Source organism: Caretta caretta, chromosome 24 (assembly GCF_965140235.1).
Source record: "Caretta caretta isolate rCarCar2 chromosome 24, rCarCar1.hap1, whole genome shotgun sequence".
Classification (NCBI taxonomy): Eukaryota; Metazoa; Chordata; order Testudines; family Cheloniidae; genus Caretta; species Caretta caretta.
Genome location: NC_134229.1, coordinates 19,308,146 through 19,376,214, shown reverse-complemented (window position 1 = coordinate 19,376,214; position 68,069 = coordinate 19,308,146). Strand labels below are relative to the sequence as shown.

Here is a 68,069-nt window from a genome sequence, read left to right as displayed (position 1 = left end):
AGCGTAGTGTGGACGCATTAGCATGGCTGTGAGGAAACCGAAGTCCAGCAACCATAAACTCAGATGTACAGTGCAGGGTGGTGGCTAGAAATGGCTTGGAAACACCAATTCCACTAGCTGGGGTCCCACTGACTCAGGTTTACAGTGCAGGGTGGTTGCTAGAGCATGACTTCGAACCACTGAGTCCCCTAGCTGGGGTCCCACTGACCCAGGGGTGACACTCCGCACCCCATATTCATCACAGTAGTAGGAGTATGATTATGACATAATTATGCTGCATCTTGGACAAAATATGTCCTGTGAGGTGTCTATGGAAAAGTGATGGTTTGCTGAATGTGATTATCCTGTTTATATAAATGTATCATTTTTGTATCTGGAGTTATGAATATTGACTATGTAGGTGCTTGCACCTGGGTAACTAGCCAGCACACCATGAATGGCCTGTGTAAGTTGACTGGCCCATCAACAAAGACAAGGGTCATGGGAAACACTTATCCTCATCTGGGGAGGTTTCAGTCAGCCCCTGGATAATGGCTGCCATGACTCAGCGAAGTACACAAGGCCATGTGACTAGATCACATGGTACTGAACTCCATTTTGGTACCTGTATTTTTCCACAAACTAGGCTGGGACTTGGCTTGGAACAGAGGGGTTCCCACCATATGGAAGGAGCTATAAAAGGGGGACGTGACATCACCAATGGGCCTCACTCCCCACCCAAGAGAATGCCTGGAAACACCTGAGGATAAGGTTACCAACTTTCTAGTTGCACAAAACCGAACACCCTAGCCCTGCCCCTTCCCTGAGGCCCCGTCCCTGCCCTGCCCCTTGCCCTAGACCCCTCCCCCTACTCACTACATTCCCCCTCCCTCGGTGGCTTGCTCTCCGCCACCCTCACTCATTTTCACTGGGCTGAAGCAGGGGGTTGGGGTTCAGGGTGGGTAGGGCTCTGGCTGGGGGTGCTGGCAATAGGGTGGGGCTGGAGATGAGGGGTTTGGGGTGCAGGAGGGCTTCCAGGCTGGGGAGTGGGGCCAAGAGATTTGGAGTGCAGGAGGGGGGCTGTGGGTTGAGGCAGGGGGTTGGAGTTCCAGAGGGGGTGAGGGCTCAGGTGGGGCTGGGAAAGAGGGGTTCAGGGTGTGGGAGGGGGCTCAGGGCTGGGGCAGGGGATTGGGGCTCGGGGTAGGGGCACTGGCTTACCTCCGGCAGCTCCTGGTCAGCGGCAAAGGGGGGGTAAGGCAGGCTTCCTGCCTGTCCTGATTCTGCACTGTGCCCCAGAAGCGGCCAGCAGGTCCGGCTCCTAGGCAGAGGTATGGCAGGTGGCTCTGCGCGCTGCTCTCACCTGCAGGCACCACCCCCGCAGCTCCTATTGACCATGGTTCCTGGCCAATGGTAATGCGGAGCCAGTGCTCAGGGTGGGGGCAGTGCATGGAGCCCCGTGGGCCCGTTGCCTAGGAGCCAGACCTGCTGGCTGCTTCCAGGGTGCAGCGCGGAGTCAGGCCTGGTAGGGATTGGCCTGCCTTAGCTCTGCAGCACCGCCGATGGGACTTTTAACCGCCCGGTTGGCGGTGCTGACTGGAGTTGCCAGAGTAACCAGGTGTTCCGGTCGAAAACTGGACACCTGGTCACCCTACTCCAGTCCGGGGGACTGGCTAGCTCAGGGGGGTGGGCAAAGGGACATGGAGCTTTTTCCCTCTAGGGGGCACCAGTTTCAGTGTTGTCCTGGTGGGCTCAGGAGTGAATGCTGTTCTGATCTTACAGCCGTTCAGTGGCCTGAGTGGGAGCTGAGTGTGCTGGGTCTCTGTTCCTGAGCAGGCTGGACCCCTGGTGGGAAGGGTCAGCAATCTGACACGTGCCCTCAGTGATGGGAGCAGCCGAGTGGCTTGCACTGTACCTGCCAGGCCCCGGGTCCCAGGTGCCCTGCTTCTGCTGCTCTCCTCTGCCACCTGCCCCTTGCTTCCACTGCCACTCCCCTGGCTTGCAGGGCCCTGCTGTATCTTGTGCCTTGGGGCAAGCACAGTGTCTGGGAGGGGCTGGTGGGTAACAAGGTATGGGCTGGGAGTCAGTAAGGACAGCCTGGGGACTGTGTGCACTTCCACCATGACAGGGGGGATTTGTGTGGGCAGAGGGGAGATGGGCATTTCTGCGGGAGGGGCACACAAGGGCAGGGGGTGAGGGCTGCTGAGAGCAAAAGAGGCAGCTCGAGCTGGATCCGGGGCGGATGCAGCTGTCTCTGGAATCCCACTGGGATCTGCAGCCTGTGCCATGCAGAGAGTCTGTGGACTGGAGCCCAAGGAGTCAGAAGGGGCGGCATCATGGTTGGGAATCTCCCGGGGGCTGGAACTAGGTTTGAAGACCTGGATGTTGGAAACCATCAGGGTTGTGGCTGCCTGGGGCCCCCAGGGTGGCGCTGTCGAGACCAGGCGAAAGTTCTTGCGAGGCTGAGGAAGAGTGCTGCAGCGCAGCAAAGGGGGGATCACACGTCCTGAGCCCTGCTGCCCACCAGCGCCAGCCAGCTCAGCTGGCAAAGCCTTGTCCCCACGGGCCTTCAGGGCCTGCTGCTCGGTGGGATCAGATGCCCCCATGTTACCGGGGTCTCCAGGGGGAGGGGTGAAAGCAGGAAAGGCCAGCAAAGGGGGTGCAGTGCCAGTGAGGGGCAGGAAGTTTGGCATGGCAGCAGAGGGGGCCAGCTGGGGGGAATTTCTCAGGACCATCAAGGCCTCAGCAGCCTCCTTCTGCAGCTGCTCTTCGGAGACAGGAGAGAAGACAAGCCCCCTGCTGCACCTGAGTGGGAGATGAGCCGAGGAGAAAGGAGGCTGAAAGAGAGGGAAGAGACGATTCCCACATCAGGGGCGGGACAGACACTCGAATCCAGCTGAAATCAGGACAGAACCACAGGCTGAGGCCAGGACATACGCACCCCAGCCCAATATTATCCCCCCGTTACACAGTTGCTGAGGTTGGAGCTGGCTGACTGGGATACGGGGCCCTGGTTCTAATCCAGCCCCAGGTCGGTGCTGACTGAAAGATGCCGAGTCGCCTCTCTCTGTTCCGATCACTCTGTGCCGGGCTGGAGAACCACGACACATTCCTGTGCAGCGGACTCCTGCTTCTCAGGGACCGGCTGAGGCCCTGGGAAGCCATGGACACATATTGGAAAGGAAGAAGAGAGCCTGCCAAGTCCGGGACGGATGCCTGAGCTTTACAACTGTCCCCTGAGACCTGGAGCAGTGAGGGACCATGTGTCAGCATCAGGAGGGACACAAAAGGGGGTCTCTCGGCTGCCATATCTCAGCCCTCTGAGGAGGACAGATCTCAGAGCTACGCACCTGGGCTCCTGGCAGTGTCGACTCCAGGTGGCTGCTCAAATCCATGTTCCCATCCAAGGGACTCAGCACCAGGCGGCTGGAACAGGCAAGAGACAGTGCATCAGAAAACACTGTGCTTGGCAGCTTGTCTCCCACTCTAAGACTGCTGAACCAAAAGCCACTGGCTGGGGAGCGTCATTTCAGTGTCTGTTTATGGCCCGTCTCCCATGCCGGGTCTCTGGTAGGCAGGCGCCCAGCACTGCTTGTCCTTGGGATCTAACCCACCTCCCATCCCTGGCTTTCCCATGACATTTACAAATAAACTGTCATGGTGGGAGACACCAGTCAGCTCTGGCTGGGACACACATACGCAGAATCTTACAGGTTATTTTTTTCTTAATGTGTGAGCAAGTTTTCAGCCTTTGGAGAAATACTGTGGGGTTAGTTTTGTCTGTGCAGATGTCAGTGACAAGCTCGGTTCCAGGACTGGGTGCACACAGTGCAAATAAAAGACGTTACCCATAGAGAGTACTCAGACTCCTTGTCACTGATTTCTCCTCCACGAGGAAGGTGACCTGCAAAGCCCCAGGGTTTTGCTCCTGCTAGGCCGAGGGGTAATGCTGATATTGGCAATGAGACACCAGTACTGAAAGAAGGGGCAACAGCACTCTACGGAAATCTTTCCAGCTAGATCCACATTAACCTCTGGCCCTTTAAGAGGAGATGGTTCCAGGTATGTGTGACACCCTTAGCTCACCTCCCCAGGTGGAGAAAATTAGCAAAGTTACATGATGACAGGCAGGTCATGTGGCTAGATCAGGCCTCTGGCAGAAGCCTGTGGAGAAAGAGAAGGGAGGCTCTAGAGCAGTGGTTTTCAAACTTCTTTTCTGGTGACCCAGTTGAAGAAAATTGTTGATGCCCATGAACCACCAGAGTTGCTCCTGACCAATGGGAGTGCGGAGCCAGTGCTCGGTGCGAGGGCAGCGCGGAGAGCCCCATGGCCCCCCTGCCTAGGAGCTAGGCCTGCTGCTGGCCGCTTCCAGGGCGCAGCGTGGTGTCAGAACAGGTAGGGACTAGCCTGCCTTAGCCAGGGAGCACCACCGAAGGGACTCTTAATGGCCTGGTCGGCAGTGCTGACAGAGCCGCCGCGACCCAGTGCCTTCCATTCCGTGACCCAGTACTGGATCGCAACCCACAGTTTGAAAAAGTCTGCTGCAGTTTCCACGGTATGCATCTGATGAAGTGAGCTGTAGCTCACGAAAGCTCATGCTCAAATAAATTGGTTAGTCTCTAAGGTGCCACAAGTACTCCTTTTCTTTTTGCGAATACAGACTAACACGGCTGTTCCTCTGAAGTTTGAAAACTGCTGCTCTAGAGAGCCTTGGGATGGGAGCCCAGGGGAGAGACGACAGACCCTCAGGAAGGAGTGCTGTGCCCAGCTTGAGACTGGACGGGGAAGACTTTTAGAGTTTGTCTACGCTGGCAAGTTTTGTCACCAAAAACTGCCTTTTGGCAACAGTACAGCGATAGCGTATACACTGCAATGGGACTTTTGTAGAAAAAAACACCCAGTTTTGGCGACAAAAAACTTCCACCCCGCAAGAGACTTTTGTCTTTTCCCCTCCCTTTATTGTCGACAAACAGCAAGTGGAGACACCACGCCTTTTTTTTTCGGTTTTATTGGCCTCTGAAAAGTGTCCCACAATTCCCATGTTGCCACTCTGGTCAGAAGTTTGAACTCTGCTGCCCTGCAGCCTCCCCCTTGCAAGACCTGGGAATTTTAAATCTCCTTTCCTGCTTGCTGGCTTCCCAGGTGAGCATAGCTGGCTGTCGCACCTAACACGCTCCCACTTGGACCATCACAGAGCTGTTGCATCTGATCAGTATAGAGGGCGAGGAGTCTGTTCAGTCGCAGCTGCGAGTGACCCATAGGAATCGGGACACATATGGGCACATTTCTCGAGGCTTGTGCGAAAAAGGCTGTGATCGGGACATGCAGCAGTGCAGAGCGAAGATAAAGGAGCTGAGGCAGGCATACCATAAGGCCAAACCATCACTCTGGTGGTGCACCTAGGACCTGCCACTTCTAAAAGGAGCTGAATGCTATCCTTGGTGGTGACCCCAACTCCATCGCTGATTGTCCCGTGGATACTTCGGAGGCAGCAGAAAGAGGGGGTAATCCGGGGGCTGAAATTCTGGAGGAAGAAGTGGAGTTAGAAGAGGATGTGGACTCCCAGTGGGGTTGCCTGGTGGAGCAGGCAGCCAGGAACTTTTCTCCACTCCAGAAGTGCTCAGTGGGGAGCAGGAAGCAGATGAGACACCGGGTAAGTTGCTGTGGCTTGTGCAGGGAATCGAAAAGTGGGAGGCAGGTAGCGTTTTATGTGAGCTGCACATTGCCCTGTGTAGCTAATCTGCATTGCCAAGCAGGGTGTTGATGGACATCAAGAGCTGCAGGGAATCCTCCAGAGGGAGGCTCTGGAAAGTTTCCAAGAGGTACTTGTTAATCCTCTGCCGCAGATTCCAAGGGATTGCAGCCTTGTTCGTTCCCCCATTGTAGGAAACTGTACCATGCCATTTAGCAATCACTGGTGCTGGGACCAAAGCAGCACACAGCTGAGCTGCCTATAGACTGGGTTGAAAGCTGCAAGCATACAGCAGCTGTGCCCTGGTTTCTCCCGTCACCCGCAGCAGCGAGATGTCAGCCAGCAGGTTGGCTGCCTGTGAAAAAGTGTGGGATAATTTTAGAATGAGTTCCGTGCAAAGCTGCCCTGCAAGCTGTGATGGTTTTGTCCGTACGCACAACCGCCTTCCCCCCACTCCCGACACTCCCCATGATTGGGGTGCTCGTGGACCTGTGTGCCTGCCTAGAGTAAGTGAGAAAGTGATAGCTACTAGTTGCGAAAGGCCCTTGTTACTGAAATGTTTCAATCGTTTGCTGGAATGTAACAGTCCCTCTTCTGTGAACTGTCCACAGCAGCCAAGACCTTGTGGAATACACCACGCACCCCTGCTGACCGACTTCGGCAGATAAGGAAGAAGCCGAGACGCAGCAAAGACAACATGTTCAGGGACGTGCTGCAGCGCGATGAGAGACAGACGAGGGACAGAAAAGAGAATGCACCAGGCAAGCGACAGAGCAGATGATACAAGTGATGGAGGATCAGACAGAGATGCTCAAGTCTTTGATCCAGCTGCAGACTGAGCAGATCCATGGTCGACCTCCACTGCAGCACGTGCACATGCACAAGTCTTTACCAACCCCACCCTACTCTGCGCCCACACATTCCTTTTCACTCCACAGCCCTCCTGAGTTTCCCCATCACTCCACCCCTTCTCACAGCTTGGACAATGATCGCTGGAGCTACGCCCAGTTGTGAGGTTTTACCCTTTTTAACAATAAATAAAGGCTAAGATATTTAATGGTACAGCATTTTTATTCTGTGTTCTACAAAAACGTATAGCAATCAATTCAGTCTTGGGAACAGGCTTCTAAGTCATTTTGTTGCACGGATCTTAGGCCCCAAAATTGTACATGGATGCACCAGGGAATCAACTCCAAAGCAGACATGTGTTAATGCCCCTCATTGTCAAAGTGATTCCTCAAAGCCTCTCTGATGTTAATAGCAGCCCTCTGGGCTCCTCTGACAGCCCTAGCATCTGGCTGTTCAAACTGTGCAGCCAAGTGCTCTGCCTCAGTGCTCCACACCTGAGCAAACATTTCACCCTTAGATTCACACAGATTATGCAAAGTGCAGCCTGCAGCTATGACCATGGGAATATTATCCTCAGTAAGGTCTAGCCTGCCAATGAGACACCTCGAGCGAGCTTTCAAACAGCCAAAGGCACATTCGACTACCATGCGGCACTTGCTCAGGCTGTTGTTAAAATGCTCCTTGCTGCTGTCCAGGTGCCCTGTGTAAGGTTTCATGAGCCAGGGCTGTAAGGGGTAAATCGGGATTACTATGGGCATTTCTACATCCCCCACTGTGATCTTGTGGTCTGGAAAGAAATTTCCCACCTGCAGCTTTCTGTACAGGACACTGTTCCTGAAGATGCGTGCGTCATGCATCTTTCCAGACCAGCCTGCACTGACGTCCGTGAAACGCCCCTGGTGATCCACAAGTGCCTGCAACACCAGGGAGAAATAACCCTTCCTATTGATGTATTCTGAGGCAAGGTGGTCTGGTGCTAAAATTGGAATGCGTGTGCCATCAATCGGCCTGCCACAGTTAGGGAAACCCATCTCTGCAAAGCCAGCCACTATTTCATGCACATTTTCCAGAGTCACGGTCCTCCGCAGCAGGGTGCAATTTATTGCCCTGCACACTTGGAGTAATACAGCCCCAACAGTGGACTTCCCCACTCCAAATTGATTTGCTACTGACCAGTAGCAGTCTGGATTTGCCAGCTTTCACACAGCAATTGCAACACGCTTCTCTGCCGAAAGGGAAGCTCTCAATCTGGTGTCCTTGCGCTGCAGGTCGGGGGCCAGCTCAGCACATAGCTCCAGAAAGGTTGCTTTACGCATCCGAAAGCTCTCCACTGGTCTTCATCCCACACCTGCATGACAATGTGATCCCACCAACCAGTGCTTATTTCCCTAGCCTAAAAGCGACGGTCTACCGTATGCAGCTGCTCTGTGAATGCCACTGATAAGTTGCTGCTGTCCATATCACACTCGGGTGCCTGAGATTCATCCTCTGTCAGTAACTCTGCGAGTAACTCTGCTGCCATGCACGATGTCCTCACGACAGCTAACGGCGCATAGGAGAGAAGTGCGGGATCCAGCCTCTCTCACTGCAGATGCTGGTGCGCACTACAACGACTGGCAGTTGGAAGAACGGTGTGAAAGGAAGCCAGAAACCATTGGCGGACTGGGACACAAAGCAATGCATGACAGGACATTTTGCATGTCCCAGGATGCACTGCGCTCCCTTTCCGCCTTCCCACAACACCTAGCGACAGATGGTGTCGCCAGGCACTGTGGGATACATACCCACAGTGCATTGCTCACGCTGTTGACAATGGGGACATGATCTGTTGACACAGACGGCAAATGCAGACTTGCTTTGGTGCCTTTGCTTTTGTTGATTTTTTCATGTCAACATTAGTTTCATTGACAAAACTTGCCAGTGTAGACAAGCCCTTATTTCGAACCCCTGGAAGGGGTAGACTTGTTTCTTTTATGACTTAGCTGCGGGGTGAAGAGGCTGCAGCAGCCAAAGCAGGCTGGATGGTTGGGAGATCCAACCTGCATGAGGGGGAACTGAGGTAGCAGCTAGATCAGGCTGGTGGCACTGCTACACCTACCCTGAGGGTTTAAAGTTGATGGAGGCCCTCTGTCTTCACCATGGGGACCAATAGGTTGATTGCCTTAGCCTCTGGCTAATCCCCAAGCCCTTCCCACGTGTGATTAACCAGACGGGTGGTTATTGGTATGTGTAAACATGGCATCTCTCTCGCCATACAGCTCTGTTCCAGGGGGCAGGTGTTGGGTTTGCTGCTTACAGTGTAGGACGGGTCTAGGCTGGAGTTTAGTGGAACCAGGCAGGAGAGGGATAGCTCTGGAGTATCTTAGGCTGCCTCCAGCCCGCAGATATTGAAATACTCCAGTTCAGAAGTCGCTTCCCATGCAATTTCAGGTTGCTTCTTTTATACGCTGTGAGCGTGCTCCAGCCAGGGCTGCTGGCCCGGCAGAAATACACACCCAAGCAGTTCAGTGGATGCAGAGGCTGCTGGTGGAAACCAGGGGGGGCTTGGTGCCTGCTGGAACTGTCGTCCTGGGGCCGCCACGAGACCCCCTGGGGCACGTGTCACCTCGCCGCCATCACAACCTGCTAGACAAATACCAGCCGATGTCAGTCAGAGCTGAGCAGCTGAGGAGCCGGCAATGGAGGCAGCTGGGGCTATGTGGCACTGTTGACGCATTCTACTCCTGGCTAAGGGAGCGTTGCACAGGCACAGCCTGGCTGTGCCGAGCTTTACAGAGGAGCTGTCACGCTGACAGAGCCCACAGAGTCACCTAGCTCCGTATCCCTCGCCCTGAAGCAGGCCACTGGCCTCGGCTAGCCAGATATCACTCCCTTTTCTTGCTATGACTGGTCAGACCCACAGCCTGGTATCCTCCCACCATCCCCGCCACCTCAGTATCCCCCAGCACCTCTGTATCCCTGCCCCGCAGATTAGACCAGTGAGCCTTTCTGAGTCCTGCCCAATCCTCCCCGCCCAGTCTGTAACCTTTCATCCTGCATCTTAAAGAGACAAGAAAACACCAGAAGGCACTTAGGCTCCGCGGCCATCCTGGAGATGGAGCTACCCACCTGGGTGAGCTGTGAAGCAAAGGGGAGGCTCCTGAGGCAACACCTGGCAGGGGAAAGGTGGTGGCAGGGGAAGAGCTGGCAGGAACCAAGGTGTGTAGGGTGGCTGGCATTCTCCAAGAGGCCAGGGCAGCTGAGTCACCTCAGGCTGGTGCGGAAGAGGCAGCCAAGGGCTTTCCTAGAAAGCAATGCAGAGGACACATGCATGCGACTCAGGAGACAGGCAGCTGCTTGGAAACAGCAAACACTGGTCACACAGAGGAGTTCAAACCTCTCTATAAGGGGATTTTGCCACGTCAGGGGACTGGCAGCGTCAAGGGGAATTGAGAAATAGGATATGGGCCCTTTCCCCTCCAGGGGGCACCTCAGTTAGCAAGACTAGATGGTTCTGGGGGCACGTGGAATGGATTGAGGGGCCTTTTGCCTCTCGGGTGTGCTGGTTCCAATCCAGACCAAGGTTAGTGGGACTGGATGGGCCTGGGAAGGTGATGGAATGGGTTATGGGTCCTATATATAGGTTATATAGCACAGTACCCATGGTACAACACCCTCTATAGGGCACCAACTCCAATCCATACTGGGGTTAGAAGGACTGGGTGAGTTGGGGGTCTGTGGAATGGGTTATGGGGACTTTCCCTCTATGGGACCCCAGTTCCAATCCTATCAGGGCCACATGCAATACTATTCCCCCTCGGCACCCTTCTGGCAGGTTGACTCTGACAGCCGGTGGGCCCTGCAGTCCCCTGATGGGTGTGTCTGTCCGTGGAGCCCGGCTCTGCGTTTTCCTTTTCGGCTGCGGAAGGAGGAGAGCGTGTGAGTTTCTCCAGCAAGAGAAGCTGGATGTGAGCTCTAAAGGGGCCATTAGCCCATCTGCAGGTGTTGGTGGGGTAGATACACACCTGCGGCTGCTTGCTCCTTTGGCTTGGCCCCTTCGCAGGGATTGGCCAAGCCCAGAGAGGCCGCGGCACAGCCATCCCTGAGCCGCTGCAAACCTCTGGCCAGCTGCTTCCTCAGCTCTATCTCCTGCTGCCTGCGCAGAGCCACCTGGGCAGCCATGACACGCCGGCGCTGCCTGTGGGGAGCAGAGTAAGGGAAGGGCCTTGGAGGAACAGAGAGAAGGCAGTGCAAGCCCAGACCTCCCCGCAAGAGTGTCTCCTAGAATTGGGCATTGGGGCCAGACTGACTGCCGGGGAGACCCCCCAACCCTGTTCCCTGCAGCACTGCACCCCCCACCAGCACGCTGGGGCATTGGGCCAGCCCTGACTGCTGGGGAGGGTGCCCCCTACTGAGCCCCCACCCTGCTCCCCGCAGCACAGTACCCCTAGTATTGGGCTCAGCACTGGCTCCGTGGGGAGCACGCCCCGGCACGTACAGAATGAGGATGCACTTGTCACACTGGCAGCCCTGGAACTGGCAGCTCTTCTTGTGGCCCTTGAGCAGGACCCGGATGCCGTGGTTGCGGCAGCGGGCACAGGTTGGGGAGCGGGCGGGGGCAGGCGGGGCACAGTCACCCTGGGCTCTGCCGTCGTCTGTGGTGGAGTCTGAGGGGCAGCACTGAATGCGTGGCCTTGCCGTGGCGCCAGGGTCGCTGCTCTCCTCCATGGTCCGTGAGCCTGAAGGGGGGAGCAGCAAGTGAACACAGGGGCCATTCCTGACCCCAGAGACAGAGCCCAGGCCCTAGGCAGCTCCATAGCTGCTCAGCTCAGATAAAGCAGGGGGCTGGGGCCCTGCCTCAGGATCTGCCCCCAACCCCCCTCATCTTGTGCATCAGGGTTATGGCTTGTATCAGGGTCACGATCATATATGGGCCATGCATCCTGCACCCCTGGCTGCCCCGTTTTCACTCTTGCCCGAACACGCTACCCCCACCTCCCACGTAATTCTGTGGCAAAGGGGTGGAACTGTCGGGAAAGTGGGAGAGCAGGGAGTGATAGTTGTTACAGGGCGGCACTGTTGGCTGAACAGGAGTTGACGTCCCCATGCGGTGGCCAGGGTTGCCTTGACGTCACAGCGGGGCATCTGTTGAGGAGGCACACGTGGGGCTGGGAAATGGTGTCACCTGTGTCTAGGTGGGTGAGGGTTCTTCTGTGGGGAGGCAGACAAGATAAGTCACCAGAGAGTGGATGTGTAGTGGGGTTGCTGTTGCCATGAAGCCTAGCATGGCCTGGCATCACTATGAGGGAAGAATCTTTTGTAAGGCAGCTGTGGGGGGGTTCTTGTCAGAATGGGGCGACTGTTGGGGAGGGAGGTCTCCTGTGGAGTAGCTGTGGGTGGGTTGGTGTCAGGATGGGGTGACTGTTGGGGCGGGGGTCTCCTGTGGAGTAGCTGTGGGTGGGTTGGTGTCAGAATGGGGTGACTGTTGGGGGGGGTCTCCTGTGGAGTAGCTGTGGGTGGGTTGGTGTCAGAATGGGGTGACTGTTGGGGCGGGGGTCTCCTGTGGAGTAGCTGTGGCTGGGTTGGTGTCAGGATGGGGCGACTGTTGGGGCGGGGGTCTCCTGTGGAGTAGCTGTGGGGTGTTGATGTCAGGATGGGGCGACTGTTGGGGCAGGGGTCTCCTGTGGAGTAGCTGTGGGTGGGTTGGTGTCAGGATGGGGCAACTGTTGGAGCGGGGGTCTCCTGTGAAGTAGCTGTGGGGGGGCAGCTCTTGGAGGGGTGTCTCTTGTGGGGGCTGACATCCCCTCTGAGTGAGGGGGCTGTGGAAGGTTTGGCACCACTGGCACTGAGTGGGTGTCAGTGGGGGTGTCTTCTGTGGGATAGCTGGGGGGTTTGACATCCCCTTGGGATGAGGCAGCTGTGGCAGAGTTCATGTCATTACAGGAGGCTGCTCGGGGGGACATCTCCTGTAGGACTCTGGTTTGTAGGTGGAGGGTGGCTTAAGGTCACCATGAGGAGGCTGTTTGTGTGTCTTCTGTGGCCAGACTGACAAACTGCAGTGGGTGGCGGTGGACGTGTTGGCGTCACCACAGGGAGGTAGTTGGTGGGGGCATGTCTCCTGTAGGCATGTCCCCACAGCATCATAGGGAGACTTTTGGAGAGGGTAGACATCTCCTGTTAGGTGACTGGGGGTGGGGGGCCAGCGATGTCACTTATGGAGTGGCTGAGGCAGGATGGCTGTGGAATGATTGATGTTGCTGTGGGGCAGCTGTATGTGTGAGGAGGGGGGCATGTCCTAGGGAATTGTGTTGCTGTTGCTATGGGAGGTTGATGATCCCTGGGGGGTGGTTGCTGGGGGGATGTCTGTGGAGGGACTGATGTTGCTATGGGCCAGCTGTATGTGGGGACACTTCGCAAGGAATGGTGTAGATGTCCCTAGAGGAGATTGATGACTCCTGGGGGTGGTTGCTGTGGGGAGGATGGCTGTGGAGCAATTGACGTTGCTGTGTGTCTTTGTGTGGAGGAACTGAGAGTGTGTCCGTGTGTGTGTCCCAGAGAACGGTGTTGACAGTCCTGGTGGGTGTGTGTTTGTCCTGGTGTATGTGTGTTGATGGTACTGGGTGAGGTGTCCCAGAGAACGGTGTTGACGGTGCTGGGGTGGCTGTGGAGGGATTGAAGTTGCCATGGTGTGAGGGCTATTTTCCAGGAATGCTGTTAAAATTGCCATTGGAGACTGATATCCTCTTGAGGGGGATGGCTGTGGAGGGGATGACATTGCCGGGGCGGTTGTGTGTGGAAGACTCGCAGGGACATCACCATGGGAGGCTGATATCCTCTTGGGGGGGATGTCTGTGGAGGGGTTGACGTTGCCAGGGGGTGGCTGTGTGGCGATGTCTCCCAGGGAAGGGTGTTGCCATTGCTGTGGGGGGTTGATATCCCTGGGGCGGTGGCTATTGCCAGTCAAGTGCTAGTTGTGCGCTGGTGTTGACATGACTGCAGGGAGAACGGCCTGGCTCTGTGGGGCGCAGCCCTTGGTACCTCAGGGCTCATTAATTTGCAGAAGGCTCTATACCAGTCCCTTCCCCCTCCACTGACTGAACCTAACGAACCCTGCCTGTCGCAGAGAGCCAAGGAGCCAATCACAGCACCTCTTTCAGCCGCCTTTCCTCGGTGGACCAATCGCCCTTCTCCTTTCGTCTCACTTTCTAGCGGATGCCCAATCAGAGGTGATGACCCATTTCCCGCCTTCGGGCAGCTAATCAGGCTCGCGCTCCCCACAGGGACGAGGGTGGCTCGAGCGGCCGCTGTATTCCCGCGCTCCCTAGGAGCCAGCCAATCAGCGGCGGATAACCTTCTGCGGTCGGGACCGAACCATCTGGCAGAAGGAAAGGGGGAGCCAGTGAGCTGAACCATTGTTCACGTAGGGCGAGCTGCTTCCTTGTGTACATGGGGGTCACTGAGCAATGAATCAGTGTGCAAATGGGGACAGAACCATTTTTTTGGGGGGGATAAAAGGATAGAGATGGGGACTGAACCACTGGTTAAATAGGGGGCTGAAACACTGCCCCACAGAGGTGCCATCCCCCAGGATGCACATGTCTCTGGAGAGGCCCACCAAGGTAATAATTCCCAGCATGCAATGCGCCAGTGCAGCCCAGGGAGGTGGGGGCTGCCAGCAATCACTGCTCCCAGAGGCAATAGCTCCCAGCATGCAATGCTGCAAAGTAGCCTGTGGGGATGACAGCTCCCAGAATGCACTGCTTCATCTGAGGTTTGCCCTTTGAAAGTGTCATGCTCTGCGGGAACCCATGGAAGTAAAGTGTTCCCAGAATGCACTGCTCCCACATGACCTAGGGTGGGGGCAGTTCCCAGCAGGCATTGCTTGTGTGGGGCGCATGAAGGCAACAGCTCCCAGCATGCTCCACTGCAGAGCGGCCCAGGGTGGTGGCAGTTCCCAGCATGCACCACTGCAGAGTGGCCCAGGGAGGTGGCAGTTCCCAGCATGCTGTGCTGCAGCCTGACCCAGCAGAAATGGCAGAGTCGTCCTGGCCCTAAGGCCAGGACCGTTTCCCCCCGGGTTGGGGCGTTGGCCTCAGTTCTCCACTAAATCCCTGCTGGGGGACTCAGCTCAGCCTCTGACTCCCTTTGCACAGTCAGCCGGTAAGACATTGACCTTAACTTCCTGTCCCAAAGTGCTATTGGTCATGGAGGTACGTTGCTGCCGTGCCCCATCCCAGAGGGGCTGCATCACAGCACCAGGTGAGGGGTCCCTGTATAACCAACCCTGCCCCACCCCACAGGGGCCCCATCCGAGCATCAGCTGAGGGGTCCCTGTATAACCAACCCTGCCCCACCCCAGAGGGGCCCCGTCCCAGCACCAGGTGAGCGGTCCCTGTATAAACAGCCCTCACCCCAGAGGGGCTGCATCCCAGCGCTGGGTGAGGGCTCCCGGTATAGCCGACCCCCGCCCCACCCCAGAGGGGCCGCGTCCTGCGCAGGGCGAGAGGGTGTCTGCTCGGGGGGGCTGCCCGCCTAGCGTTTGTTCACCAGCGGGGGCAGGGGAATCGTTTCTCCTTCTCGTTTAGTTCCTGACGGTGGCAGCAGCGACATGAGCAATAACAGGTTTCAGAGGAACAGCCGTGTTAGTCTGTATTCGCAAAAAGAAAAGGAGTACTTGTGGCACCTTAGAGACTAACCAATTTATTTGAGCATGAGCTTTCGTGAGCTACAGCTCACTTCATCAGATGTTTACCGTGGAAACTGCAGCAGACTTTATATACACACAGAGAATATGAAACAATACCTCCTCCCACCCCACTGTCCTGCTGGTAATAGCTTATCTAAAGTGATCAACAGGTGGGCCATTTCCAGCACAAATCCAGGTTTTCTCACCCTCCACCCCCCCACACAAATTCACTCTCCTGCTGGTGCTAGCCCATCCAAAGTGACAACTCTTTACATAATCAAGTCGGGCTATTTCCTGCATAGATCAAGGTTTTCTCACATCCCCCCCACCCCCATACACACACAAACTCACTCTCCTGCTGGTAATAGCTCATCTAAACTGACCACTCTTCAGGTTTAAATCCAAGTAAAATAACGGTGCAGTGCTGAACACAGAGCTTCAAACTCCCCTCCCCGAGCCAGGGAGAGAACCCAGGAGTCCTGGACCCCACTCCTCTCCCCGACCCAGGGAGAGAACCCAGGAGTCCTGGCTCCCAGCCCCCACTGCTCTAACCCACCAGACCCCACCCTCCTCCCCAACCAGGCTAGAACCCAGGAGTCCTGGACCCCACCTCCCTTCCAGAGCCAGGGAGAGAGCCCAGGAGTCCCTCCCCGCTTCCTCCCATAGGATCATGGATTTAACGCTGCCACACAGTGGGGAGGAGTCGGCAGAGAAAGTGAAAGCAAAAGCCTCACTTCCCCCAGCCCGCGGACACTTCAGTGCTTGCTGTACCCCAACTCTGCTCCAGCCTGGGGCTCCTCCCACGGCCCCAGCCAGGTTTGAACCAGGACTCCTGGGTTCTCTCCCCGGTTCTGGGAGGGGAGTGGGGTCTCATGGGTTACAGCAGCGGGGCTGGGAGCCAGGACTCCTGGGTTCTGTCCCCAGCTCTCGGAGGGGAGTGGGGTCTAGTGGGTTACAGCAGCGGGGCTGGGAGCCAGGACGCCTGGGTTCTCTCCTGGACTCTGGGAGGGGAGTGGGGTCTAGTGGGTTAGAGCAGCGGGGGCTGGGATCTGTCCTCAGCTCTGCCCTTGTGTGGCTTTTGCCCAGTCTCTGCTCTGTGTCTCAGTTTACCCCTCTTTAAAACAGGGCCGTCAGCTCCTGCGGAGGGGCCGTGTGGGTGGAGAGCGGGTCCTTCTGCCCCCTCCTTGTGCAGAGCAGGTGCCCTGGGGTGGGCTTGGTTCTGGTGGTACCAGCTGGCCGAATGCCTACGAATCCCTCCTTCCGCAGCACCTGGGCTGGTCCTGCTCCCAGAGAGCAGATGGGCCCAAACTGTTGGCCGGACCCCCTGGTGCTGTGGCTCCCAGATATGGGCCAGGCTCTGTGGGCCACAGGCATCTCCGCTGCACAGCCTCTGGTGTAACACTGCCCTCTCTCCTCCAGCCCCGTGTGCCGGACCCCGACACTGAGGCCATGGAGCCCGTTTGCCTGGTAGAGCCGGTGCCCAGCTCTGGTGCCCTGCGGGTGAACCCGGCCGCCCTGGGCCTGCTCCGGGGCCTCACCCGGCCCCTCCACGTCCTCGCTGTCTTCGGGCCCCGTGGCACCGGGAAATCCTTCCTCATGGACCGGCTGGCGGGGCAGGGCGAAGGTGACGGGTCCCCATTGCTCCCCCTTCCCTATGCCTGGGCCTCCACCATCCCCCTATGCCCTCCGCCTGGGCTTCCCCCAAGCCCCCGCCTGGGCCTCCCGAACCCCTGCCTCCCCCGACTCCCAACCTGGGCCTCCCCTGACCCCCTGCCTGCGCTTCCCCCCACCCTCCGCTGGGCCTCCTGAACCCATGAACCCCCCTCCCCCCCCAGGCCTGGGCCTCTCCCGACCCCCCGCATGGGCCTTTCGACCCCCTGCCTGCACCTGCCCGTATTCACCCGGCCCTGGACAGAGCTGAAAGCTGGGTTTGGGGGGGTCCCCATGGGACCAGCCCACCCAGTGTCTCCGATGTCTGCGCCCTGATGTGAGGAGCGTGGGGAACACAGAGAGGGAGTCCTGGCAGGCAAACTGAGCTGTGGCTGAACTGGCTGCCCGGAGCTGCGGCGGGATCCCTGGCACAGCTGGGGCGTTGGGCAGAGGGGTCCAGCCTGCTGTGGAGGGCCGGGCGGGGGGAAGGGAGTGATGGGCAGCGTGCGGCATGTCGCTGAGGGAGGAGGAAAGGGGGAAATGGGCAACGCTAGGGCAGGCACCTACACAGGCCCTCCCAGCTCCCCTTGCTTGGGGAGGAGCTGGGTCAGGTGAAGAGGGTCAGAGCAGAAGCCCGAGGATGAGACTTCGGAACGGGGGACGCGACCCACGGCGGGAAGGAGGGAGGGGAGCCCTGGGGGAAGGGGAGCTCCGGGGGGAAGGGGAAGCTGGATGTATTCAGGCTGGAATAAGGCATCAGCTGTGACTGGTGAGGGGAATTAACCAGGGGAGCAGTGTGCTGAGCGTCTCCATTGCGGACGGGGCGGGTCTCCGGGTGATCAGCTCTGGGCTGGTTTGGGGGCCGGTCTCTGGGCTGGGTTGTCAGGGGTCAGGCTGGATGATCACAGAGTCCCCATTGGCCTGGGAATCGCAGCATTGGGGCTTAGACAGACCCTGTCAGGGCTGGTCTCGCTTTACTGGGCCCTGCCCCAGCGCCGGGGGATGCCGGCGACGGCCTTGCCAGGGCCCTGCCAGCCTGTATTGCTACGTTTCTATCCCACCGCTGGGCCTCGCTGAGCCTCCACCGGTGCCAGGCTGATCCCCTGTCTCCCTGACCCCTCTGCCTGGGGCTCCCCTGACCCCCCCTCTCCCCACAGGTTTCCCCTGCTCTCCGGGGATCTGGGTGTGGTGCCTGCCCCACCCGACTCAGCCTGACCAGGCCCTGGTGCTGCTGGACACAGAGGGATTCCCCGAGCAAGAGGTAGTGGGGTCCAGTGGTTAGTGTGTGTGTGGGGGGGGCGGGGCTGGGAGCCAGGACTCCTGGGTTCTATCCCCAGCTCTGGGAGGGGAGTGGGGTGCAGTGGTTAGAGGGGGGAGCTGGCAGCCTGGACTCCTGGGTTCCCTCCCTGGCTCTGGGAGGGGAGTGGGGTGCAGTGGTTAGAGGGGGGAGCTGGCAGCCAGGACTCCTGGGTTCCCTCCCCGGCTCTAGGAGGGGAGTGGGGTGCAGTGGTTAGAGGGGGAAGCTGGCAGCCCGGACTCCTGGGTTCCCTCCCCATCTCTGGGAGGGGAGTGGGGTGCCGTGCTTAGGCCCGCTGTTCATGTGCCTCTCTACGCCATTGCAGGGCGACAAGACAAAGCTCTCCCAACTCTTCCTCCTGAACGTGCTGCTCAGCAGCGTCTTGGTCTATAACACCAGGAGTGAGGGTGACCCCCAGAGGCAGCTCGACCGTCTGACGTATCCTTCCCAGCATGGCCGCCTCATGTCCCATTCCCTGCCCCTCTGTGCCTGCTGGTCCCCTCACCTTGGGGCTGGATCAGGGCTGGCGCCCCCTAGAGGGGAAAGGCCCCATCCTCCCCCCCAGCCAGTCCCCTGCCCTGGGGCTGGATGGGAGCTGGTGACCTGGAGGGGAAAGGCCCCATGTCCCATTCGCCCCGCCCTGCTCCATCCCAGCCTGGTTCAGTTCCCGTCGCTTGGCCCTGTCTTTTCCTTCACGGCACCCCCTACAGGTACGTGAGGGATCTGCCCCAGATGGTGCAAGTGTTGGACGAGTGCTCCTGGGAGAACAGCTTCCTCCTGAGCAGCGTGCTGCCCAGCTTCGTGTGGTGCCTGCGAGACGTGGCACCCGACCCCTGCCTGGACGAGGTGCTGGAAGCCACGGGCCATGAGCTGGACTCGGCTCTCAGCTCCCCGCAAGGTGCATGGCCATCGGGGCCCTTCCCCCAGGGGAGGGGAACCCTGGTGTCCGGGCCGGTCCCCAGCCTGGCTCAGGTTCCATCCTGCCTCCCCAAGTCACCCCTGCCGTCTCAGAGGGGTACAGGAGCCTGCTCCACTTCCTGTCCTAAACGAGCACTGGTTTGAAACAGCTTCTGCGTTCTGCCCCACAGGGGCCGCATCTCTGCGCTGGGCTGGGGTCCCTGTATAAACATCCCCCACTCCACAGGTGGTTGCATCTCCATGCTGCATGAGGGGTCCATGTATCAACAGCCTTTGTGCCCTGCCCCAGAGGGGCCACATCTCTGCCCTCAGCTTCCCCTGCTGTTCGCTGTGACCCCAGGATTCACCCGCCGCCCCTCTTTCTCTCGCAGATTTGGAGGACTCCCCATCCAGCTGCGTACAGAGGTTATTCCCCTGCCGCAAGCTGTTCCGTTTCTGCTCCCCCCGAGTGGATGGAGGGCACGGTGAGCCGCCATCTCCTGCAGACCAGCTGCACCCCACGTTCCAGGAGCAGATGGGGTGTTTTAAGGACTACGTCCTGAGTCGGAACCCTAAGACCATGGTGGGGAACAGAGTGGTGGATGGGGCATGTAAGTGTCTGGCTGGGGGTGGGTGGGCAGTGTCACGGAGTCCCTGGGCGATGCTCTGGAACTGCTCCCTACGAAGCCGGTCAGGACTCTGGGGAAGTCGCCTTCCTGTGAGCAGCCTGTCTGCAGGACACGCAGCTCACACAGCTTCCACCTTCCTGGGTCTGACCTCGGAGCATTCAGCATCCTCTGCCCCTCCGTGCGCTTCCCACAGCGAGTCTGCCCAGGCGGGGTCCTGGGGAAGACAGAGGGTCCTGCACCCCAACTTCGCAGTCAGACGTGACTCTCAGCCAGACAGTAAAACAGAGGTTTATTAAACGACAGGAACATGGTCTAAAACAGAGCTTGCAGGTGCAGAGAACGGGACCTCTCGGCTGGGTCCATTTTGGGGGGCAGTGAGTCAGACAACCACGTCTGCCCTTCACTCCATGTCCCAGCCAGCCCCAAACTGAAACTCCCTCCAGCTCCTCCTCCTCTGGGCTTTATTCCTTTCCCGGGCCAGGAGGTCACCTGATTCCTTTGTTCTCCAACCCTTCAGCTCTCACCTTGCAGGGGGGAAGGGCCCAGGCCATCAGTTGCTAGGAAACAGGGTGTCAGCCATTCTCTGTGTCCAGACCCCTGCACACACCTGCCCTCTAGGGCTCTGCAATGATCATACACCCTTACCCCACCCCCTAGATACTTAAGAACTGCATAGGGGAAACTGAGGCACCCCCACAATATTCGGAGGAAACATTAAGAATAGTCCCACTTCGTCACAGGCAGCCTGTGGGGTGTCTGTACAGTGCCGAGCGCAACGAGGTCATGGGCCCGACTGGTATGCCTCAGTGCTACCATAAGACACCTAATAAATAGCAATCCTAGTGTACAGCGCCTAGCGCAACCAGGGCGTATGCCAGGACCAGGGCGCCTGGGCGCTACCGTAATACACCTAATAAATAGCAGAGATAATTCTAGGTGAAAACTCAGGAATGTGGGTACTGCTGGAGAAATTTTTTTGGTGAAAAATGCAGCTTTGGCAGCGGAGACATTTCCCCTGAATTCCTGTCAGTTTCTCCATATTGTTGGAGTAGGGGGAAAAAAACAGAAAACTTCCCAAAATGGCAGAAGTCTGGTTTTTGGTTCAAGACAACTTTCCATTTTGAGATTTCCTATTTTATTTAAGCCGCAAAACTGTCCCCAAAGCCTTGGGCTCTCGGTGTGTTGGCGGAACGTTTCCTTTGGCCCGAAACGTCGGCTTTTGGGCTTTTTCTATTGGTTGGAAGCTTTGAGCAGTTCCACTCTTTTGTTCAACCCAAAACAATTTTATTTTATGTGGAATTGCCAGGACCTAAAAGCCCGTTAGTCTCCCACTTCTGGCCCCGTCTTCGGGCTGGAAAATCACCACCTCAGTTGCTGGGAACAATGGGCTCAGCTGCCTGTAATGATAATGATCCCTGGCTCTTCTCTAGTGCTTCCCAGCCATCCATTTCCAAGAGGTCAGCACCTTTGTCCTCCTTGTACAGCAGGGGAAACTGAGGCACAAAGCAGGGCCGTGACTTGCCTCAGCTCCTCCAGCAGGCCAGCGCAGCGCCCAGACCGGAACCCAGGAGTCCTAGCCCATGCTGCAGCAGCAGCACAAACCTCACTACCTGAGCCAGAGTGGGGCAGGGGGAGGGGGTGACTGGACAGGAGCCCCCGGCCCACTGAGTCCTGGTCTGTCCTCTCTCTCCAGTCCTGGCTGATTTCCTGGAGCGTGTCGTGGACCTGCTGTCCCGGGACAAGCCCGTTCTCTTGAGTGAGATCTGCAATGACCTGCAGGTGAGGGGGGTCTGGGGGGAAGCGGGCAGGTGAGGGAGGGTCTGGGGGGAAGCGGGCCGGGTGCTGGGAGAGCAGAGGGGCTCATGGTGGGGCAGGGTGGGGGTCCCATGGGATCTGTGCGGGGGCCGGGTGCTGGGAGATGCAGAGGGGCTCATGGGGGGACAGGGTGGGGGTTCCATGGGATCTGTACAGTGGGTGAGGGCTGGACACTGGGAGATGCAGAGGGGCTTACGTGGGGATGGGGGAGGGGGTCCCTTGGGATCTTTGTCGTGGTGGGGGAAAGAGGGTTGGGTGCTGGGAGAAGCAGAGGAGCTCACACAGGGTGGGGGATCCCATGGGATCTGTGCAGTGGGGGAAGGGGGCTGGGTGCTGGGAGATGCAGAGGGGCTCACGTGGGGGTGGGGTGGGGTGCCATGGGATCTGTGCAGTGGGTGGAGGCGGGGCAGGCTCCAGTTAATGCGGAGGTTTCTGCTCCAAGCAGGAAGGCGATGATTACTCTGTGGGGTACCCAATGGACCCCACAGGAGGCGCCCCACCCAGGAGAGCCGCAGCCAGCGATGCCCAGCCTTCGGTGCCAGAGCCCAAGGTCAGTCGGGGGCAGCCCCAGGGACTGGGGGGAAGGGGCTTCAGGGGTGTGGGGGGCCTGTTCCTGGTTCCAGCAAGGCTTAGAGACAGCTGGGGGTTGGGCTGTATGGGGCGGGGGGGGCTTCCTGCTAGGAACTGGGCTGAGACCCAGCAACTAATGTCACACATGGAACCACTTGTAGCCATGGAGCATGTAGCTAAGTGGGAGCTGGTGTCCCATTCCCCGCCGCCCTGAGCCAGCCAGTCACTGCTCTGGGGTGCATCGGGGCTGGCGCCCTCTAGAGGGGGAAGGTGCTGAGCGGCTCTGTGGCAGATGGTGGGGTGCATCAGCCCTTTGCCAGGCGGTGGATCTGGCCGTGCTCTCTCGCTCTCCATGATGTGTCTGCCCCCCGTTGTCTTTCCCGGACAGAGGGAGCGCGTGGTCCCACTGCAGGCGTTTCGACCCGCCCCGCCAGTCCTGGCCCAGGTGAGTGGCCCCTGTCAGTCCAGCCCCAACCCCCTCCTGGCTGCCTTTGGGGGGAAGCGGAAATGGCCCCCTCTGTGTCCCCTGCTCCCAGCCTCATTTATCCCTGCTGTCCCCCAGGCTGCCCCCGGCACGGCACAGCCAGGCACCATGGAGGAGCCGATGTGCCTGATCGAGAACTGGCCAGGCGGGGAGCTGCAGCTGAACCAGCGAGCCCTGGGCCTGCTCCAGAGCTTCCGCCAGCCCGTGGTGGTGGTGGCCATCGCCGGGCTGTACCGCACCGGCAAGTCCTACCTCCTGAACCGACTGGCTGGCAAGGACCGGGGAGGTGAGCACTGCAGGGTGCTCGGCTCAGCTGGGAAAATATTGGGTGGATGGGGCCATGGGGCTGATCCAGGGAGCGGGGAGGATACCAGGGTAGACAGGCCCGTGTGGCTAATCCCAGGGGAGGGAGGGGGCGGGATATCAGGCTAGATGGGCCTCTTACCTGCACAAAATTCTCTGTTACTCACCCAGTCTAGGGGGCACCCACCCTTACCCAGTTCCTGGGGCTCAGGGCGTGCGCTTTGCAGGTCTGCAGGACCTTTTCCCAGTGAAAGAGTCTTACACAGTAATATCCTTCTCCTCTATTTATTAACAGTTATCCAGCAGAATACACATGCTAATCCTTATGGGTTTTTCAACATACCCTAAATGTAACCATGCTGCCCACCTCTTACGGAGCGTTTGTATGTGTGGGGCACATTGAGGTACGACCTTGGACATATTTAACCCGGTGAGGTCCAGCTCAGTTTGCTTTAGAGATCGTATTGGTGATATAAGAACTTGTTCCATACGTGACAGGATCCCCGGGGTGCAGCCTGGGACCGTGGGACCGCTGTGCCACCCTTATTCTCCAGCCTGGGCTGTCTCCCACCATGCTTTGCTAGTGACCAGCAGCAACCCCTCCCTCCCTCAGCACAGTCGCACGTGGAGCCCTACACCCAGCTAGGTTGCATGAACGCTCCCAGAGCCACTCCTGGATCACACAGAGAAAAGCACCTGCCAAATCCCCCCAGCTCCCAGCCTTGCACCTCGGGAATATACCATCCAGCACTGCTCAAGACAAGCAGTGCAAATTTATTAATTGGTTCCCCACTTCATCAGTGGAAAGTGGATGTACACCAGCCTTTGTAACCTGAGCAGATTTACCACACACTTCAGGCAAACTCACTGGTAAAGATAAACGGTGAAACAAATTTACTGACTACAAAAGATAGATTTTAAGTGATTATAAGTGATAGGGGAAAAGTCCAGAGTTAGTTACCAAACAAAAACAAAATATAAGCACACAGTCTAAACTCCCAATCCTGTTCGCCTGGGCAACATCTAGACCAGGGGTCAGCAACCTTTGAGAAGTGGGGTGTCAAATCTTCATTAATTTAAGGTTTGGTGTGCCAATAACACATTTGACATTTACAGGTGCTGGTGGATGGAACCCCAGACTGGCAGCGGGCTGAGTGGCGCCGGCGGCCAGGAACGCTCAGCCCCCTCTGCCGGTCTGGGGTTCTGTGCGCCGGCCCTGCCAGGCGGGGTCCCGGCCGCCGGCCCCGCCCAGCCCGCTGCCGGCCCTGGGTTCCGTTCATCCAAGCAGGCGGCGGGCTGAGCGGGGCCGGTGGCCAGGACACCGGCTGGCAGCAGAGTGCCACCAAAAATCAGCTCACGTGCCCAGGTTGCTGACCCCTGATCTAGACAAAGCAGGTTTTCTCACCTTACTGGATATTGCAGTTCATAGAACACAGCTTTCACCCTTGAAACCTGGGCCAGTCCCCTCTGCTGGAGTCTTCAGTCTTCCGAGTGTCCTTGTTGCTTGCAATGTTGTGTGGGGGAGGAGAAAGGCCCAGCATGGGGCCCCTGTGCTCTGTTTTATACCCTTAGTCCAGGTGCTCGGAGAATGCAAGTCCAGGCATGTCTGGGGGGCATTGCTGCGTCTCCAGGCAAGGCTGAGCAGTTCCCCTGGTGTGGCCTCATGCCGGTGAGGCACTGAATTGTAGCTCCCTTGCTGGACAACAGCTGTTGATGGTTTGACACCCACCTGGGCATTGGTTACTTTCCTTGACATTATCTCTGGGGAGCTAGTACCTGGATGCCTCCCAAACCCACAGCGTATCTTGGTGATAACCACACAGCACATTCTCATAACTTCACATGCATGGATGATACACATATTTAGATGGAACAATGGTTTTCAGCAGATCATAATCTTTGCCATGATACCTCATGTCACAGACTCACAGGACTCGTGCTCTCTCTTGGCTCCGTACGGTCCCCTGAGGGGAGCCCCCTTCCGAGCGACAGCCCTTCCTGGGGATCCACTCTTTCTTGTGGGTTAAGCCCCTCCACCTCCTGGAACTGCACCTCTCTGAGCCTCAGCATGCCTGTCTCTGCTGTGGGCCACCTCAGGGAGTCCCCTCGCTCTGGACCCCCGTGGCCTCCACTCCCAGAGGGAATAATGCAACCCTGTTCTCTAGACCGGAGTGACACTCAGCCAGCGTAACACAGGAGGGTTTATTGAGCGTCTGAACCCAGCATAGGAAACTCTCTGGCCTCAGGCCTGGCCTCCCTCAGCACAGCATATCTAGATCTGTCCTGCCTCCAGGTGGGCTCTCTCCTCCTAGCCCAGCAGCCCCCTCCTTCCAGCTGGGCATCCGATATCACTGTCCCCCGGGCGCCGCCTCTGTCCTTTGTCTTCTGTCCCAGGTAAACAGGGTCGCCTGGGTCTCCTCTCCCCTCAGCCTCTCCTCTCATCCGTCCTTTGTTTCCCCACTGGCTGGAACTGGCTGGTCCGGTCACCGGGATCCTCTCCCCACAGCCCATGTCCTCCCACTGGCCAGAACTGGCTGTGACTCCCGAGCTGGGCCTCCCGGTCACCAGTCGCTGAAGTGTCCATTCTCCAGGCCATTCTCTGTCCCTCTGTAACAACAAACTCCCTCTTCCACCACCTTGTTAAACTAGTAACACACAGGGAAACTGAGTCGTACACTCTGCATGCAAACCATTGGAAACAACAAGAAAACCTCCCGCTTCGTCACACCTCTCACATGGCATGTTTTATATGCAATATCAGCATTATATGTAAATGAGGAATATGGGGGTTACAGGATGCTCCCACAAGGTATAGTATGTCACACCCTATGATCCAGTTTTACCACATGTGGTCCATTTATTGGGTGTCTTCTTGATTTTTGCAAATCCAGTTTGGAGGCAATTATTTTAAAATTTAATTTTACCTAGATGTTTTGCAATATATATTCACCTAGTTGGGCAGGGATATTATGAAAATTAGTCAGACACTGATATTGTAATGGAACTTTAGGTTGATTTTTAGTATGTTCACTGCCCTGGGTTTCTTTAATCCATTCTGGGGGGCCCATCTCACCTATATCCCGGATATCCACCTGCCCAGGCACGTTGGGGCAGTTTCCTGATATTTGCAGTTGTTGCCCTGAGGGAATAGTCAGTGTGCTGGGCCTTGATTCCCAGATTTGAAGCTGGTGAGGCTCATTAAACCCCATTAACATCCTAATTTCAATGTCTCCTCCTGGCTGCCAAGCAAACCCCATGACCTTCAGTATTCCACATTTTGGGGTGGATACAGGGATGCTAAGAGGATTGACCCCGTCTTGTTTCCATGTGAGCTTAAGGCAGTCAATATTTTATATTGTGGCTTTTGGTCCCGTACAATTTCCCATCACAGTGTTAGAATATCCAGTCATTAATGACAAACTAGATTGGGATGGGGCTTCTGGTGATGGCCCGCCGGCCGTTATGTTAGGATAATAAGCAAATCTCTTTTCCCAACACAAGCAATAGCTGGTGTGATTGAATACTGATCGATTAAGCCAACATTGTACCATCATCCAGCAATTGTTTCTCCATACATTTACTGCATGAATGTCCACAGGCCAGCGGATTGGGTTGGCTATCTGACAAACAACATGTAACATAAAACACGCACCCGCACACAGTTGCGACAGCAGCTTCTTTATCATGGTGCCCAGGGTGCTTGTGTTCTGCTGGCACCGGCCTTTTCTTGGAACTCTGAAAGACAAAATAAAAAATTTTAACCCCTCCCTTGGTGGGGCTGATTAGAGGTCACTGCTTGGAATCCCCTTTCCATGGTTTAAGCTGTGCCGAATGGAACCATTTTAACTTTGGCTTGTTTAGCCTTTCTGTCCAGATTTCTCCCTGGTATGCTGTTGGGCTGGCCTTTTTCCACAGTGTTCCCTGCGGCCTTCCCATTTCATTCCTGAAGAGTGAGCTTGTTCTGCATATTTCCGATGCAGCACCTGGCCTCCAACCTCCCACTCAATGGACTTCTTCACCCAGCCCAGACTTTTACCCACCTTTTTTATGGGAACACCCAATTGTTCTGCTACGTTCTTGTGGGTTTCCGTTAGTGCCTCTGAAAGGGACTGGATCCACTGGTCATTTAGCACTCTGGGTTGCCACCCATCTGGAATATTTACATCTAGCCACCACTGTTGGGGTGTTCTCATGTCCCTTCCCGTCATTGCTACAAAGGGACTATAATCACGACTCGCTCGGACTGACCTTAAGGCCATTACAATCATAGACAATTTTTCATCCCAATCTTCTCCATTTTCTTTTACCATTTTTCTTAGAGCATCCTTTAGAGTGTGGTGAGTTCGTTCCACTTGTCCTGAGGATTGCGGGTGGCCTGCATTGAGGAACCTTTGCTTAATGCCGAGTATTTTACGCAGTCCCTGCAGCGTTTCCCCAATGAAGTGTGGGCCTTGGTCCAAATTGATTTCCTTGGGCAGCCCCCACTGGCTAAACACCACATTAAACAATTGCTGGGCTGTAGTCAAAGCTGTGTTAGTCTTTGCTGGGATGGCATCTATCCATTTTGTAAAGGGATCTACAATCCCCAAACAATGCTTGTTATTTCACGTGGTGACTGGTAGGGGTGCAATATAGTCTATCTGTAACCAGGCCCACGGACCCTCACTCTGGTGAGCAATGGGACCCTTTTGTACCTGAGGGTCTGCATTGACCATAGCAATTGCAAACAATGATTACACCACCGCTTTACATCTTCTCTTATGCTGGGCCACCACCTTGTATCTTTGATCCTTTCTAGAGTTTTGTCCACCCCCAAATGCCCTTGCTCATGCACATATTGAATCAATTCAGTCCTGGTTTTCTGAGGCACTAGCCACCTTCTAGGCCGTTCCCCAGGGTCTGAGTCATGCACCGTGACCCACGCTTCCCCTCTGGGGTTTTTGTGTACATGTCATTTTCCTTGGATTGTTTCTTGCTTCAGTAATTGCTCCATTTCTTCATCCCCTTCCTGTAGGGTTTGGATCCAGCATCTCTAGGCTGGTCAGCTTCCTTCATGCTCTGGTTACTACACTAACTACATTAACTTAGGTTTCAGAGGAGCAGCCGTGTTAGTCTGTATTCGCAAAAAGAAAAGGAGTACTTGTGGCACCTTAGAGACTAACCAATTTATTTGAGCATGAGCTTTCGTGAGTGTCAAGGTTCCTCCCCCACTCTGAACTCTAGGGTACAGATGTGGGGACCTGCATGAAAAACCTCCTAAGCTTATCTTTACCAGCTTAGGTCAAAACTTCCCCAAGGTACAAAATATTACACCCGTTATCCTTGGAATGGCCGCTACCACCACCAAACTAATACTGGTTACTGGGGAAGAGCTGTTTGGACGCGTCTGTCCCCCCAAAATACTTCCCAAAACCTTGCACCCCACTTCCTGGACAAGGTTTGGTAAAAAGCCTCACCAATTTGCCTAGGTGACTACAGACCCAGACCCTTGGATCTTAAGAACAATGAACAATCCTCCCAACACTTGCACCCCCCCTTTCCTGGGAAATGTTGGATAAAAAGCCTCACCAATTTTCATAGGTGACCACAGACCCAAACCCTTGGATCTGAGAACAATGAAAAAGCATTCAGTTTTTACAAGAAGACTTTTAATAAAAAATAGAAGTAAATAGAAATAAAGAAATCCCCCCTGTAAAATCAGGATGGTAGATATCTTACAGGGTAATTAGATTCAAAAACATAGAGAACCCCTCTAGGCAAAACCTTAAGTTACAAAAAAGATACACAGACAGAAATAGTTATTCTATTCAGCACAATTCTTTTCTCAGCCATTTAAAGAAATCATAATCTAACACATACCTAGCTAGATTACTTACTAAAAGTTCTAAGACTCCATTCCTGTTCTGTCTCTGGCAAGAGCAGCACACAGACAGACCCTTTGTTCCTCTCCCTCCTCCCAGCTTTTGAAAGTATCTTGTCTCCTCATTGGTCATTTTGGTCAGGTGCCAGCGAGGTTACCTTTAGCTTCTTAACCCTTTACAGGTGAGAGGAGCTTTCCCCTGGCCAGGAGGGATTTCAAAGGGGTTTACCCTTCCCTTTATATTTATGACACGCCCCCCAAATCTCAGCTAGGGTGAAACACTGGCTGGGATTTCTTCCTGGAGCTCTAGGAAAACAGAGTTAATAAGACACGTGCATCTCTAAATATACTACCAAGTACATAAAGACTAACAATATTTTCCACATCTCAAGGACGATTTTAACCAGTTGATTCTGGGAAACTTTCACGGGAGAGTGCATCAGCCACTTTGTTAGAAGCTCCTGAGATGTGTTGGATGTCGAAATCAAAATCTTGGAGAGCTAAACTCCACCGAAGAAGTTTTTTGTTAGTTTCTTTGACGGTGTGAAGCCACTTCAGTGCAGCATGGTCGGTTTGCAGGTGGAAACGCCGTCCCCAAACATATGGGCGTAGCTTTTCCAGAGCGTAGACAATGGCGTAACATTCTTTTTCAGTGACTGACCAGTTGCTTTCCCTCTCAGACAGTTTTTTGCTGAGAAACACTACAGGGTGGAATTCTTGATCAGGTCCTTTCTGCATTAAAACTGCTCCCACACCATGCTCGGACGCATCTGTGGTTACTAGGAACGGTTTGTCAAAGTCTGGGGCCCTTAGTACAGGGTCAGACATGAGTGTCGCTTTAAGCTTGTTAAAGGCCTTCTGACACTTTCCGGTCCACTGAACAGCATTTGGCTGTTTCTTTTTGGTTAGGTCTGTCAGTGGGGCAGCGATTTGGCTGTAGTGCGGTACAAAGCGTCTGTAATAACCGGCCAAGCCTAAGAAGGATTGAACCTGTTTCTTTGACTTTGGGACAGGCCACTTTTGGATAGCATCCACTTTGGCCTGTAGGGGGCTGATAGTTCCTTGACCCACCTGGTGTCCAAGGTAAGTCCCTCTGTTTAGGCCTATTTGACACTTCTTAGCCTTAACAGTTAGTCCGGCCTCCCTTATGCGCTCAAGGACTTTTTGTAGATGTTCCAGGTGGTCTGCCCAGGAATCCGAAAATATGGCCACGTCGTCAAGGTAGGCGACTGCATATTCTCCTAATCCCGCTAGGAGACCATCTACAAGTCTTTGGAAAGTGGCGGGTGCATTTCGCAGCCCGAAAGGGAGTACATTAAATTCATACAGCCCGAGATGTGTGATGAAGGCTGACCTTTCCTTGGCAGATTCATCTAGCGGTACCTGCCAGTACCCCTTGGTTAAGTCCAAGGTAGAGATGAACTGGGCCCGTCCCAGTTTCTCTAATAGTTCATCTGTGCGTGGCATTGGATAGTTGTCTGGGCGAGTTACAGCATTTAGCTTACGGTAGTCCACGCAAAAACGTATTTCCCCATCTGGTTTGGGAACTAGAACCACTGGAGATGCCCATGCACTTTCAGAGGGGCGGATTACCCCCATCTGTAACATATCCTGGATCTCCCGTTCTATAGCAGTTTTAGCTTGAGGAGACACCCGGTAAGGTTGGACCCTAATTGGGTGAGCATTACCTGTGTCAATGGAGTGGTATGCCCGTTCAGTCAGTCCTGGGGTGGCTGAGAACGTTGGCGCGTAGCTAGTGCACAGCTCCTGGATCTGCTGTCGCTGCATACGCCCAAGGGTCATGGAGAGGTTCACCTCTTCCACACCACCAGCACATTTCCCTTCGTAGTAAACACCTTCAGGCCATTCAGCGTCGTCTCCTCCCTGGGCTGTAAACTGACAAACCTTTAATTCTCTGGAATAAAAGGGCTTTAGAGAATTAATATGGTACACCTTAGGCTTTCGGTTGGAGGTGGGGAATGCTATGAGATAATTAACAGCTCCCAGGCGCTCCTGGACCATGAATGGCCCTTCCCACGATGCTTCCATTTTATGGGCCTGGAGCGCCTTTAAGACCATTACCTGGTCTCCTACTTTGAAGGAACGCTCTCTGGCATGTTTATCATACCAGGCTTTTTGCTCCTTTTGAGCATCCTGTAAGTTTTCTCTAGCAAGGGCTAAAGAGGTTCGGAGGGTGTTTTGTAGGTTGGTTACAAAGTCCAGAATGTTAGTTCCTGGAGACGGTGTAAATCCCTCCCATTGCTGCTTCACCAACTGCAATGGCCCCTTAACCTCACGGCCATATACAAGTTCAAATGGGGAAAACCCTAAACTGGGATGTGGTACAGCTCTGTAGGCAAAGAGCAACTGCTGCAACACTAGGTCCCAATCATTGGAGTGCTCATTTACAAATTTACGTATCATGGCCCCCAAAGTTCCATTAAACTTCTCCACCATGCCATTTGTTTGATGGTGGTAAGGAGTGGCAACCAAGTGATTTACCCCATGAGCTTCCCAAAGGTTTTTCATAGTTCCTGCCAGGAAATTAGTCCCTGCATCTGTGAGGATGTCGGAGGGCCAACCTACCCTGGCAAAAATGTCTGCTAGTGCCTGACACACACTTTTAGCCCTGGTGTTGCTTAGAGCTACTGCTTCCGGCCATCGGGTGGCAAAATCCATGAAAGTCAGTATGTACTGCTTCCCTCTGGGTGTCTTTTTCGGAAAAGGACCCAGAATATCCACAGCTACTCGCTGAAATGGAACTTCAATGATGGGGAGGGGTTGTAGAGGGGCTTTGACCTGGTCTTGGGGTTTTCCCACTCTTTGGCACACCTCACAAGACTGGACATAGGTAGAAACATCCTTGCCCATTCCCTCCCAGTGGAATGACCCCCCCAAACGGTCTTTGGTCCTGTTCACCCCAGCATGGCCACTAGGGTGATCATGGGCTAAGCTCAAGAGCTTGGCCCGGTATTTAGTTGGAACTACCAACTGTCTCTGAGGATGCCAGTCTTCCTGGTGTCCACCAGAAAGAGTTTCCTTGTATAAAAATCCTCTTTCTATAACAAACCTGGATCGATTAGAAGAGCTGAGAGGCGGTGGGTTGCTCCCTGCCGCCGTCCAAGCTCTCTGGAGGCTTTCATCTGCTTCCTGTTCGGTCTGGAACTGTTCCCTTGATGCTGGAGACATCAGTTCCTCATGGGATTGTGGACCTAGGCTTGGTCCCTCTGGAAGCGATATAGGGGATGGAGCTGTTTCTGTTGACTGTGAACCGCTCTCCGCTGGTGCACTATGTTGGGATTCAGGCTCCGGCTGAGCCTCTTGGGTCGGGTTATCGGCTGCTGCCAGTTCAGGTTCGGTGGGGCCCTCTGGTGTTGAGGTTGCAAGTACTGGATTCAGTGCTGACACGGGGTCTGGTGTTGGTTGTTCGGCTGGTTCCGGTTCTGGGACTGGTTCCGTCTGGGTCTCTGGGACTGGATCCACTACTGCTGTTGCAGACATTGGCCTGGGGTCCAGGTCCATCACCTCTGACCGGGTCCTGATAGAAGTTTCCGGAACAGAGCTAGGCCTCACGGCTTGTTTAGCCTGGCTGCGGGTGACCATTCCCACCCTCTTGGCCTGCTTCACATGATTGGCCAAGTCTTCCCCCAACAGCATGGGGATGGGATAATCATCATAGACTGCAAAAGTCCACATTCCTGACCAGCCCTTGTACTGGACAGGCAACTTGGCTGTAGGCAAATTGAAAGAGTTGGACTTGAAGGGTTGAATCGTCACTTGGATCTCTGGGTTGATTAAATTGGGGTCCACTAAGGAAGCATGGATAGCTGACACTTGTGCTCCGGTGTCCCTCCACGCGGTGACCTTCTTCCCGCCCACACTCACAGTTTCCCTCCGCTCCAAGGGTATCTGGGAGGTATCTGGGCCTGTGGACCTCTGGTGTGATTCCGGTGCAATGAACTGTAATCTGTTGGGGTTCTTGGGGCAGTTGGCCTTTACATGCCCCAGCTCGTTACACTTAAAACATCGTCCAGCTGACGGGTCACTGGGGCGAGGAGGGTTGCTGGAGAACGGGGTGGTGGGACGATAAGGGGTCTGGAGGGTTCTTTGGGAGGTAGGTGGGGCTTTGGGCGGCCCCCGGTAATAGGGTGTGGTCTGGGGTGGTCCCTTCTGGTCTCCACTCCAACTGCGACCAGTTTTCTTCTTCTCTGCCACCTCCACCCATCTGGCTCCAATCTCTCCTGCCTCGATTACAGTTTTGGGCTTCCCGTCTAGGATGTATCTTTCTATTTCCTCAGGAACACCCTCTAAGAATTGTTCCATTTGCATTAGGAAGGGCAAATTTACTGGAGATTCAACACTTGCTCCTGATATCCAGGCATCCCAATGTTTCACAATGTGGTAGGCATGTCGGGTAAATGACATGTCTGGTTTCCACCTTAGGGCTCTGAACCTCCGACGAGACTGCTCGGGCGTTATCCCCATTCTGACTCTCGCCTTGGATTTAAACAGTTCATACTTGTTCATGTGTTCTTTAGGCATTTCAGCTGCCACCTCAGCTAAGGGTCCACTGAGCTGCGGCCTCAGCTCTACCATGTATTGGTCAGTAGAGATGTTGTACCCAAGGCAGGCCCTTTCGAAGTTTTCTAAGAAGGCCTCAGTATCATCACCTGCCTTGTAGGTGGGGAACTTTCTGGGATGGGAAGTGGTACCTGGAGAAGGATTGCTAGGGTTTGTTGGTATATTCTGCTGGGCCTTTATCCTCTCCACCTCCTCCACATGCTTCCTCTCTTTTTCCTTCTCCTCCTCCACATGCTTCCTCTCTTTTTCCTTCTCCTCCTCCACATGCTTCCTTGCCTCCATTTCCCTCTTGTGGGCAGCCTCCTGTACCTCCTTCTCCAGCCGCATGAGTTCTATCTGTCTTTCATGTTCCCTTTGTCTTTCCTCAGCCTGAAATTTGGCTAATTCCAGCTGTAGTTGAGCTGAGGATTTGGTCATTCTAACCTCTCTGTTTTTAACTAACTTTACACCTGAGGTTTAGAAATAAACAAACAAAACTTGGCTGTAAAATTTTGCTGTGCTGCAATAGAATACCTATTCTCTGATAGTGATTGTCAGCCTACAGAAAAAGACAATTCCCTTGTCTCTGCTCTGGGCCCAAATTAAAGCAAAAAACCTCCAACTACTTGGAAACCTGCTTACCCAGCCCAAAGAAAAAGCAAATGGGTAGAACACACACCCCCTATTTACTTTTAGGAAGAAAAGAAAAAAAAACCTCTGGATTGGAAGATTTCCCTGCAGGAGTTAAGTACCCTGCCTCCAGGCAAAAAAACCTGCAATTCACAAGATAATCCCCTTTTGTCTCTGCTTGGCCACAAAGCAGAGAGAAACCAAGCTGCTTTCAGTTTCAAAGCTGCTTTCTGGACTTTCTTTCCAAAGAAAAAAAAATTTTCCTTTTTAAAATCTGTATTTCTAGTTCAAAAAATCTCAACTGGATCTCAAATGATTTCAGGTTAATCCCACCACTGTGCCACCATGTCAAGGTTCCTCCCCCACTCTGAACTCTAGGGTACAGATGTGGGGACCTGCATGAAAAACCTCCTAAGCTTATCTTTACCAGCTTAGGTCAAAACTTCCCCAAGGTACAAAATATTACACCCGTTATCCTTGGAATGGCCGCTACCACCACCAAACTAATACTGGTTACTGGGGAAGAGCTGTTTGGACGCGTCTGTCCCCCCAAAATACTTCCCAAAACCTTGCACCCCACTTCCTGGACAAGGTTTGGTAAAAAGCCTCACCAATTTGCCTAGGTGACTACAGACCCAGACCCTTGGATCTTAAGAACAATGAACAATCCTCCCAACACTTGCACCCCCCCTTTCCTGGGAAATGTTGGATAAAAAGCCTCACCAATTTTCATAGGTGACCACAGACCCAAACCCTTGGATCTGAGAACAATGAAAAAGCATTCAGTTTTTACAAGAAGACTTTTAATAAAAAATAGAAGTAAATAGAAATAAAGAAATCCCCCCTGTAAAATCAGGATGGTAGATATCTTACAGGGTAATTAGATTCAAAAACATAGAGAACCCCTCTAGGCAAAACCTTAAGTTACAAAAAAGATACACAGACAGAAATAGTTATTCTATTCAGCACAATTCTTTTCTCAGCCATTTAAAGAAATCATAATCTAACACATACCTAGCTAGATTACTTACTAAAAGTTCTAAGACTCCATTCCTGTTCTGTCTCTGGCAAGAGCAGCACACAGACAGACCCTTTGTTCCTCTCCCTCCTCCCAGCTTTTGAAAGTATCTTGTCTCCTCATTGGTCATTTTGGTCAGGTGCCAGCGAGGTTACCTTTAGCTTCTTAACCCTTTACAGGTGAGAGGAGCTTTCCCCTGGCCAGGAGGGATTTCAAAGGGGTTTACCCTTCCCTTTATATTTATGACACTTTCGTGAGCTACAGCTCACTTCATCAGATGTATACCGTGGAAACTGCAGCAGACTTTATATATACACAGAGAATATGAAACAATACCTCCTCCCACCCCACTGTCCTGCTGGTAATAGCTTATCTAAAGTGATCATCAGGTGGGCCATTTCCAGCACAAATCCAGGTTTTCTCACCCTCCACCCCCCCACACAAATTCACTCTCCTGCTGGGGGTGGAGGGTGAGAAAACCTGGATTTGTACTGGAAATGGCCCACCTGATGATCACTTTAGATAAGCTATTACCAGCAGGACAGTGGGGTGGGAGGAGGTATTGTTTCATATTCTCTGTGTATATATAAAGTCTGTTGCAGTTTCCACGGTATACATCTGATGAAGTGAGCTGTAGCTCACGAAAGCTCATGCTCAGATAAATTGGTTAGTCTCTAAGGTGCCACAAGTACTCCTTTTCTTTTTACATTAACTTAGGCTTGAATAGAGACTGGGAGTGGATGAGTCATTACACAAAGTAAAACTATTTCCCCATGTTTATTCTCTCCCCTCCCACCCCCCCACTGTTCCTCAGAGGTTCTTGTTAACTGCTGGAAATGGCCCACCTTAATTACCACTACAAAAGGTTTTCTCCTCCCCCCCCCCCCCCGCCCCCGCCCCCCTCTCCTGCTGATAATAGCTCATCTTAAGTGCTTTGGGGGTCGTTCTGGGAGTCACAGGAACCCTGTCAATCAATTCCTCTAACTGGGCAGCCCTCTGCAGTAACTCACTTGTGGGCTTCCCGTCCCATTTCTCTTTTGGTTCCCCTGCCATCATGAGTTTCCTCCATGCTTCCCCTCTCAATGTACCTTTCCCACCTTCAGCCAGACATCCTCTAGTCTGCATCTGATACCCATGTCCAGATGCATTTCTTCCTCTTGCTCCTCTGCTGCCACCTCCCTGTCCTCTTCCTCTATCATGCCATTGTGCATTGGGCCCTGAGATCTGTGGGCCCGTTGTTGGCAAAAGTTACTGCCTGTACAGGTTCCAGTCTCCTGTTCCTATTTCCTTTTCCCGTGTGTCCCTGCATGTCTTGAAAAACTACAGCTGCTTGAAAAATCTCATGTTTCAACTCCGAGTATCCCCGAGCTGGATCTATGGGTCCTAAAATCACTTTCATTTTTGAATTCAAAACATCTAACAATGCAGTCTTAAAAATGGAAGTATTGAAATCCGGTGGGGTTCCAATTCCTACTGGCACAACCCCAGCAGCCATGGCCAGTATCTCCTTTTTAATAACATACACTTCCGGGGAGTCACATGGCCCTTTCTGTTACATGGAACAATTTCCCCAGTTGTCAGGCCAACATCCCTACCTTCATTACTTCCTTCACCCAGTCCCATCCAGGGGCAAGAACACCGCTTGCGCCTAACTGCCCCTCGGCACTGCGTATTGCTGCCCAGTCAGAAGCACTGGAACAGACCTGGGCTAGAACCTCATAATCTGCTGGCCTCCACCCAGTTCGTGCCAACACCTTCACCATCCAGTCCAAATACGTGTCCCTTTCTAGAGGTCCCAATAACTGAGCAGCCGCCTGTATCTGGTCTGGGTAGAATCAGAAATCTCTGTAACATTTTGGATTATTTCCCTTCGTTGGTGTGCATCATTGGGTCAGTTCTGTTCTTGTTACCACTCTTGTGGTAACTGGAACCACAGGATTGAATTGTTGTGCTTTTAATTTCAAATCCTTCAAGTCCCTTTATGCGGGGGCATAGGACCCCTCAGGAAAAGCACCAAGCCGTATGAGCATCCAGGATCTTTCTCTTCAGAATCCATCCAACTGTCCCACTCCAAGTGTCCTCCCAGGTGTCTGTATCCCCCATGCCCACACTCACGCCTCCCCTTACTACTGCTACTGTGCCCCTCTGGGCTCCCACCACGTTTTCCAGTTTCTCTGTTCGCTGCCTGCAGACTGTGTGGTCACTGCCTGTCTGGGCCCGATCCTTATTTTCTTGTAACACCGTTATGACAGCTGCTTGAGCACCCCCCGCTTCATTTGCAATGTAGATCCCTCCCCATTCAGGTTTTCTACTTTCTGTTTCAGTTGCTCACACTCTCCTGTTTTCGCCTGTAGAGCTGTTACATTCTGTAATGCTGAAGCCGCACTAGCTCACTGAGATGCCTTATACTGAGCCAAATTATCCTTAACTACATCCAAATCGAGTCTGTAATCCTCCGGTTGTCTTTCCTGGAGTGCTACCAGGCTGGAGAGATTAGTGACAGCTTTGCACAATGCCCACCCAGCTGCTGCTTTGATAGCCTTTTCCTTTGGTTTTGGCTTCGTGCACTCACAGAATGCTTCAGACCCCTTCCAGGCGCACTCAGGGGCATCCCTCCCCTGGAAAGAATCTTATCCCCATAGGCATGGACCTTGTTCTGCTACCCATTTAGCAAGGAGGGGGGGCTCTTCAGCTAACCCCCACCCCTCCTGGTCCCTTTGCTTTGTTTCCTTTCCCTCCTCTTGCTTCAGGGTGAACAATCTGCCAAGCAGGTAGCGACCCTTTTTGACAAATTATCACCGGTATTCTGCTGCTGTGAATGTGTTAGGCTAGATCAATTCGGTCCTAACGACCTTAGGCTGCCCGCATTCTCCACCAACTCTGTTACCCGCACAAAATTCTTTGTAACTCACACATGCTCAGGGGCACCCCCTTTACCCAATTTCTAGGGCTCAGGGCGTACTCTTAGCGGGTCTGCAGGACCTTTTCCCAGTGAAAGAGCCTTACACAGTAATATCCTTAGCCTCTATTTATTAACCATTACCAAGCAGAATACACATGCTAAGCGTAAAGTGCCCTGCTCACCAATCCTGATCAGGCAAGTGGACTTTCCCTGTTGGCTGGGCAAGGTCGGTCTTGTCGGGATTCTGGCTGCTGCCCGTCACGGTCGTGCAGAGGATTCTTAGCAACTTTGAGCTTAGGCCATGTCTTGGGGGTGAGTTCTTCTTCTTCCTGGTCTTTCCTTCTTCTCTTCCTTCTTTCCTGGCCTCCTTCTTGGACCCCGGTTTATATAGTGAAACTTGAGTCCTGCTTAGCTGTACTTTAACCAATCATTTTACTAAAATTTTACTAACCAATCCTAACATAGTGTAACAAAATTCTCTAACCAATCATCCCACACCACCTTAATTAATTTACACCTAGCCAAGTTAATTATACAGCAGACAGAAGCAATCAAAGAACCAGGCAGAGATCATCCAGACAAACAATAGGGACGTGGGGACCATAAAGATAAAAAAATACAGAAATGAGGATTTCACAACCACAGCTGTTGATAGGTGATTTCTTGCCAGACAGACTGTATCAAACTACGTTTTCTTTAACCATCTTAAGATCTGTTTCTTTATGGGGTGCTAGTGGGGGCCATTAGGACGGGGTCTCCTTCTTAACAGCCTGATGGAATGTGAGGATGTGACTTCCTGCTTCTTAGCTAATGGCTGCAGACAAGGGCCTTATCCTTACAGGCCCGTGGGGTGATCCAGGGTAGTGGGGAAGGGTCGACAGAGGTGACAGGTCAGCGCCAGCCAATTGTTCCCCTGGCCCCTCTCTGCCCCCAGCTCTGGGAGGGGAGTGGGGTCTAGTGGTCAGAGCAGGGGGGCTGGGAGCCAGGACTCCTGGGTTCTCTCCCTGGCTCTGGGAGGGGAGTGGGGTCTAGTGGTTAGAGCGGGGGGAGGGGCTGGCAGGTAGGACTCCTGGGTTCCATGGCTCTGCATCTGTCCCAGCTCCACCCCTCTTTCCCCAGGGTTTTCGCTGGGCGCCACGGTGCAGTCTCACACCAAGGGCATCTGGATGTGGTGCCTGCCCCACCCCCGCCGGGCCGGCCACACCCTGGTGCTGCTGGACACCGAGGGGCTGGGGGATGTGGAGAAGGTGAGTGGGGGGTGATGGGAGGCGTGGGGCTGGGTCTCGGCTCCAGGGATGTGGAAGGGCCTCTGGATGTGGGAAGGGCCTCTGGGCCTGGAGGTGGGTGGCCCAGGCATCAGCATAGGTCAGTCTTCCCTGCCCCATATCCCCCCACTCTGTCCCTCTGCAGTGGGGTCTGGTGGGCCATGCTCCCCACCCCTGACCTGCAGGGGAAGTTCCGGCTCCCTGCCCCATATCCCCCTGTCACAGACTCCCAGGCCTTGCTCTCTTTTTGGCTCCATACAGACCCTGGGAGGAACCCCCCAATGTGACAGTCCTTCTTGGGGGGTTCACTCTCTCTCTGGGGTTGGGCCCTCTGGCCTTACCGCCTCCTGGAACCGCATCTCCGAGCCCCCAGCAGCCTGGCTCTGCTGGGGCCCCCTCAGGGAATCCCCTCGCTCTGGACCCCTAGGGCTCCCACCCCCAGAGAGAGCAGCGCCCCCCGATCTCTAGCTGCAGGGACTCCCAGTCAGCGGCACACAGGAGGGTTATTGAAGATCTGGACCCAGCCCGGGCAGTTCTCGGGGCCCTGGGGCCTGGCCAGTCTCAGCCCCAGCCAGCTCCCCATGGGCTGCGGCTGCTCCTTGTCCCCAGCCCCCTAAATCCCCTCCCCCACCAGCCCCTCCTCTGTCCTTTTGTCTTCGGTCCCAGGTGAACAGGCCGCCTGAGCCCCTCTCTTCCCTCCTTTGTTCCCCTCTGGCTGGTCAGGTCGCCGGGCCTCTCTCTCCTCAGCCCATTGTCGTCGTCCCCAGCCAGAACCGGCTGGCTCCCAAACTGGGCTGGGCCTCCCCGTCACAAGTTGCTGGGTTCCCCATCTCCAGGACAGTGTTCGGGGTCACAGCTGCTAGGCAAGGTCACACCTGGTCCCCTGAAATTACAAGCCCCCTCCCCCCACCGTGTTACACCTGCAGCACACAAGGAAACTGAGGCACACACAGTGTTCACATAAAACACTAAGAAAATCCCCCACTTTGTCACACCCCACAACCCTGCTTCTCTGCAGTGGGGCCTGGTGGGCTGTGCTTCCCTCTGTGACCTGCAGGGGGAGGTCCAGATCCCTGCCCTATATTCCACCCGCCCCGCCCCTCTGCTGGGGTCGAACACTGATGCCCTGCAATTTCCCCCCCTCTACCTTCCCCGCAGGGCGATACGAAGAATGACGCATGGATCTTTGCACTGGCCGTGCTGCTCAGCAGCACCCTGGTCTACAACAGCCTGGGCACCATCGACCAGTGCGCCCTGGAGCAGCTTCAGTATCCTGCCCCTGCTGGGAGGGACCCAGGAGTCCGGGAGGTGGGGGCAGCTGGGATTCCCCTCCCATAACTGGGTAGCACCTGTCGCACCCTGATGGGAGCAGGGGTCTGGGGTGGGTGCCAGTAGCCAGTGCCACTGTTGGGTGCTGTTCCCAGGGGCAACGGGGTGAGGGCTGTGGGTGCTGGGCTCAGGGACCCCTTGCGGGGGGGCGCTGCATCTCCAGTTTCTTAGCTGGCCCCCAGCTACGTGACGGAGCTGACGGAGCGCATCAAGGTGAAAGCGGCAGGCGAGGGCGGCCAGCAGGAGGGGGAGGATTCGGCCGAGTTCGTGCAGTTCTTCCCGGCCTTTGTGTGGGCCGTGCGGGATTTCACGCTGCAGCTGAAGCTGGACGGGCGGGAGATCACTGAGGACGAGTACCTGGAGAACGCCCTGAAACGCAGAGAAGGTGCCAGATGTGGGTGGGGACTGGGCTAGGTGGGCAGGGGTCTGATCTGGGAGGCAGGGAGGGGCTGTGGGTCTGGTGGGGGCAGTGAGGAGGCACTGGGGGGTACCAGGCTGGCTGGGCCTGCGGGTCTGACCCTGGGGGTCTCTCCCAGGCCAGCCGGAGAAGCTGGATCTGCCCAAGAAGTACTTGCGACAGTACTTCCCCTCCCGCAAGTGCTTCGTGTTCGACCGCCCTGCCCCGCGCTGCGACCTGCCCCGGCTGGCCGAGCTGCCCGAGACAGCGCTGAGCCCCGAGTTCCTGGAGCAGACACAGTGCTTCTGCAGCCACGTCCACCAGCACACGGGCACCAAAACCCTCCCGGGCGGCCACGTGGTGACGGGCACCTGTGAGTGGGGATCGGGGTGCAGCCTCGGGGGATGGGATGCGTCCTGGGGGCAGGGGATGGGGATTGGGGTGCATTCTGAGCGGGGCTGGGGACAGGGGATCCCAGTGCGGGAGGAGGGATGGGGGCACATCCCAGGCTTGGCGTATGTGCTGCAGGGTCGGGTCAGGTCCAGGGCTGCTGGCCAGGGCAGGGAGCTGCTGGCCGATTGGAGGGGTCCAGGGCCAGTATGGGCAGGTCGTGGGAGGGGCTGGATGGGAGGAGGGTGCCCCGACCCTGACCCCTCCGGCCACGCTGGGCCCCCTGGCTCTGACCCTGCCCCCCTCCGGCCACGCTGGGCCCCCTGGCGCTGACCCTGCCCCCCTCCGGCCACGCTGGGCCCCCTGGCGCTGACCCTGCCCCCCTCCGGCCACGCTCGGCCCCCTGGCTCTGACCCTGCCCCCCTCCGGCCACGCTCGGCCCCCTGGCTCTGACCCTGCCCCCCTCCGGCCACGCTGGGCCCCCTGGCGCTGACCCTGCCCCCCTCCGGCCGCGCTGGGCCCCCTGGCGCTGACCCTGCCCCCCTCCGGCCGCGCTGGGCCCCCTGGCGCTGACCCTGCCCCCCTCCGGCCGCGCTGGGCCCCCTGGCTCTGACCCTGCCCCCCTCCGGCCACGCTCGGCCCCCTGGCTCTGACCCTGCCCCCCTCCGGCCACGCTCGGCCCCCTGGCTCTGACCCTGCCCCCCTCCGGCCGCGCTGGGCCCCCTGGCTCTGACCCTGCCCCCCTCCGGCCGCGCTGGGCCCCCTGGCTCTGACCCTGCCCCCCTCCGGCAGTGCTGGGGACCCTGGCGGTGACCTACGTCAACGCCATCCGCAGCGGGGCGGTGCCCTGCATGGAGAGCGCGGTGCTGGCCCTGGCCCAGATGGAGAACTCGGCGGCGGTGGGGGAGGCCGTGGCTGTCTACGAGGAGCAGCTGGCCCGGCGGGCGGCGCTGCCCACGGAGAGCGTGCAGGAGCTGCTGGAGCTGCACGCCCAGTGCGAGCGGGAGGCGCTGCGGGCGTTCATGGCGCGCGCCTTCAAGGACGAGGAACAGCAATACCAGTGGCAGCTGAAGGTACTAGGGACCCTGCAATGGGTGTGCAACCCCCCCCGCCCCAGCCTGGGGCAACCCACGGGAATAGGGTACCGGGCATTTCCCCTCCAGGGGGTGCTGGCCCCGATCCGGCCCCAGGGCAGGATTCTAGTTGGCTCTGTGGAGTGGAGACTGGGGCACGGGGGCTCCAGGAGGCGCCGGCTGGCTCTCTGGGGCAGGAAATGGGGCACGAGATCTTTCTCCTCCAGGGGGCACTGGCTCCAACGTCCCCTCTCTCTGCAGGACAAGCTGGACTCCAAGCGCTCTGAGCTCTGCCACCGGAACGAGCTGGCCTCGTCGGACCGGTGCACGGCCGCGCTCATGGAGCTGTCGCAGGAGCTGGAGGAGCGGGTCTGCGAAGGGAGCTACTCAGTGCCCGGGGGCTACCAGCGCCTCCTGGACGACCAGCAGGAGATGGTGGAGAAATACCAGCTGGTGCCAGGGAAAGGGATAATGGTGAAATGGCTGAATAGCATTAATGGGGGCTGGGAGCCAGGAGTCCTGGGTTCTATCCCTGGCTCTGGGAGGGCAGCAGGGTCTGATGGGTTAGAGCAGGGGGGGCTGGGAGTCAGGACTCCTGGGTTCTGTCTCTGGCCGTGGCTCTGAGCTGCACACACAGCCCGCGCGCTCCCTGGCGGGGGAGGTACCAATGACGTCGCTGGATCCCGCTGCGGGTTTGTGGTCCAGGCTCGTCCTTGGCTGATGGGATGAGAAGGCAGCGCAGAGGCTCCCACGGTCTGGGGCCCCCTCGGTACGTGGGTCGGGGGAGGTTCAGGCAGGAGGGGCTGTGGGCCCCAGCTCACCCCCTTTCTCCCCGATTCCCCCAGGCGGCTGAGGTGCTGCAGCAGTTTCTGAAGTCCAAGGAGACGGTGGCCCAGGCCGTCCTGCAGACGGACCAGAGCCTCACGGACAGACAGAGGGAGATTGAAGGTGACTCCAGAGATGAGGCCCGTAGTCCTGTGACTCCCACGGCCCTATGGATCTGGTGATGTCTTGGCCCCAGACTCACCCCCTTGAACACCATGGCCCCATAGCCCAGTGACCCCTGGCCCTCATGGCTCCATAGATCCTGTGACTCCTGAACCCCACAAATGCCAGGGCTCTTCAACCCCATAGATCCGGTGCCTCAGGGTACAGGCTCTATGGCCTCCCAGGCCTGGTGACCCATAGATCCGGTGACCCCAGCACCCCATAGATCCAGTGATCCCAGGGCCCCATACATCCAGTGCCCCATGGACGCGGTGACCCCAGGGCCAGGGCTCTGGCTCCATAGATCTGGTGACTCCTGGGTGCCGATGACCCAGTGACCCTGGGCCAGGGCTCTGCACCCCAAGCCCCTGGTCCTGATCGTGTCCCCCCCCGTCCCATGCTCCCCCCTGTCCCCCACCGCTCAGAGGAGCGGACGCGAGCCGAGGCGGCCGAGCGGGAGGCCCAGCTGTGCCAGGAGATGCAGACCAGGACAGAGCAGCTGCTGCAGGACCAGGAGCGCAGCCACGAGGAGCATGTCCGGCAGCTGACGGCCAAAATGGAGGAGGACAGGAGGCAGCTGCTGGCCGAGCAGCAGAGAGCGCTGGCCTTGAAACTGCAGGTACCTTCCCCGGGCCCCTGGGGAGCTGGGACTGGGCTGCCTAGAGCAGGGGGTTGGGAGCCCCTTGGGTTCTGTTCCCAGCTCTGGGAGCTGAATGGGTCTGCGAGGGGAGCTACTCAGTGCCCGGGGGCTACCAGCGCTTCCTGGACCACCAGCGGGTGCCAGGGAAAGGGATAATGGTGAATTGGCTGAATAGCATTAAATGGGCCTGGGAGCCAGGACTCCTGGGTTCTCTCCTGGCTGTGGGAGGGGAGTGGGGTGGGATCTAGTGGTTAGAGCAGGGAGGGGAGATGGGAGCCAGGACCCCTCGGTTCTCTCCTGGCTGTGGGAGGGGAGTGGGGTGGGGTCTAGTGGTTAGAGCAGGGAGGGGAGGTGGGAGCCAGGACCCCTGGGTTCTCTCCTGGCTGTGGGAGGGGAGTGGGGTGGGGTCTAGTGGTTAGAGCTGGGAGGGGAGGTGGGAGCCAGGACCCCTGGGTTCTCTCCTGGCTGTGGGAGGGGAGTGGGGTGGGGTCTAGTGGTTAGAGCAGGGAGGGGAGGTGGGAGCCAGGACCCCTGGGTTCTCTCCTGGCTGTGGGAGGGGAGTGGGGTGGGGTCTAGTGGTTAGAGCAGGGAGGGGAGATGGGAGCCAGGACCCCTGGGTTCTCTCCTGGCTGTGGGAGGGGAGTGGGGTGGGGTCTAGTGGTTAGAGCAGGGAGGGGAGGTGGGAGCCAGGACCCCTGGCCCCCGCTCCAGATCCCCACAGCTCTATGTCAGTGGCGCTAACCCTCGGCTCTGTCCCCCAGGAGCAGGAGCGGCTGCTGCGCGAGGGCTTCCGGGGGGAGGTGGCGCAGTTGGGGAGGCAGATGCAGAACCTGAGGAAGGAGATGAGCCGGCCCCAGCGCTCCCGCTGCGTCGTCTGCTGAGAACAGAGACCCAGAGGGACTCGGGGAGCTGGGCTGGGCTGGCTCCCCTCCCACCAGCCTGTCTGACACGTGGAGGATGCTGGCCAGAGCCAACCACTAGGGTCGTTGTACATTTGTAGGTGGGGGGCTTCTGGCTTTGCACTAAGTAATGCTTGTTGTTTACTGAGGAAAGCTGTACACACTGGTGTGTTATTGTAGGGTCTCTCATAAACACCAGAGCTGCTGCTGGCTCTGGTGTGTTATTGTAGGGTCTCTTGCAAGCCTGCTGTTGCTGCATGCAGTGCTGTGTTATTGTAGGGTCTCTCATAAACACCAGAGCTGCTGCTGGCTCTGGTGTGTTATTGTAGGGTCTCTTGCAAGCCTGCTGTTGCTGCATGCAGTGCTGTGTTATTGTAGGGTCTCTCATAAACACCAGAGCTGCTGCTTACCCTAGAGTGTTACTGTGGGGTCTCTTACGTATTGGGCCCTACCAAATTCACAGTCCATTTTGATCACAGCCAGAGGGTTTTAAAATTGGTCAGTTTCATGTTTTCAGCTGTTTACATCTAAAATTTCACAGTGTTATAACCACGAGGGTCCCAACCTAGAGGTACCCAGAAGTGGGTCTGATCTTTCCCCCAGAGTGGCCATGCAGGGGAAGGACAAGTCGCGTCCCACCCCAGCCAATCTCGGGTTTGCAGCTGGAGCCCCCCAGCTGGGGCGCTCCCAGTAGCCCGGGGGAGATCAGGGCTATTTCACGGCCCAGGACACGTTTTTCACGGCTGTGAAGTTGGTAGGGCCCTACTTATGTATGCTGCTGCTTCTGGTGTGTTATTGTAGGGTCTCCTTTAAACTCTGGTGCTGCCATGTGCCCTGGTGTGTTATTGTAGGGTCTCTCCTGTGTTACCAGCTTTGCCTGTTACTTTGGGGTATGTTTATTGAATGCATCCGATGAAGTGAGCTGTAGCTCACGAAAGCTTATGCTCAAATAAATTGGTTAGTCTCTAAGGGGCCACAAGTCCTCCTTTTCTTTTTGCGGATACAGACTAACACAGCTGCTCCTCTGAAACCTTATTTATCACAGTTACTCTGCTGGGAGCGGGGTTCTGTAATTCTATCCTTGTACTGCTTGTGTCACTCGCGTTCTCATCCGGAGCTCTGCTTCTCCCTTCTGCAAGTCCCCTCCCAAGGGAGCTTGCTGCCGGACCTTGGTTCCCCAGGGCTGGGTTCCTCCAGCCCCAGAATCAGACGAACACACCCACATTAACAGAGCGCGTCTGAGAGGACCGGGTCCATCAGCACTCGCAGGCTGCCACCCTCCTATGCCCCGGGTTCAGCACGTCCCTATCCCCACTTCCACGTTACCATTGTTCTGGGCGTAACCCACTGGATGAGCAAACCCCACAGGACTTTTGGGCGCTGCAGGGATCTTTAGCTTAGGTACGAGGAGCCTTGCTGCAGAGCACATGGGGAAACCAAAAAACACCCACGAGGGGGAGGGAGAGAGAGAAGCAACCAACTTAACCATAAAAGTTATTTATTGCCAGGTAATGAGGGGAGCCAAACAAAGAAAACAGGGATAATATTAAATCCAACGTAAAATTGATTATAAAAGTCAAGTTTAGAAAACTATAACTGATCCCACAAGTCAGGGTCAGAAGGCTACACAGAGAGAGAGAGAGCGAGAGCGAGCGAGCTGGGTTCGCACCACTCTGTGAAGCTGGAATCGATCGGGGGGCCCAGGTGGCGTTGGTAGCTGCGGGTCCGGAGAGCTGGAGACAGGCAGAGCCCCCAGCACGATCAGTCAGGAGAAGATGAAGTCCCAGTGGAACGGATGCAGATTTTGGATCCAGGCATCAGAGCACTTCCTTGAGCGTGGGTCGGGGTTTTTCTAGGGAAAGAACAATGGTGCAAGGGAGACACTAGATTTGGTTATGTGTAAACAAGGGAGAATACCAGCGTTGTTTTGTTCAGGCTGGACATGGGAGCTGGTCATTCCTGGCTACGGGTGGTGTTCCTTGGAGGGAGCTCACAATGCAATTAGGGAGCTTGAGTATTTTGGATCCCAATAAAGGATTTATTACTAATATTGGTCTGATAACTGCTGAGCTGGGTATGTGCAGGCGTGGGTTCATTAACATCTGGAGCAGAGATCCCCCATCATGCAGCGCTGCCCTGCTTTTCCGGTCCCAGGCTTCCCTGCGGTTGTCCCAGGGGTCTAGGTGTGTCTCCCACGGCCTTTCCAGTGCTGTTTGTAGGTCTTTCGTGAGTCCGACAGCCTGGGTGCTGCGTCCTGGTTCCCCAAGAACACAGAGCTGATGGGTAACACCTGGCTCCAGGGAAGGCGGAGGATGGGCTGGGGAGGAGGCTTGGCAGAGTCCTTGTACCAATCTAATAAACATATATTTTAGCCCCCCCCCCACCCACGACTCTTGAGGCCTGGGGGGTGGCGACCTCAGGTGATTTCTCCCTTCAATGACTTCCTGGTCCACAAAGCCCCGCTCCCCACATCAGCCCAGGACAGAAAGCAGGACAGAGTGGGCTCCATCTGCCCAGGCCCTTGGCTCTGGTAGGGGAGTCGGGTCTGGTGGTTAGAGCAGGGCGGGCTGGGAGCCAGGATGCCTGGGTTCTATCCCCAACTCCTGTACTGTCATCCTGTGTGACTTTGAGCTAGTCACGTCACAGTTCAGTGCCTCAGTTTCCCCCCGCCTCTCGCGGCTGTGAGGACGAAACCATTGTTTATCAGGTGCTGAGCAGATGGTGCTATCGACACACATGGTGTTAATACGGGGATCTGCAGCGAGCAGCTGCGATTCCCCTTTGTGCCCCTATGGCCATGTAAATGCACCCCTGCTCCCAGGGCCCTCCACCCTGCTGGCACTGTAATGGGGCCTCCGGGTGCCCTAGAGCTCAGAGCCAAGGTGCCCTGGAGTGGGGGGAGAGGTGGGATGATTGCTGGGTACATCTGGCGTCTGCTCCCAGCCCATATCTGGTGGTCGAGCTAGAGGGGGCTTTTGAAGGCTCAAGTGACAAAGCCCCTGTCCCATCCCCAGCAAAGCCTTCTGTAGGGAGGGGGGTCCACCCACCCCAGGCGATCTTCATTCACAAGGACGCTGACCCCCTATGCCAGCTGCCCCAGAGGACTTAGGAGGGGGAGGGAGAGCATGACTCTCTCATTCCCCTCTTCCTTGAAACAAACCTACCGGGTTGGAAATGAGCCCCTGGAAACTCCTTTTGGAAGGCGGGCGGCAGCCGGAACCCCAGCGGGGAAGGGGAAGGGTTGGGTTTGGCCCATTTTCCAGTGGGTCAATTCACGCGGGCGGGTCTCAGCCTCAGGCAGGGTGCGTTGTTCGCCTCGCTCGGCTCTATGGCTGGGTCGGCCCAGAGCCAGGAGCACTTGGGGGTGGGGGGACCGGAGCTGGGGGGAGGCGCTGCCCGGCTCCGGATGAAAACACGGCTAGGTGGCTGTGGAGTCGGCTGCGGAGCCTTGACCCCGGCAGCCTGCGGAGGACGCCCCGCAAGGACTCGCCGTGGCGCCCCTCCTGCCGCAGTGAACCCCCTGGCGCCCGGCAGCCGGGCCACGGCCGGTCCCTGCGCACAGACTGAGGTGCAGAGGTTGGGGCTCCTCCGCGCGCAGCCAGGCCCGGGTTTGCTCCAGGCTGGCCCTGCACACCGAGTCTGAGCCTCCCTCCCGAGCCCAGGCTGGGGATTTACCGCACCCGCTCGCCTTCGCGGGTTTCGCTACAGCCCGGTCTAGCCGCTGGGGCAGCACCCGTGCCAGTGACCTTCCCTCTGACGACACCCTGGGCAAACCCGACGGAGCCAGAGAAACCCGACTGAAGTAAGTTTAATGACTTTAGGGTCCACTAACGCCCAGCCCCCCCAACTCTAACCCACTAGACCAGGAGTCCTGGTCCCAGACCCCCTGCTCTCACCCACGGGGCCCCACTCACTTCCCAGAGCCAGGGATAGAAGAACCCATGAGCCCTGCTCCGTGTCTCCCACAGGGCATTAGGCGCCCGCTCCGGTTGGAGGGTGGGGGCACAGTACAGTGGGGAGCAAGTCGGGAAAGAGCTAACTGCTCTCAGGGTGTGAAACAGGCGAGGGGGTCCCAGCATCCCAGCCTGTGTCGCTCAATGTTAAAACCTCCCTGGACACACTGGGCCAGTCTGGGGAGCCTCGGGGGCTTCCCACCCAGCCAGCACCCTGGGAAATCAGCCAGGGCTGCTCGGTGCCCAAACTGCCTGGCCAGCTGCTGGCAAAGGCCCACTGCAAAGGCCATGCCAGGGGGTCGCCCGGCCCCAGGCCCAGATCCTGTGCTGGGGTAACTCCACTCCATGGCGACTTTGCGGCAGCTCGACGCCGGCTCAAAACCCCGCCCTGCAGGGCCAGGCAATCCCCGGCAACGGGACGTTTAAATCTGGACTGGACCTACTGCTCCGTCCAGCACAGCACAGCTACTGAGTCCCCTGCCCCACACCCTGCAGCGGGACATTCCCAGCCACACCCCCCAGCCCTGCGGCATGGCACCCCCTACTGCCTCACTGGGCCCAGCGCAACCAGCTGCCAGAACATCAGCACAGCCAGACTGGGTCAGCCCCATGGCCCATCTAGCCCCATAGCCTGTCTTCTGAGCGTGGCTGGGGCCAGCTGCTTTAGAAGGAGTGAACGGAACAGGTCATCATCACGTGATCCATCCCCTGTCACCCATTCCTAGGGACACCCAGAGCAAGGGGTTGTGTCCCTGCCCATCCTGGCTAATAGCCACTGATAGACCGATCCTCCAGGAACTCATCTAGTTCTTTCTGAACCCCGTTCTACTTCTGGCCTCCACAACATCCCCTGGCAGTGAGTTCCACAGGTTAACGGTGCGTTGGGTGAAGGAACGCTTCCTGTTGTTGGTTTTAAACCTGCTGCCCATTAATTTCGTCGGGTGGCCCCTGGTTCGGGTGCCATGTGAAGACACATTTCCTTAGTCACTTTCTCTGCGCCAGTCATGATTATATAGACCTCGGTCATGTCCCCCTTAGGCGTCTCTTTTCCAAGCTGACCAGCCCCCATCTTTTCAATTTCTCCTCATAGGGAAGCTGCTCCACACTGCTAAATAGTTTAGTGGCCCGTCTCTGCCCCTTTTCCAGTTCTAACAGATCTTTTTTGAGCTGGGGCGCCCAGAACTGCCGGCAGCGTTCACGGGGTGGGCAGTCCCTGGCCAGCGGCGTGATGAGCGCCTGTCCGATTATGCTCCCTCTCCTGCCCGCCTCTCCCGGCCTGTTCGCTGTTCGGGCTGCTGCTGCGCATGGAGTGGATGTTTTCAGAGAAACGTCCGTGGTGCCGACCCACATACCAGGACAATGATCTGAGTCTGGCAGCTCTAAATCCCCTGAATGTGTCTGAGTCAGATGGAAACCGAAAGCAGCCGGAGCCTTTCCTAGCCCAGGGCTGATTCCGGGAAACCCGGTGGCGAGGGTGGGAGAGAGGGTTGAGTCTCTCCGAGCTGGTGACCCCGGCTGACCCTGCAGCTGCCCAGCTGGTGGGGACGACCGGAGCCCTTGGGTCCTGTGTCTCCATCTGGGGGTGTTTAACCCTGGGTTTGCCTCGCTGGGTTTCCAGGCGCAGAGGCAGATGCTGGCAGTATAGGGTGACACACAGCACAGCGGTCCCGAGGGCACCTAGCAGAAGGCCTTTCTGCAAAGCCTCCTGCTGCCACCCTGCTTATAGGGCAGAGTGTGCTGGGCTGGGTGCTGTGTCCAACCTCAGATACGGGCACTGCCTCACCCCCTTGCCTCAGTTTCCCTCCCCCCCAACCCACTCCCTGCAGCTTGGCGCCCCTGCTGACCTCCCACTGCCCTGCTCCATGCTGCCTGACACCCCTTACCGACCCCCTGCCCCGCTCCCTGCTGCCCGGTGCCCCCTACTGACCCCCCACCCCGCTCCCTGCTGCCCCCTACTGACCCCCCGCCCTGCTCCCTGCCGCCTGGTGCCCCCTGCTGACCCCCCACCCCGCTCCCTGCCGCCCCCTACCGACCCCCTGCCCCGCTCCCTGCCGCCCCCTACTGACCCCCAGCCCTGCTCCCTGCCGCCCGGAGCCCCTGAGGACTGCATTGGGGCCAGCCTTGGCCGTGAGGGTTGCGGGGTGGGGAGGGGGGCTGGGAGCCAGGACTCCTGGGTTCTTTCCCCGGCTCTGGGAGGGGAGTGGGGTCTGGTGGGTTGCGGGGCGGGGGAGCTGGGAACCCAGGGCGGCGGGGGGGTTTCCCCCGGGTCAGATTGGCAGAGACCTGGGGGGTGGGGGTTCGCCCCCCTCTGCAGTGTGGGGCACGGGGCACGCGCGGGTTGAACTAGGGGATTTGCTGTCCCCGGAGTCTGTAGCCGGGGCTGCGGGGCCGGTACCGGGGGGGCTGCGCCGCCAGGGGGTCAGGCTGGATCCCGCGTCCCTGAGTCCGAAGCGCTGAAACCGGCCCCCCCCCCGGCTGCTTTCGGTTTCAATCCGACTCGTCCCGTTTCCTGGCTCGGCTCCGAGCCGCGCGGCGCCGCTGGAGGGAGACGAGCGGACACCGGGCTCCCCGCGCCCCCGGCAGGTGGGTCCCGGCTGCTCCCCGGCCCCCCGGGGCTCGGATCCACGGGGGTCAGGGCAGGGGGCAGCCGCGGGCAGCGGACGCCTGGGGCCATCGCCTGGGCACGGCAGCGGCTGCGGACGGGGGGGGGGGGTGCCGGGGCCGACCCGGGCTGGGCTGGGTGGGGTCTGGGGGGGAAATGGGGGGCTCCCCCCCACTGCAAGCCTCGGGCAGCCCCAGTGCCCCATGCAGGCGGGGCCCGGAGACTGCGCCCGGCGTAGCCCAGTGCCGGGAGGCAGAGCCGGGTCCGCGGCAGGCCGGGGGTTGCCAGGGCACTCAGGGGAGAAAGGCTCTGGCCCGAGCCTGGTGACCCGCCGAAAGTGGTCGGGTCGCTTGTTGGATGCAAGAGGTGGCAGGCACAGTCCCCCTGTCTCTCCTGGGGGAGAGGGCTGATGTTTTAAGGCAGTCGATCCGATCTAACCGGGTGTCAGGAAGGCTCTGGGTGCACACTGGAGAAGATGCACAGACTGGTAGAGATGTGGTCTCCTCGTCTCAGAAAAGATAGACCGGCTTTAGGAAAGGTGCAGAGAAGGGCAACTAAAATGAGGAGGGGTTTGGAACGGGCCCCATATGGTGAGAGATGAAAGAGGTGAGGACTTTTCAGCTGGGAAAAGAGGAGACTAAGGGGAGATACGGTAGAGGTCTATAAAATCATGAGTGGTGTGGAGAAAGGGAATAAGGAAAAGTGATTTACTTGTTCCCATAATATAAGAACCAGGGGCCACCAAATGAAATAAATGGGCAGCAGGTTTAAAACAAATCAAAGGAAGTTCTTCTTGACTCAGCGCACAGTCCACCTGTGGAACTCCTTGCCTGGGGAGGTTGTGACGGCTAGGACTTTAACAGGGTTTAAAAGAGAACTGGATAAATTCATGGAGGTTAAGTCCATGAATGGCTATTAGCCAGGATGGGTAAGAAATGGTGTCCCGAGCCTCTGTTTGTCAGAGGGTGGAGATGGATGGCAGGAGAGAGATCACTGATCATTACCTGTTAGGGTCACTCCCTCTGGGGCACCTGGCATTGGCCACTGTCGGTGGACAGGATGCCGGGCTGGGTGGACCTTTGGTCTGACCCAGTGTGGCTGCTCTTATGTAAAATGGGGATTAATCTGAGAACTGGAAGGTGGGTAAGGAACTGGTTGAAGGGCAGACAGCAATGGGTCACACTGAAAGGGAAACTGCCAGGCTGGAGGCAGGTTACTAGTGGCGTTCCTCAGGGATCCGTCTTGGGACCAACCTTATTTAATGTTTTCATTACTGACCTTGGCCCAAAAGGGGGGAGTTTGCTAATCAAGTCTGCGGATGGCACAAAGTGGGGAGGCATTGGCAGTGCGGGGGAGGACCGGAATATCAAACGAGAAGATCTGGACGACCTTGTAAACCGGAGTAATAGAAACGGGATGAGATTTAACAGTGCGAAGTGCCAGGTCCTGCATTTAGGGACTCACAAGCAGAGGTGAAAGTGGGCCGATGTGGGCCAGGATGGCATACCAGTAAGAACTGGGGGGAGGGATAGCTCAGTGGTTTGAGCATTGGCCTGCTAAACCCAGGGTTGTGAGTTCAACCCTTGAGGGGGCCATTTAGGGATCTGGGGCAAAAATTGGGGATTGGCCCTGCTTTGAGCAGGGGGTTGGACTAGATACCTCCTGAGGGCCCTTCCAGCCCTGAGATTCTACAAACTGGCCCCCAGTACCGGTCTGTGCACGGCTGATGGAAGCGCTCTAACATCGCTGCCCCTTTTGCTCCCCCCTGTGGTGACCCTACTGGCAGGGCCCCCGATGGGGGGAGAGCAGAAGGCCCAGTTACCCCTGGGCCTGGCGATTTCAAAGGGCCCGGGGCTCCCGGCTGCTGCTGCAGAGTCCAGGAGCCCTCGGCCCTTCAAATCACCGCCAGAGGCCCAGGTCTCCGGCTTCCACCGCTGCAGCCCCAGGGCTCCTGCCCACTGGCTGGGGGAGTCTGCCCCCAGCCCCGCCCCTTCTGCCCAAGGCCCCACCCCTTCCGAGGGCCCAGAGCGGCCCCCCCTTGCCAAGAACGCTGGCGCAGGGCGCCCCGGTAACTCCTCGGATTTACTTTCACCCCTGCTAACAAGAATGTTTTGCTCTAAGCTGGGGCCGTGTCAGTTGGAGGGGCCGAGGAGGAGAAACACCTGGGTGTGTCGCTGATCGCAGGCTGACTCTGAGCTGTGAGTGTGATGTGGCTGTGAAAAGGGCTAATGCCATCGTGGGGTGCACCAGGCGCAGGATTTCCAGTGGGGACAGGGAGGTGTTCGTACGAGGCCCTGGGGAGACTCATCTGGAACAGTGGGTGCGGTGCTGGGCTCCCGTGTGTAAGGAAGATGAATTCAAGCTGGGACGGGCAGAGAAGGGCCACTAGGATGATCCCAGGACTGGAAAACCGACCTTGAGAGGAGACGCGAAGAGCTCGGCTGGTTTAGCCTGACCAGACACAGGCTGCGGGGAGCTCGGCTCGCTCTCTGTAGATACATTGGAGGGATAAACACCACGAAGGGAGAGGAGTTATTTGAGTTCAGTGCCAATGTGAACCATGAAAACAAATGGATATAAACTGGCCTGCAAGTTTAGGCTTGAAATGAGGCGAAGGTTCGACCGATCAGAGGAGTGACGTTCTGGAGCAGCCTCCCAAGGGGAGCAGTGGGGGCAAAACCCCGAACTGGCCTCACTCCTGAGCACGATACGGGTATGCGGGGATGGGATGACAGGGCTGCCTGCAATGGCATATGGCCCATACCTGGCTCCTGTAGCAAAAATCCCCAAGGGCCGGAGATGGGGCACTAGCCGGGGAGGGCTCTGAGTTACTCCAGCAAATTCTTTCCCGGGGTCTGCCTGGTGGGTCTCGCCCACATGCTCAGGGTCTAACTCCTGGGGGTGTCGCCTTCCTCTGCAGCAGGGGGCCTGGGTCACTGGCAGGTTTGAACGAGTGTCCATGGTGAAGTCTCTGTCACGAGGCCGTCCGTGACTCAGCTGGAGGTCGGGGTCTGTTACCGGAGGGGGTGGGGGAGGTTCTGGGGCCTGCGAGGTGCCGGGGGTCAGACTAGACGATCGGGGTGGGCCCCTCTGATGTCAGTGGCGTCTCTGAGTACGGACAGACGTGACAACTGTCAACCTGTCCAGTGTCCCACGAGTGATGTGCCCGGGGGTCAGAACACGTCAGTGTTGCACCTGGGCAGGGCTACGGTTTCATTCATTTTCTCTCTTGACATAGGAGGTAGATGCCGGGCTCCTGCCAGAGATTTCTAAGCTATTATCTGCCAAAACACCACCGTTTCCTGTTGCCTAAGTAGGCCCTGGACTCACGGTTAAAGTTGTGCCCCTCCCCGTCCCCCCAATCTGAAATAGCACCGGTGTGGGCAGGCCCCATTGGTCTGACTGGAGCCACCTCCCCAAATACAGAAATCAAATGATGCCTACGCGGGCTGGGGAGTGGGTGGAGAGCAGGGTCTGACCCGGCTGCCCTACCACCTCCCCCAACTGCTGAATGCTAACCCGGCCTCCTTCGCCATGCCCCTAGCCCCATAGCCCTGCCCCATAGCCCTACCCCTAACCCCAGAACTCTACCTGCTATCCCTGAAACTCTATCCTCACCCCTTAGCCCTAACCCCATAATGCCATCCCAGAACCTCACAGCTCTACCCCCGTCCCCAGCCCTAACCCTAACTCAAATTCTTACCCCTTAGCCCTAACCCCATAACGCTGATCCAGACCCCTTCCACCATAACCATATTGCTGCCCACTCTGGCCCCTGGGGGGTTAGACCTGACCCTGGCCAGTTTTCACTTTGAACCACCACTTTCCCCAGGTATGCCCCAGGCTGGTGCTCTAACCACTGGACTGTCCTGCCTGTCCAGCAGCAGCCCTGCCGCGTGTGATTCAAGGGGCACCGGCTGGGGGTCTGCAGTGATGCCCAGGAGCGCCAGGGCTTGTCTGCCCCAGGGTGAGCTGCCGTGGGCCATGCTGGGGTCCGTACGCTGCACCCGGGGTGGGTGGAAGGGTCTCCCACAGTTTGGGGGGCCTGACTCTGTGTCTCATTGTCCTCTGCCCCCATGTCTCATCCCCTCACGCTGACCTTCCCTGCTCTGTGTCCCGCAGGCCGCCCCCCCCGGCGCGATGGAGATCCCCATGCTGGCCCCCATCTGCCTGATCGAGAACAGCCCGGCGGGGGAGCTGCGGGTGCAGCAGGAGGCGCTGCGGGTGCTGGCAGAGATCTCCCAGCCCGTGGTGGTGGTGGCCATCGCCGGGCTGTACCGCACCGGCAAGTCCTACCTCATGAACAAACTGGCTGGCAAGAGAACAGGTGGGAGACGTGAGCCCTGCCCCTGGGCGGCAGGACTCCTGGGTTCCGTCCCTGGTGCTGGCAGGGGAAAGGGGTCTAGTGGGTCAGAGTGGGGGGGCTGGGAGACAGGACTCCTGGGTTCCCTCCCTGGCTCTGGGAGGGCAGTGGGTTCTAGGGGTCGGGGGGGCAGGACTCCTGGGTTCCCTCTCTCTGTGACTGTCCCAGCTCCACCCCTCTCTCCCCAGGGTTCTCGCTGGGCTCCACCATCCAGTCGCACACCAAGGGCATCTGGATGTGGTGCCTGCCCCACCCCCGCCGGGCCGGCCACACCCTGGTGCTGCTGGACACCGAGGGGCTGGGCGACGTGGAGAAGGTGAGTGGGGGCGGGGGGGCAGTGTATGAGAATCAGCCAATTTGCAGAGCAGGATGGAACGGCCCTTGTAGTTTCCAGGGGCTTCTGGGACTTGTAGTTCCCAGGGGATGCTGGGCATTGTAGTTCAGGGCAAGGCATGCTGGGAAAGGGGATGGGGTATTTAAGGAGCTCCTGCTGCTAAGGGACAGACTCAGCGAGCCCCATGGAGGGGAAGGAGGTTCTGTCTGATGTGGGGTGACGCCCTCTGAGGGGGGCAGTGCCAATCCCGGGAGGGCTGGGGATGCCGTGGCGGGGCTGGGAAGGGAAGGGAGGCCCAAGGGCGTGGCTGGAAACACCTGTCGTGGCCGGGGAGAACTGTTGAGGTAGCGAAAATGTTTCCTGTCCCGAATCGTGATGAAAAGTCAAAATGGGGGGAAAGTGTCAGGGCTTGAAAATCGGAAACGTGTCCTGGGTCCGGGTCATGCAAAAAAACGTGAATAATTTTCAGACATTGCATTTTGATTGTCCACTTTTTTTTTTCTTTCTTAACTTGGTACAAATTTACCAAAACATTGGCAAGGAGACGTCATTTTACCTTGAGAAATGGAAAGTCTCTGTTTAGACAAATGGCCAGTTGGGCCGTTTCTACAATTCTGAAACTTTTTTCCCCAATAATTTTTCAAGTTGGGAAATTTGCCTTAAGTGACCCTGTTTCGCGAGTGATTTTGGTGTCAACAATTCAATGTTCTTCAGTGACAATTTCCCGACCCGCTGTAGCGGTGGAGGGCAGGCCTGGCATTCGGGAGAGCCAGGTTCAAATCCCTGCTCCACAGACCCCCGGTGTGACCTTGGACTCAGTTTCCCCACCCCGCCTGCCAGAGGGTGTGTGATGATAAATACATTCCATCTGGAGGGGGGCTCAGACACAGCCGATAAGATGGAAGGACCGGTAACGCCAGCCACCAGGAGGCCAAATAAAGTTGGGACCCGAAAAATGCATAAGAGCAGCTGCAAACCCCGCGCCCTGCAGTGGGGGCTGCTGCATCTGAACCCCGTGGGGTGGGGAGGTGTCGCCTTCCCAAAGCTTTAATGCAGCCACATGGGTTGGAAACTTACTTCAGTAAGAGAGGAGCAATGAGAGCTCCCACCCGCTCCCATGCCTCTGGGAGCTGGGGATTTCACAGGGGGAAATACACCAATCCTAAATAGTGACTCTCTATGACAATGGTGCCCGTGGGAGCCAGCTGAGATCACACAATTAGGGTGAATTGCAAACAGAACGGGGCAGACAAACTCCAAAGCTGGTGACAGGTTTCAGAGTAGCAGCCGTGTTAGTCTGTATCCGCAAAAAGAAAAGGAGGACTTGTGGCACCTGAGAGACTAACCAATTTATTTGAGCATAAGCTTTCGTGAGCTTTTTCCAAAGCTGGAGGATATTCCAATATGTAGTTTTACCAATCCAGCACAAAACAGCCTCGGTATGACCTCACTGGTTGCTCAGAAGTCCAAACAACGCAGCTCCCTTAAAGTGCCCAGCCTCAGGCCTCCAGCCAGGTACCCACGTCAAAATATGATGATTTCTGAAACTCTTATTTCATCATATAACAGAAAAAGTTCTTCTGATCCCAAAGGACCAGCCACATGCCCAGATCAATATATAACTTAGATCTTGCCCCAAAATCACGCTTATAGCCAATCTTTATGAACTAAACTAAAATGTATTGAAAAAGAAAAGAGAGAGCGAGCGTTGGTTAAAAGATCACTGCACATACAGATGTGAGGTCAGTTCTTGAGGTTCAGACACATGGCAGAGACGGTGAGCTTGTCGCTGCAAAGAGTCCTTGTAGAAATAGTCCGAGGTTATAGCCCAATGTCCATATTCAGGGTGATTCCAGCCAGTGACTGGGATCTCAGTTCTTATGGCTTAGGCTTCCCCTGCATGAAACCTTAAGCAGATCTGCGATAAACAGGATCAGGTCCCAAGGCTTTTTATACATCTCTAGCAGCCTCTTGACCATTCAGTCCTGGGTGAATAATAGACTTTTGATGTTACTCCTTGTTTTTCAAACATCCTGGTAATTAACACAAGGTAATTTGTCCATTAAGCTGTTCATATACAGTTTACCACAGACTTTGAAGAGACAGATAAACAATGCCACTAATTCAAGGTGCATCTAAAAGTTAGCCTTCCCTGGTGATCTCTGCAGCCACAGCCACGGTAATAGACAGGAACTGTCTGGTCACCTGGTTTGCATCTACTAGATATAAGTAAACACACGTAGCTAGCAGTTCCCTCCAATTTCTAATCTACAGGTTTGCACTTCAAAGTTCTGGCCTAACTAGCACGGAATGGTCCTAATTATCATTTGCTCACTGTTCTCACCCGCCTCTGTAGGTTGACTCTGGGTCAGCTGGCCTGCAGGATGCTTAATTCTTTCTGGCTGTGGACGATACTTCAATGAGATGTTATATTATAGTCAGATAACGTCACACGCTCTGAGCTCCGGGAATGGGAATTCACTGTGGCCTGGGCTGGGACTCTGGAGAGCTGGGGGCTGATCCCCTGGCCAACCCTTCCCCGTGCCTCAGTTTCCCCATCTGTGCCATGGGGCCGGGGATCCCGCCATGCTCTGCGATGGGCTGTGAGCTCTGTGGCTGGGATGCGCTCGGGCTGGTGACGGTGGGTGTCGTTCCAGGGTGACACGAAGAACGACACGTGGATCTTTGCGCTGGCCGTGCTGCTCAGCAGCACCCTGGTCTATAACAGCCTGGGCACCATCAGCCAGCAAGCCATGGACCAGCTGCAGTATCCTTGCCCGGGGGCCGTGTCTGGGGAGCCGGGTCTAGGGGTTTGGGGGGCCGCATGTCCCCACGGAAGGGCCCCGCGGTTCCCTCCAAATGCTTCACCCCCAGCGAAATTGTGACCCACAGTGCAGGGTGTGCTCCACGGCCCCCTTTAGTCGCCGCTCTGCATGATGGGGTAACAACCCACTACTGCCACCAGCTGACAGAGTCGCTCCTTCAGCTCCAGTGCTGCAGGGGGCTGCTCCGGACCCTGGAGGTGGTGGGTTCGATCCCTGCTTCCGAGGGTTGTGATGGAATATCCTCCCCTTCCCTCGGTCCCTTCTGAGCCCCTGTTGCAGATGCGTAGGGGGGACTCTGAGGGAGGGGGACTCTGAGGGAGTGGGACCTCCCTGCGTGGGGCACCGCATCTCCGGTTCCTTAGCCGGTCCCCAGCTACGTGACGGAGCTGACGGAGCGCATCAAGGTGAAGGCGGCAGGCGAGGGCAGCCAGCAGGAGGGGGAGAATTCGGCCGAGTTCGTGCGGTTCTTCCCGGCCTTTGTGTGGGCCGTGCGGGATTTCACGCTGCAGCTGGAGCTGGACGGGCGGGAGATCACTGAGGACGAGTACCTGGAGAACGGCCTGAAACTAAAGCCAGGTAGGGGAGCGGTGCTGGCCCCAAGGTGGCCCTAGGGAGCGCTGGGCTGCAGGGGGTAGGGTGGGGCTCTCCCCTGGCTGTCAGGGCTGGCCCCAAGGTGGCCCTAGGGGGCGCTGGGTTGCAGGGGGTAGGGTGGGGCTCTCCCCTGGCCCTCAGGGCTGGCCCCAGGGTGTGGCTTTTGCTCAAGACACAAACCCAAGTGTGTCTGGGAGTTGGGGCGTTCGCTGTCCTGGCCACGTTGCAGCTTGGACAGTTCCCCGGCTCCCCTCAATCCCCTGTGGATAGTGGGGTCTCTTTCCCGCAGTGGGGGCATCTGTCCAGCAGCCGCCGCGCTGCCCCCCAGAAGCAGCCACATGGCAGCGCAGGGGCTGCTGCCCAGCTCCCGTCTCCTCCCCAGGCAGCAGCCGGCGAGCCCAGCTCCACAACCTGCCCCGCGAGTGCATCCGCCAGTTCTTCCCGGCCCGGAAATGCTTCGTCTTCGTCCAGCCGGCCGGCAGGAGGGACCTGCCCCGGCTGGAGGAGCTGCAGGAGGACGAGCTGGAGCCCGAGTTCCGGGAGCAGGTGGCCCGGTTCTGCCGCCACGTCTGGGAGACGTCGAAGCCCAAGACCATCCCAGGCGGCCACGTGGTGACCGGGGCCAGTGAGTGTCGGTAGCCCTTGGGCCGGGGAAAGCTGGGGTCCATGGGGCTCATGCAATGCTGGGCGGGATGAACCGAGCTGGGAGGGGGTCCCATGTGGCCAGCACTGGTGGGGCCAGCGCTGGAGTCTGTGCCCAGCTGTGGGGTGCGTGGTTAGGAGGGGCGCTAGAAAATTGTCGAGGGGCGGAGCGAGGCAGAGCAGGGCCCCATGGTTGGGGGGTGAAGCCGGGCTCATCCCAATGAGAAACGAGGCACCAATTGCTCATGGAGAGGGGGGATTAGGGGGTATCTGGGGTGGGGAGCGGGGCACATCCTAGGCTCGGTGTCTGTCCTGCAAGGAGGGTCACGGAGCAGGTGGAGTCCTGGAGAGTGTGGGAGGAGCTGGGTGGGGACCTTACCCCTGCTCACCTTTGATCACACTGGTGCTGCTCCTGCCCCTCCGGCCGTGCTGGGGACCCTGGCTCTGACCCTGCCCCTCCGGCCACGCTGGGGACCCTGGCTCTGACCCTGCCCCTCCGGCCACGCTGGGGACCCTGGCTCTGACCCTGCCCCTCCGGCCACGCTGGGCACCCTGGCTCTGACCCTGCCCCTCCGGCCGTGCTGGGGACCCTGGCTCTGACCCTGCCCCCCTCCGGCCACGCTGGGGACCCTGGCTCTGACCCTGCCCCTCCGGCAGTGCTGGGGACCCTGGCTCTGACCCTGCCCCTCCGGCAGTGCTGGGGACCCTGGCTCTGACCCTGCCCCCCTCCGGCAGTGCTGGGGACCCTGGCTCTGACCCTGCCCCTCCGGCAGTGCTGGGGACCCTGGCTCTGACCCTGCCCCCCTCCGGCCACGCTGGGGACCCTGGCTCTGACCCTGCCCCTCCGGCAGTGCTGGGGACCCTGGCTCTGACCCTGCCCCTCCGGCAGTGCTGGGGACCCTGGCGGTGACCTACGTCGACGCCATCCGCAGCGGGGCGGTGCCCTGCATGGAGAGCGCGGTGCTGGCCCTGGCCCAGATGGAGAACTCGGCGGCGGTGGGGGAGGCCATGGCTGTCTACGAGGAGCAGCTGGCCCAGCGGGCGGCGCTGCCCACGGAGAGCGTGCAGGAGCTGCTGGAGCTGCACGCCCAGTGCGAGCGGGAGGCGCTGCGGGCGTTCATGGCGCGCGCCTTCAAGGACGACGACCGCAGCTTCCAAGGGGAGCTCATGGTACGGCCCCTCGCGCCGGCCCCAGGGGTTATGGGACAGCTGCCCCGCTGCAGGATGGGCGGGGATGGGGCTCCCCTGAGCCCTGAGCCCCTTCCCTGGGGGAATCTCCCAACCCTGGTGTGATGGGTTCCCCCTGGGGTGCCACCTGGAACTGGGGTACCACTGAGCCCTGTGACCCACCAGCCTGGGCTCCCTCTCACCCTGTACGGCTGTGACACCCTGCAAAGTCCTCCAGCTGCACTTTCCCAGCATTCACAAGGGGAGGGGGGGGCACATCCAGCTGCAGTTACACGCCGGGGCTCTGGCCAGCCCCTGCATGGGCAGGCTACTCCCAGCTCCTCAGCACGCACCCCCTCTGGAGCGTAAACCCAAAATCATACCGGCTTGCACTCTACGGCGAAAGCTCATAAAATTCGCCCCCTCCCTCAACGTGGAGAGGAATATGCAACAGCCTTTGCCCCTGAGTTAGGATTCCTGCACACTTCACTCCAACTCGCTGGTTTAGATAAAGCAAAAACAAGTTTATTAACTACAAAAGATCGATTTTAAGTGATTATAAGTGAAAGCAAACAGATCAAAGCAGATTACCTAGCAAATAAACAAAACCGCAAACTAAGTTAATACACTAAAGAGATTGGATCTGAATTCGCAGACTCTCACCCTAAGGGATGATACAAGCCAGCTGCAGATCCTTAAGTGACAAGCTGCACTTGCTAACAGCTTGGAATCCCCAGGTGCTCCATCCCCAGGCCAGAAACCCCTTCAGCCTGGGCCCAGCACTTCCCCCAGTTCAGTCTTTGTTCCTCAGGTGTTTCCAGGAGTCTCTTTGGGTGGGGAGTGAAGAACCCCAGATGATGCCACTCCCTGCCTTATGTAGCTTTTACATCTGGCGGGAGCCCTTTGTTCCAAAACATGATTCTCAGACCAGTCTGTGGGAAAACGCTGACATCCCAAGATGGAGACCAGCATCATGTGGTCTCGTCACAGGTCCTTGGAGAGTCTCAGCAGTCAGTATTTGGAGGCTGCGTGTAGGGTTCTCAGGAAGGCTCCCCAGGTGGGAGATAAACTTCTCCTAAGGCCTGTTGTTTTTTCCTAGTGGCCCATTGCCCTGAATAGGCCATTCCCCACCCACTGTCTAGACTGAAAACGTCTTGTCCGGTGAGCGTTCCCCAGGTGTATCTACATTTGCAGGACAGACACATCGTCAATATTCGTAACGTCACATACAAAAATGTTACATGCACACACATGGGATAACGGTATTCAGCAAATCATCACTTTTCCATGACACTGCACACACCTTATCTTGCATAAAATACACCAAAATTATGCCATAGTCATGTCACCCTAATATCCCGGAAGAATATGGGGTGCAGGGACACACTCGGCCCTGCTTAGCTGGAGACCTGAGATGCCAGGCCAAGCGGACCCAGCCCAATCTCCAGCCCCAGGCACACGTGGATCGGTTCACACCCCTGCCCCATTCAGGCCCTGTCATGGCTTGTACCCCTGCCCCATCTGCACCCCCTCCACCCTGGCTCACACCTGCCCTGTCTGTACCCACCACCCTGGCTCATGCCTGCCCAATCTGCACCCCCCACCCTGGCTCACATCTGCCACGTCTGCACCCCCCACCCTGGCTCACGCCCGCCCCATCTGCGCCCCTGACCTTGGCTCATGCCTGCCCTGTCTGTGCACCACCTGGCAGCGCCGCCTGGAGGAGCAGAAGCAGGAGCTCTGCCGGCGCAATGAACTGGCATCCTCAGACCGCAGCACGGCCACCCTGCTGGAGCTGTGGGACGAGATGGACAATCGGATCGGCCAGGGGGTCTACTTGGTGCCCGGGGGCTACCAGCACTTCCAGGATGACCGGCAGCGGATGGTGGAGAGATACCGGCAGGTGCTGGGGAAGGGGGTAAAGGTAGGAGAGGACTGGTGCCTGGCTCTGTGTGTCTTTGTGCCCCCTCGTTGTGCAGCCCAGGAAGCCCTGCTGAGAACCAGTCAACAGCTTCCCCCACCTGGACAGTTCCTGGATCCTCCCCAGAGTGGGGGCAGCATCAGAGTGTGAGCCTACCCCCTCCCCCCACAGCCCTCCTGACTGCCAACGTGCCGGGGGTGCCTGGTTCCTGTGGCCCATCCAGCCCTCGGCCGCTCTGCTGGGGCTGCTGGCGGGGGCCAGTTATAGCCTGTGTGATGAGGCCGTTTGTCCTGTTACAAACTGGGTTCTGCTCCCAGTTCATCCGGAACAGGCGTTGAGGGTGTCGAGTGGAAACCAAATGCTAATTCTGGGCCTGGATGGGAGCTGGTGCCCCCTAGAGTGGAAAGGCCCCATGTCCCAGGCCCTGCCCCCCTGAGCCAGCCATTCCCTGCCCTGAGGCCGGATCAGGGCCCGTGCCCCCTAGAGAGGAAAGGCCCTGTGTCCCAGCGCCCACCCCCCTCCAAGCCAGCCAGTCCCATTACTCTCCAGTACCACGATCCAGAATCCCGACCTGGATCCAGCCCCACAGGACAAACCCCCTGACCCTGTGGCTCCCATTCTCCATTCCCAGGCCAAGGAGGTGCTGCAGGAGTTCCTCCAGTCCAAGGAGGACGTGGCCCAGTCCATCCTGCAGACGGACGAGGCCCTGACGGAGAAGGAGAAGGAGATGGCAGGTACCCACTGGGGGGACGTCACGCCGCTGGGGCGGAGGGGGAGGGTGCTTGGGCTGCAGCCCAGGCAGGCAGAGTCACCATGGCCCTCCCCGTGCCAAGCCACCTCTCTCTCCCTGGCCCAGCCGAGCGAGCCCGGGCCGAGGCGGCTGAGCGGGAGCAGGAGGTCCTGAAGCAGAAGGAGGCTGAGCTGCAGCAGAAGCTGGAGGACCAGGACCGCAGCTACCAGGAGAACCTGCGGCAGCTGGAGACGAAGCTGGAGGACGAGAGGAAGAAGCTGCTGGAGGAGCAGGGCAAAATGATGGATCAGAAACTGAAGGTACCAGGGTGCTTGGCGCTGCGGGGATGGATGGGCAGACCCGTCACGGTCGACCCTGGCCCCATGTTTTGGGGGGCTCCCTCACTTCAGCGGGATGTGGAGCTTGGGTGGCGCGGGGGCTGGCAGCAGCTCTACCGGCCCTGCTCTGCTCTGCCCCATTTTGCTGGCTCCCGGCATGGATTGGGAGAGGAGGGGCACGGGCAGAATGGGGGCAGGGAGGGGGCAGAAAGAGGTGGGGTCGGGCCTGGGGCAGGGGGCGTTGTTCCGGGCCCCGCACCCGCCTAGGGGCGGCCCTGCGGACGGGCACAGCCCGGGCAAGGGCGCCCCTGCCCCTGGCCTCAGCCTGCCCAGGGGCGGGACTCCTCTGCGTGCGGCAGCCAGGGCGCTGGCAAATGGGAGGCAGGGGGTGGGATACCAGGCTAGATGGGCCCGTGGGGCGGATCCCCCAGGGATGGGATTGCTGGGGGGCGCAGTGTGGGGAAGGGCTTGTGAACACACACAGCAGGGCTCATCCCCTCCAGCAGGGGGCAGCAGGGACACACACACACCCTGGCCCCCCCTGCTCTGGGCCCCCATTCCCCCCAGGCCAGCCCCACGCTGTTGCCGTGACCTCTCCCTGCCTGTGGGGTGGGGGCTGTCCCATGGGGCGGGCTGGGGATCCCCCTCACGCTGTCGCTGCCCCCCAGGAGCAGGCGGCCCTGCTGCAGGAGGGGTTCCGGGAGGAGGCCGGACGCCTGGAGAGCGAGATCCGGCACCTGCAGCAGCAAAATGAGGAGATCCGGAAGCCGTCATGGATCCAATCGGCGCTGGGGATGCTGGGCGACGTGGCCTCCCTCGTGCTACCCGGCTTCTTCGGCAAGGCTGCCGGGGCCATCACCTACCTCATTCAGCGCCTGTTCTGATGGGGACCCCAGCCACCCACTCGCCTCTGTACCCCAGCGCCCGTTCACCCGCGGAACCCCCCGCCACAGGACGCCCTGCCGGCGAGCAGCTTAGTATGTCCAGCAAAGGCTCCCAACCTCCTTGCTTCATGGCCGGGGCTGGCCCCCCACTGGCGGGGCCAGGAAGGAATATCTCCCCCACAAGGCCTTGCAGGGAGGGTGCATTGTGGGAGACGTGCTACCTCAAGATGCACAGGTGCTGTTGGAGAGGGATCCTGGGGTGGATGGGCTCATTGGCCTGATGTGTGGGCAGAACCCAGGTGAAGTGCCAGAACACTACACCTGGAAACCCAGCACTCCCCAGAGCCCAGGCAGCCTTCTCCCCAGGTATCTCCCCACCCCAGGCCGAAGAATGGGAGCTGGCGTGAGGGGAGGGTGCCTCTCTCCTTGCCTTGTAGCTGGTTGGCTTTAAACTCTGCAATTAAATAAATGTCCCCGCGAACCTCACTGCTAATGTGTCTGGGGCCTCTTTGCTGCTCTCTGGTGGCATGAATCGAGGCCCCTGAAAGAAACATGCGGGATGCCTGTGTGCTGGGATGAGCCATGAACCTGCCTTGGCTGCCCTGAACTTCTTGCTGCCAAGGCAGGGTCAGTGCTGTGAGATTTTTAAGCAGCAGGGTGTCTAGTGGTTAGAGCAGGGGGGCTGGGAGCCAGGACTCCTGGGTTCTCTCCCTGGCTCAGGGAGGTGGAGTGGTGGCTAGTGGTTAGAGCAGGGGCTGGGAGCCAGGACTCCTGGGATCTCTCCTGGCTCAGGGAGGGGAGTGCTGGCTAGTGGTTAGAGCAGGGGGCTGGGAGCAGGACTCCTGGGTCCTCTCCCTGGCTCTGGGAGGGGAGTGTGGTATAGTGGTTAGTGCGGGATGGGGCTGGGAGTAGACAGCCACCCGGGTGGCAGAGCTGTGAGGGGCAGGAGAGCCCAGGCCTGGGAGAGCAGGCGGCTGTTGGTTGGTTGAGGGGCATCGGCACCATGGGCCCGTTTCCAGGTGCGGCGCCTCTGGGGCATCCATCTGTCTGGATTCGACAGCCGGGGACGCCAGCCCAGCCAGAGCCACCCGGCCCAGCGCTTTCTCGCCGGGACGCCTGTGTGGAGTGGGGGTGATATCGGGGCTCCCGGGGCCTGCAAGGGGCGTCTCGTTGTTTGAAATCCGCCGACATAACCCAGAGGCAGAGGAAGCTGAAGCTGAGCCATGGGCGCTGCCAGGTGGGGGCGGCGGAGGGCAGGTCGCCGGTGACGCCGGTCTCGGTGCCAGCTGAGGCCGTGGTCCCTGCAGTGCCCTGGCCGTTGTGAGCCCCCCGGTGCAGCCTCCGTGCCCGGCGATCGGGGGCTTGCTCGTTAACGTGTCCTATTGCGGGTGGCGCCGAGAGTCTGGACCAGCTAGGGTCCCAAGGACCCTGGGTGCCCCTGCCTGCCAGTGCCCATAGCGGGCCTGGCACATTGCAGGAGCCGGCTACGGGCTTGCAGGCTGGGAGGAGGGTGCCAGCTTGGAGGCATGACGTGCTAGGACTGAGCCAGCCGGGTGGCAAGGAACCGTGCGCCTGGGCCCGCCGTGTCCCAGGCAAGAGCTGGGGTTACCGGCATCCCCGTGCTCCCCAGAATGCCCCAGCCTGGACCAGTGCAGCCAACCCAGGAAGGTTGTGGGCAACCCAGCGGTGCCCGGGGAAGGGGCGGCTCTGCCTGCCAGATACAAACACGGCCTGACTCCAGACCAGCCAGGAACGGGCTCTTCCTCGGGGACTCTGTGCGCGGCCAGCAGCCCGGGGCTCGACGGGGCACCTCCACGCTCAGCTCCCGCCTTGGCCCACGTGTTCGCCTCACAGCTGGGGGTCAGGGCTCGGCAACGTGGGCAGGGCCCAGGGGCTGACGGCGAGCGGGAAGCAGCTCAGTCCCAGAGGGCAGGGTGGTGCCAGGCAGCCCTCGGCCTGGGCGTGACCCTCGGTGCCATTTCCCTGGGTCTCCACCACTTGGCTGCCTCCACACAGGCCAAGCTCTTGTGCCAGGGCCATGGGACTTGGCAGAGTCCTCCCCCCCCCGCCCCCCAAGCTACAGCTGCTGCCCCACTTCCCAGGCGATCCCCCTCCAAGGTCTGCTCCAGGGATGCCGGGATGCCCCTCTCTCTCCTGGCCCTCCCAGCCAGGCTCCAGTGCGGGCAGATGCCCCCCACCCTGGGGGTATTGCAGGGACAGAGGCAGCTCTGGGCTTGGAGGCAGGACTCCTGGGTTCTCTCCCTGGCTCTGGGAGGAGACTGGGGTCTAGCAGTTAGAGCAGGGGGGCTGGGAGCCAGGACTCCTGGGTTCTATTTCTCACTCTGTCTCGTGGCCTTACTCCCAGCAACATGGTTGCCTGCATTTAATATTTTCACATCCAAGGCTCCGTTCAGTAACAAACCCCGAAGCCCCAGCTACCTGGGACCCCCCTGGTTAATTCACATCGGCTCCATGCGGACAACTAGATTTCAGCTGGACAGAAGCTCGTGCCTGGTTAGTGAAAAAACCTCTACACAAAAGGCGAAACCCAAACCTCTGTGGTGTGTGTGTGTCCCAGCGTCCCCTGCTGGAGAGGCGGGGGGGGGGGGGGCGTGAGGACAAACCATGGCTTGTGTTCATGCGTGTGTGTGTGTGTGTGTGTGAGAGAGAGAGAGAGAGAGAGAGAGAGAGAGAGAGATGCCCACTGGGGCTCTAAGGGGTGTTTAGGCCCCTCTCTCTATCTCCTTTCCTTCATGCCTGGAGGATATTATGGGCCCCAGACAGCTGCTCTGGGTCTCAAAGTGGCAGGGCAGCATTTCCCAAGGGGGTGGAAGCTTGGCCCCCTCCCCACTTCTCAATGACCCGACAGGGAGCAGGTCGGGAGGGTCAGTGGGGGGCTGCCGGGCTGCAGAGACCTGGGTGGGCGCTCACCACGGGGGCAC

The 68,069-nt window shown here is 57.6% G+C and overlaps 2 protein-coding genes and 1 long non-coding RNA gene across 12 annotated transcripts; 2 read left to right on the top strand and 1 right to left on the bottom strand.

Moving 5' to 3' along the window:
- The first annotated feature begins 15,856 nt into the window (after positions 1–15,856).
- LOC125625713 (guanylate-binding protein 1) lies at positions 15,857–45,746 on the top strand. Of its 7 annotated transcripts, none has more exons than XM_048828102.2 (19): positions 15,857–15,998; positions 16,602–16,806; positions 17,990–18,093; positions 18,455–18,567; positions 18,840–19,027; positions 19,419–19,511; positions 21,349–21,434; positions 21,913–22,020; positions 22,429–22,485; positions 22,603–22,810; positions 38,917–39,044; positions 40,221–40,330; positions 40,574–40,776; positions 40,928–41,161; positions 41,971–42,251; positions 42,513–42,725; positions 43,097–43,199; positions 43,664–43,857; positions 44,640–45,746. In XM_048828102.2, exons 2-19 carry the CDS (start codon positions 16,632–16,634, stop codon positions 44,757–44,759), a joined length of 2,718 nt encoding a protein of 905 aa, XP_048684059.2. In that variant the 5' UTR covers positions 15,857–15,998; positions 16,602–16,631; the 3' UTR covers positions 44,760–45,746. The 7 variants fall into 7 exon arrangements, with proteins under 7 accessions (XP_048684059.2, XP_048684055.2, XP_048684054.2 ...); XM_048828098.2 differs by having other exon boundaries at positions 19,419–19,637; positions 21,916–22,020; XM_048828097.2 differs by having other exon boundaries at positions 19,419–19,637.
- On the bottom strand, positions 23,109–38,162 carry LOC142069949 (uncharacterized). 2 transcript variants are annotated; one of them, XR_012665911.1, is made up of 4 exons: positions 37,980–38,162; positions 26,868–27,202; positions 26,480–26,562; positions 23,109–25,434 (listed from the first exon to the last, which is right to left on the bottom strand). It is a non-coding gene; the product is annotated as an uncharacterized LOC142069949 (long non-coding RNA). The 2 variants fall into 2 exon arrangements; XR_012665910.1 differs by lacking the exon at positions 23,109–25,434 and having other exon boundaries at positions 26,426–26,562.
- Positions 45,747–51,070: 5,324 nt separating the features above from the next.
- On the top strand, positions 51,071–65,613 carry LOC125625723 (guanylate-binding protein 3). 3 transcript variants are annotated; one of them, XM_075122790.1, is made up of 12 exons: positions 51,071–51,313; positions 53,454–53,530; positions 55,455–55,659; positions 55,884–56,011; positions 58,687–58,796; positions 59,228–59,430; positions 59,828–60,070; positions 60,977–61,257; positions 62,966–63,178; positions 63,807–63,909; positions 64,032–64,225; positions 64,912–65,613. In XM_075122790.1, exons 3-12 carry the CDS (start codon positions 55,473–55,475, stop codon positions 65,125–65,127), a joined length of 1,878 nt encoding a protein of 625 aa, XP_074978891.1. In that variant the 5' UTR covers positions 51,071–51,313; positions 53,454–53,530; positions 55,455–55,472; the 3' UTR covers positions 65,128–65,613. The 3 variants fall into 3 exon arrangements, with proteins under 3 accessions (XP_074978891.1, XP_048684101.2, XP_074978890.1); XM_048828144.2 differs by having other exon boundaries at positions 53,454–54,045; XM_075122789.1 differs by lacking the exon at positions 53,454–53,530.
- The last annotated feature ends 2,456 nt before the right edge of the window (positions 65,614–68,069 follow it).

Bases quoted from the DNA above. Each gene is read 5' to 3' on its own strand.
- LOC125625713 (XM_048828097.2), top strand. From the start codon at position 16,632: ATGGAGCCCGTTTGCCTGGTAGAGCCGGTGCCCAGCTCTGGTGCCCTG. The intron at 19,638-21,348 runs GTAAGTGTCTGG...CTCTCTCTCCAG, and splicing joins CAGAGTGGTGGATGGGGCAT to TCCTGGCTGATTTCCTGGAG. The intron at 43,858-44,639 runs GTACCTTCCCCG...TCTGTCCCCCAG, and splicing joins CGCTGGCCTTGAAACTGCAG to GAGCAGGAGCGGCTGCTGCG.
- LOC125625723 (XM_075122789.1), top strand. From the start codon at position 55,473: ATGGAGATCCCCATGCTGGCCCCCATCTGCCTGATCGAGAACAGCCCG. The intron at 58,797-59,227 runs GTATCCTTGCCC...GCCGGTCCCCAG, and splicing joins CAAGCCATGGACCAGCTGCA to CTACGTGACGGAGCTGACGG. The intron at 64,226-64,911 runs GTACCAGGGTGC...GCTGCCCCCCAG, and splicing joins TGATGGATCAGAAACTGAAG to GAGCAGGCGGCCCTGCTGCA.